This window comes from Macaca fascicularis, chromosome 19 (assembly GCF_037993035.2).
Source record: "Macaca fascicularis isolate 582-1 chromosome 19, T2T-MFA8v1.1".
NCBI classification, from domain to species: Eukaryota; Metazoa; Chordata; class Mammalia; order Primates; family Cercopithecidae; genus Macaca; species Macaca fascicularis.
In genome coordinates, this window is record NC_088393.1 from 39,470,688 (window position 1) to 39,542,776 (window position 72,089).

At 45.7% G+C, this 72,089-nt stretch overlaps 1 long non-coding RNA gene across 1 annotated transcript; it reads right to left on the bottom strand.

The window, feature by feature from the left end:
• Positions 1-23,725: 23,725 nt before the first annotated feature.
• LOC123570307 (uncharacterized) lies at positions 23,726-56,178 on the bottom strand. The gene is made up of 3 exons (XR_006694390.2): positions 55,853-56,178; positions 44,029-44,113; positions 23,726-30,397 (listed from the first exon to the last, which is right to left on the bottom strand). It is a non-coding gene; the product is annotated as an uncharacterized lncRNA (long non-coding RNA).
• Positions 56,179-72,089: the final 15,911 nt, after the last annotated feature.

The window sequence follows — 72,089 nt, forward strand, 5'->3', positions numbered from 1 at the left end:
TCTCGGAGATGTATTCTTATCCAAGAGCCCAAAGACAAGAAGCAGACACACCCACAGGTTCCCAGGCACCCGGCATCCTTGACTTTGCATTTTGACTCATAGACCTACGAACGTCCAAGACAAAGCAGAAGAGTGGATCCCACCGGGCATAGGTTCTGCTCAGGGTGAACACAGCAGCCAGCTCAGCTGCCCTCCCTCAGCGGGGGTCTCAGGAAGCACTCCTGCCCTACCAGCCTCCTCCCAGAGAAGCCACGGCTGTCTCTGCCCTTGCAGCCACCTCCAGCCAGGAATTAAAGTTCTGGGCAGAGAGTGAGCTGGGCCCTAGGGAAGTGATGACTGTGTGGAGGTTGAGGCTTGGTTCCTTTCCAAAGGGTCCAGGGATGCCCTATGACAACTTGTTCCTGCTGTAGGTTATCAATCCTAGGGCACAGGTTGCCCAGAGGATAGAAACAGGGTCCAGGGAATGTTGTTGTCAAAGAAAAGATCATAACATTACAAACTCATGTTTCAGCAAGGGCAGCTTGCAGAATACTTAGGCCAGTTAACCACCGTCTTCTCTCTAACCCCTTCTCTCTCTGTCCAGAGGGAGGCAATGCCCCCATGTTAATGTTTAATATTAATGTTTAACATTAACATCTTACTGTTAATAGCAGTAAGAAATTTCTGGGCCAGGCACAGTAGTTCATGGCTAGTAATCCCAGCACATTGGGAAGCCAAGGTGGGAGGATTGCTTGAGGCCAGGAGTTCGAGACTAGCCTGGGCAACACAGCCAGATCCTATCTCTACAAAAATTAAATTAAATTTAAAATTAGCCAGGCATGGTGGCACGCACCTGTACCCCCAGCTACTTGGGAGGCTGAGGTGGGAGAATCACCTGAGCCCAGGAGTTTGAGGCTGCAGTGAGCCATGATCATACTATTGCACCCCAACCTAAGCAACAGAGCAAGACCCTGTCTCAAAAACAATTTTTAAAGAAAAATTTCTGGCCCAATAACTTGATCATCTGGGTACTTCAAGTATACTCACAGGGTTCAAGGACAGAGGCAGGAATAGATGTCATGGATGCTTCCTCCCATTGTCTATCCCTCGGAACTTCTAAGCCAGGAAACAAAAGGTGAAATGCCCACGGGAATCAGGCAGGCAACATAAACACATGATGTCAGTTACATGCAACAGTGCGAATCAAAGATCTGCAGTGACAGCCAATCAGCGCAGGCCTGGAAAGGGTGTGCGCAGAGACAGGTATGACCGCATATTAAGAGCATAGCCACGTCTAAAAGGAGTAGCCTGACTTCACACCTCTCAATTGCGGTCAAGAAGAAATGCCCAGGTTTTTCTAAGAGATGCCCAGAATTTGGATGTTTATGTGCAAACTTCTGACTTTGAAATGTTGGCATTTAATTCAGGTTTTGTTAAAACTCTATAAAGAGGTCCCAAAACCCACCTGGGCCTGAAGACAGCCTATGTGTTGTCTGTTTGTAACCTTTCCTCAAAATGTTTTGTTAGCGCCCAGAGAAAGCGGATCCGGCTGCAGGGGCCCCGGGCAGGCTCGCCGCTGTCACATCCTGGGCGATTTCCTGCAGAGGCCGGGGCTCCCCCTCTGCCAGGGACATGGCTTATACACATTCAACACAATACGGTGGAGATGGGTGTGGGGTCCCCACTCAGTGGCCCTGCTGTCATCCCAATTGAAATAGGTGTTCAAATTAAACTCCACACCAAAGTTCTGTTTCCCTGTCAAGTCAGCATCCAGTTCCAAATATCTATGATTAACACGACTCTTAATGTATATTTCTAAATGTGAAACCATTTTGTGTGCAAATATTGCAGGAACAAGAATTCCTTGGTCCAGTGAGCTTGAGGCTTCCTCTCCTGGTTAGAGGCCCTGAGATGAAATTGCCTTGAATGCAATGCTCTTCTCCTATTCTTTTTATCTTGAGTTCCAAATGAAATACACTGGGAAAATAAGATTTACTGCCAGCTTCTGGGCCAGGGGCCTGAATTCTTGCAAACAGGCATTTGGCTGAGGGGGCATGGAGCAACCCAGTCTGCCTGTAAATGGTTTGTTTTGGAAGAAATGGCTTTAATTTACTGCAAAACCACTTAAAAAAAAAAAAAACCTGGGCACTTTGGGTGGCCCTGCAGGTATGGGGTGCTGACCCCCCAAGGTGCCCAGGAAGGGATGGGGCAACAAGGTGACATCATGTACAACCTCCCAGCTCTGCAGCAACTCAGGACCGTGCGTTAATGACGGAGAAGTGCAGAGAGCCTCCTCTCACGTGCCCTGGAGCCCTGACTGCTGCAGAGCCTCCAGAGGTCCTGGCATTCTGACTAATCAGGCATTCTTCCGAGTTCTGCTGCCAGCTTGCCCGGTCGGAGCCGAGGCCACAGAGGACCCAGCATTGTCACCAGGGGCACCCTGCCCCAACTCTGAGTCTCTTCTCTCTGACCCTGGAGCTGAGCCAGGGGGGGTCTTGAGCCCATGACCTGTGCGGTACTCAGGCCCCACATTCAGAAGGGCCCTGCCCTGGATTTAGATGCTCTGCAGTCCCGTTTTGAAATTCCTAATTCATTATTTTAATGAGGGACTTTGTGTTTCCATTTTTATTTTACTCCGGGACCTGCCATGCCTTGGAGAAATCACACCCCAGTTGCCACACTGCTGTGGGGCTCAGCTCTGGAGGGAGCTCCTCACCCCAGGAGACACCGGGGGAAGGTGAGTTGACTTGAACTTGGAGCCACCTTCCCGGCCCAGGAAGCTGTACGGTTTGAATGTCCCCCCAAAAGCTCAAGTTGAATCTTAATCCCAAATGCAACAGTATTGAGAGGTGAGGCTTTTAAGAGGTGACTGGATTCTGAGGGCTCTGCCTTTATGAATGGATAAAAGGGCTACTGGGTTAATGGGAAGGGAACTGGTGGCTTTATAAGAAGGGAGACCTGAGCACATTGACACTCGGCCCCTCGCCATGGGACACTCTGTGCCACCTGAAGACTCTGCTGAGAGTCCCCACCAGCAAGAAGGCTCTCACCTGACGTGGCCCTTCAACCTTGGACTTCTCATCCTCTAGAGCAGTAAAAGAGAACTCCCTTTTCTTTATAAATTACCCAGTTATTCTGTTCTAAGCAACCAAAGACAGATCAATACAGAAACCTCATCTCAAGCTGTTCATGCTTAGCTGCAGAGAACTCAGTGAGGGTCTAGCTGGGGCCAGAAGGGCAGGGAGACCCCGGAGCCTGCAAGGAGGGAGAAAGGCACTCTCCAGCACAGGCAGACACAGAACTGAAAGAGCGGAGTAGCCACGGGCTGGGTGCCGTGGGCTTCCTGGAGGAGGAGGCTCCCAGATCTAGGACTGAACTGAACAAGTAAGCAGGGTTTGGAGAAGCCAGGGAGGCTGGGGTGGGCAGGGAAGCAAAGGGAGGATCAGCAGGGTGGGGAGGCGCTAGATTGTGCCAGAGAGGGGCCCCAGGGCCCCTTCCCCTGGCCACTCCAGCTGCTGCAGGAGCGACTTCACTCACCCTCCCGGAATTATGCACCTGCCACCTCCCAGACACCCCCAGCCCGGCATCTCCCTGCACAATGCCTGCTCTGATTCTCCTTGCAGCCCGGGTGAGAGGCAGTCAGCGAACAATGCTATCTGCACGTGGTGGCGCCCAAAATACGACTGTCATTTATTTCGTTATATGAAATTAGAGCACGCCTTGTAGCCATAATGAATCATTTCCTTTCTGCCTGGGCCACGGTGTCAGGCAGGAGCTCGGCATCCCCCATTCAGGGCCTTTCACTTCATCGCAGGCTAATAATAACCCACGCGGGTGAATACACATCTTCCCGAGACAATGGAGGGCCTGGACGGGCATTGGGGGCACGAGTGCAGTGCCCACAGGGGGATGGGAGAAGGGCCAGGGTGGGGCCTGGGCTGGGCACTGTGGCTGAAGGAAGACAGTGAAATAGTCCCCTCCCCCAACCCCCAGCTAGTCTACCAGGATTTTTCCCAATCATGCCTAGGTCCAGCTCAGAAGCCCTAACCAGAGCCCACCACAGGTAGCCTCACTCTTCACTCAGCCCCCAGTTTTTAAAGCACTGGCTCCTTCCAGAGCCTCATCCCAGCCCCATCCTTGCCTGAAGCTCCCAGGAGCCACCCCCTGCCCCACTGTCTCATCAGACATCCCTGCCTCTGCAGGTTCTGCAGTAGCAGGTACTCAGCAAATGGATGAGTGTGTCCTGATGGAGCCAAGTCCCCAAGTAGCTCCCTGTGCAGCTATGACCTGGGAGCTTCATCCAACTCTGGGCAGCAGACGCAGACCCAGACCCTCCCCTATAGGGCCCGCCCCACCCCCCAGGTTAAACGCAAGGCCAGACCATGGGAAAACCATCCTCCCAGACCCTGTGAGTATTGTTTGTCTCTTATCCTGAGTATAACTCATAAGGCATTTTATTTTATTTTATTGAGACAAGATCTCAATTCATCGCCCAGGGTGGAGAGCAGTGACACACTCATAGCTCACCGCAGCCTCCAATTCCTGGGCTCAAGCAATCCTCCTGCCTCAGCCGCCCTAGTAGCCGTGACTACAGGCGCTCACTACCACCACACCTGGCTAGTTTTTTTATTGTTATTTATAGAGACGGGGTCTCACTATGTTGCCCAGGCTGGTCTCAAACTTCTGGCCTCAAGCAATCCTCCCTCCTCAGCCTGCTAAAATGCTGGGGTTACAGGCGTACATGCCCTGCCTCATAAGGCCTTTCCATCACCATCTCCACAGGAGTAAGTACACTATCTATCAGTTTTTTGGAATGAAAGAATAAATGAATGAGAGTCAAAGGCCATATGCTAAATGGTATGGAGCAAACTCCAGGATGAGAGTGACCAGAGAAGGGAGGCTGGTCCTGGGGGGAGGTGAGCAGAGGGGATGACAGGCACACCTGGCCCAGGAGCCTTTGCCTTTCCCCTTCCGGTCTCAGGTGGCTATGAGCAGCATTGCCTCTTCCCCCATGGATGCTTGGTGCATACAACCCCACTAAACGGCACTTGTGCACCTCGCAGCCTCTAATTCCTGGGCTCAGGCAATCCTCCTGCCTCAGCCTCCGGAGTAGCTGTGACTCCTCTCTGCATCCCAGCCCACTCCGTGCTGCGTCTCTGAAGAATTCTGCCCATTCCTGCCTCGGGGCGCACTTAAGAGGCCGTTCCCTCTGCCTGGAACTGCCTTCTCCTTCCCTTCTCCTCCTGATCCCCACCACACAGCCCATGTCCCTCTGTGGGCTTTCCATCCTGCTTAGTCCCCAATTACATGACCTCACAGCTCCCGGCACTTACACTGCACCTGACTACACACACCAGGCAGTGACTGGTTCCTGCTGGGAGATCCCATCTTGTCAATTTCCCCTCAATGATCAGCCCTGAAGAAGGTGGCCCTGTGTCTGTTTTGCTCACCACTGGCCTTCTTACACCAACCACAATACCAGACGCATAGGACGTCTTCATTAAATGTTTTCTGATTAAGAAAATGAATTAATCCCATAACAAGGAACTCACCAAGTCCCAAGGCAGCCCACTCCACTTTGTTAATACCTTGTGTTGTTTGTCTTTGTAAACCATGGACCAAAAAAATGAAAAAAATAAAATTCATTCCTATTATTTAAACATTAAAATTAAAATGCAGATAACTATATTAATATTTTTGTGCAGTTCCTTCCAGTTTTCTGTCTGAATTTTTTGCATAATTGAGATCCTATGTAAGAAAGGATTTTCTATCCTCTTTATCCCACAATATAATAAGTGCCTGTGAATGAAATAATGTCTTTTGCGGCAACTTGGATGGAGCTGGAGGCCATTATTCAAGTGAAGTCACTCAGGAATGGAAAACCAAATATCACATCTTCTCAGTCATAAGTGGAAGTTAAACTACAAGGACACAAAGGCATAAGAATGATATAATAGGCCGGTTACGGTGGCTCACACCTCTAGTCCCAGCACTTTGGGAGACCAAGGCGGGCAGATCATGAGGTCAGGAGATCAAGACCATCCTGGCTAACACGGTGAAACTCTGTCTCTACTAAAAATACAACAAATTAGCCAGGTGTGGTGGCATGTACCTGTAATCCCAGCTAATTGGGAGGCTGAGGCAGGAGAAGCACTTGAACCCAGGAGGCAGAGGTTGCAGTGAGCCAAGATCGCGCCATTGCAATCCAGCCTGACAGAGTGAGACTCCATATCAAACAAACAAACAAAAAGATGTAATGGACTTTGGAGACTTGGAGGGGGAAGGTTGGGGAAAGGGGTGTGGGATAAAAGACTACATCCTGGGTACAGTGTACACTGCTGGGGTGATGGGGGTACTAAAATCTCAGAATTCACCACTAAATAACTTATCTAGGTAACCAAAAAACACTTGTACCCCAAAAACTATTGGAAAAAAAAACTTTTAAAAAAGTGTTTGTGAAAGTTGACGAAACTTAATAAATATGATTTTAGCTACTATATCATATACTTTATTCTTTTCTTAATGATTCCCCTATAAAACATTTAAGTGTTTTTTTCAGTATTTTAGGCAATATTGCAATGAACATCTGTGTAGAAAATGTTCCCATTTTTTAAATTGTCTTCTTAGATTCCATCTTTGAAGTGGATACACTGGGTCAAAGCTGATGAACATTTTTAAATTTCTTGATACTATTTCTAAAGCACTTTTTCAGAAATTCTGAACCAATTCACAATCCTATCAACAAAGTACAGGTGCCCAGTTCATCACAAGCCTGTCAGCACTGACTTTTTTTTTTTTTTTTTTTTCTTTTTCAGACAGAGTCTCATCGCCCAGGCTGCAGTACAGTGGCGCTATCTCGGCTCACTGCAACCTCAACCTCCCGAGCTTAAGTGATCCTCCCACCTCAACCTCCCCAGTAGCTGGGACTACGGGCATGTACCACTACGACCAACTAATTTTTGTATACTTTGTAGAAATGAGGTCTCACTATGTTGCCCAGGTTGGTCTTGAACTCCTGGACTCAAGCAATCCACCTGCCTTGGCCTCCCAAAGTGCTGGGATTACAGGCATGAGCCACCGTGCCCAACCAACTATTTGATTTTTAATCTTTCCTGATTTGTCAGGGAAACAAAGAAGTATTACTTAGTTTCACACTCCTTTCTTGCGTGTTTGTGAATTACCTAAATACACGTTTTCCCAGCTTCATTAGATCGCCTATTCCATCACAGAGAGCTCTTTCTGAAGAGCTTTAAGCTGATCCATGAAGGAAGGGAAGCATATTCATAGAAAAGCAAAAGAAGACACATAATCTCCAATCTCTGGGTGGCATTTTTGGCAGCAAACTTTGTCATTAAAAGATGCTTCCTGGCCAGGAGTGGTGGCTCACACCTGTAATCTCAGCACTTTGGGAGGCCGAGACAGGGGATCACCTGAGGTCAGGAGTTCAAGACCAGCCTGGCCAACATGGTGAAACCCCGTCTCTACTAAAAATACAAAAAATTAGTTGGGCGTGGTGGCAGGCACCTGTAGCCCCAGCTACTCGGGAGGTTGAGGCAGGAGAATGGCGTGAACCCGGGAGGCAGAGCTTGCAGTGAGCTGAGATCGCACCGCTGCACTCCAGCCTGGGCGACAGAGTGAGGCAAAAAAAAAAAAAAAAGAAAGAAAGGAAGGAAAAGAAAAAAAAAAAAAACACCTTCTTGAGAATCTCTTGAACCCAGGCAGCAGAGGTAGCAGTGAGCCTAGATCATGCCACTGCACTCTAGCCTGGGTGACAGCGCAAGACACTGTCTGGAAAAAAAAAAAAAAAAAAAAAGACACTTCCTTTGAAAATACACCTCTCAGCACATTTTTTTCTCTCTTTGTCATAGACGAGTCTGATCTCACAGCCATCCGACAACAAAAGAGCCAGGAAACAGTAACCCCAATGGATCCTAAGTCCACAGGTTCTGGGCAGGCAGAGCCACTCAGTAGACCAAGCCTCAGTATGAAATGACAGCCTGGAAGCCCCTGACTTCTTTTCCTGCAAGGCAGTCTTCCACCTTCACATCTGCCTGGGACACTGCAGGGGCACCTCTCACCCATCGATGGGGAACTCGGTGCTGAAGCAGACGTCTGTCCCAAAGATCCAGATCCCACCCCTGCTCGTTTTGACTGAATCACTTCCTGTCATCCCAAGCAGACGGAGATCCAACAATTCTCACCTCCATACTTTGAATAGCAATTTGCATTTTGTTCTTATCGCAGTGAGTACATTGTCACCGGCAGAAACGCTTGCTCATACACCAAAAGGAAGAAAATGTAAGTAATCCCTAATTCCAGGCTTTGTTCTACATATATGTAACAGAGATCATATTTTTTAATTATTGTTCAATATATTTGCATGCTCTGTAAGCCACGGTTTAGGAGGCATGAAGACTGATGATTTAGGAGAACAGATCCCACCAAAACTGGGGTTCCCAAAGCGCATGCCAGAGCCCTGGGGCACCACAGTGAGTTCCTCATCACCACAGACTGTTTTAACTTTTTTTTTAATGGAGTTTCATTCTTGTTGCCCAGGCTGGAGTGCAGTGGCACAATCTCGGCTCACTGCAACCTCCACCTCCTGGGTTCAAGAGATTCTCCTGCCTCAGCCTCCCGAGTAGCTGGGATTACAGGCACCCGCAACGCCTGGCTAATTTTTTGTATTTTCGGTAGAGACGGGGTTTCGCCATGTTGGCCAGGCTGTCGAACTCCTGACCTCAGGTGATCCACCTGCCTCGGCCTCCCAAACTGCTGGGATTACAGGCGTGAGCCACCGCACGCAGCCTGTTTTAACTTTTTAAAAGAAACTAGCAACACCTGTCAGACACCACACAAACTATTACTATTATGTCGTTTAGACCTAACTAATGAGATGTTAGGCTTTGGGGGAATTTGTTTTGTGTATAAAGTGTTTCCATTTTTAAATTATCTTCTTAGATTACATTTTTGAAGTGGATACAGTGAGTCAAAGTTGATGAACATTTTTTAGTTTCTTGATAATAGTTCTAAAGCACTTTTTCAGAAACTAAGTGCTACGCAGGGGAGAAAAAAAAAAGCTACTAAGAATGCTGTGAGAAAAATAAAAACGACTTGAGACATTAAGGGGCACCATGAACTGAGAAAGCTGGAGAACTTCTACACCAAAACAGGGGTCAGCAGTGACTACCAAATTAGATTTGGAAGATCAGTAGACTTAACTCCAGGCTTCGTTGGAGAAAAAACGTTCTTGATTTCCCTCAGGGTAGCTGGAGCATAGAGTTCCGTCCAGGCAGGAAGCAGAAGACGGAAGAGCCGCCTTTTTTTTTTTTTTTTTTTTTTTTTTTGGCCCAAGGGACTTGTGGGTAGAAGGAAGATGGAGGAAGGAGACGCACAGGAGGCATGTGAGTCCCCATGCTCCTCTCCAGATTTGACCCAGAGTAGGAGACACATGCGCCAAGTTTAGAGGGATGCTGAGGACTCAGGGAGTCTCATGCCTCATGTTTAGGAACTGGGAAGAAATGCCTTTCCACGCTGCACCACTAATCTAAGAGGAAGTGGCCATTTCTGTGCAAATTCAGCAGCTCCTCATGGGTCTGCAAGTGGGATGGGAATTTACTTTCTCTAGCTTCCCTCAGTTTCCATATGGCTTGAAAAGGGCAAAGAAGTTCTCAACGCCCCAGAGAGAGGAAAGGAAGGTGACCAAGCTGAATTCCAGAGACATCTCATAAAGTTCTCTGCGGCAAGGACCAAAAGCCCAGGATCCAGTGGCACCACACTGAGAAACACAGCATTGTCTGTGAGCACCAGCAGAGACAAAAAGAGGCCAGATCAGCCAAGGAGCATCCACGGGTCTTGCCCCACCAGGAAGCTCAGACTACGCATGCCTAGGCTCGGTTATGCTGCAGTAACAAGCAACCCTGGGTTCCAAGTCTGTGTGCTGTTCTCAGTCTGCATCCACTGAAGGGGTGGCTGGAGGTTCTGCCCTATGTTGCCCTCACTGAGGGACACAGAAGCAGCCCCCATCTAAATCATAACTAGTCACCTTGGCAGGGGGAAGGGAATCAGGAGGGTCATGGACCAGCACTCAAAGGCTTCCACAGAAATGTGGGTCATCATCTCAGCTCAGGCTTCACTGGCCAAAGTGTGTCACATGGCCACGCCTAACTCCACACTAATCCAAAAGTGCAGTCCTAGCATGTGGCTACATGGAAGAAGCCAGAAATATTGGTGAGTAACAAGTTTCAGTAAATGTCAGCAGGTGCTAGATGGGACAGTCATGTTGGACCAGCCACTCTGCCTCAGAGAAAGCGAAGATTCAAATATTTCATATTTTCCCCTTTGTCACTGAGTCCTGTGAGCCTCCCACCCCCACACAGACAGTCCCCACCCCCACACAGACAGTCATCATGTTGAAGAAAGTCCAATGAAAAGGACCCAAGAGCCTGTCTTATATTCCACTTTCCAGATTAGACTAAAATTTAGGAGTTTTATTCCCCATGAGTCTTGAAGAAGACAGAGCAGTTTGAGAAATGAAGAAGTCATGTGTTTCTTACACATTTAAGTGTAGTGTTAGCAAATTTGCAAACTCACTACACAGACTTCTTTTACAAAATAGGATCATACTGTTTATTTGCACTACTTCACCTGCTTTGTTCCTTTACTAATAGATAGAGAATTTTTTTTCACTAATATTCTTGAATATTTCCACAGCTTCCCATTGAATATATACGCCAGGGGTCGTTAAGCATGACCTTCTTGTAGGGACTCTGGAGTCATACTCATAGCAAAAACTCAAATTCCATTGACTCTTATACTCATGTGCTGTTGCATATGACTCTTACACCCATATGCTGTTGCCATTATTTTTAACTTATTATTTAATATTTGGGTGGTTTCTAATTTTTTATGTTAAAAAATTATGTCACAATATCTGGTAAAATGATGTATTCATTTACCTTTTGACACAGCAATTTCACTTCTAGGAATCTAACAAAAGATACAGGAGAAAAATACAAAATGATGAAACACAGTGTTATTCACTGTAGCACATTCGTGCTAGCAAAAGACTGGAAACAACTCAAGTGTCTCTCAATAATGAACTAGTTGAATAAACTATGGTATATCCAAAAAAGTAGACTGCTCTGCCACTTTAGAAAGGAATAAAAATATCTCTATATACTGATATGGAGTTACCTCCCAGATATATTATCAAATAAAAAGCATGGTGGAGAAAAGTGATTTTTGTATGGTATCATTTATCTAAGAAAGGAAGGGATACACACACACACACACACACACACACACACACACACAGAGAGAGACAGAGAGAGAGAGAGTTATAATTTTAAAATTAAAAAACAAACCAAAACTTTAAAAAATAATTGTCTGTAGATTCAGAAGGAACAGAATGGAGAACAAAGGGATAGAAGTTGAATGTCTCTGAACAGTATTTATGTTATTGATTTGACTTTGAATCCATGAAATATTTTACATAATTTTAAACAAAATTAGGTTTTTAATCCTCTCCAGAAAGATGAAACAGGCAATACTTTTTCCTATTCCTCCCACTAAGTACAATCAAAAATCCTGAACATTGTATATAAAACAAACATAATATTTCTCTGAATGTAAAACAGACATAAGAATTTTCTGAAAAATGGAAAAACTATGGCAGAGTGGTTGGGGACCTCAGGACCCAAGGAATAATATAGGAATGAGCTCCTTTGGTTTTCTTTTTGCTTCATGTATGCTGAACATACAACTGAAGAAATTAGAAATCTGGAAAAAACAATGGACAGAGATGTCAAAAACAAAAAACAAAATAAAACAAAATGCTCTCTCTAGCCAAAGGAGCAGAAAAGCAGCAGCCTAGCAAGTCAGAAAACTCTTAGACAGTAACCACACTACTTCAGCCAAATACCACAGAAAAAAAGCCTTATGGTCCCACTCCATTAAAGGCCAGGTGAAGAGTCTAAACTCTCACCCTCGCAAGGAAACCCAACATCCATGCTAAGTTGATGTCAGAAAAGGCCAAGTGTAGAGTCTTCATCCCCACTGGCCTCCATCCCCCAACAGTATCAGTGGAGGAGCAGTGGGATCATATTATCTCAGATGTCAACTGAGGCAAAGCGGGGAACCTCAAGGAAGACTGTATTTATATCAGGTAAAATAGAAGTCAGGGAAAATAAAATTCCCAGATACAGAGAGAGACATCATAATAATGATAAAAGGGTTAATCCATCAAGAAGACATACCAATCCTAAATGTTTGTGCACCGAACAAAAAAGCTGCAAAATGCATGAAGCCAAAACTGATGGGAAGCACCTCCCTTACCCTACCAGAGCAGTATCAGAAAAAAGCCATCTAGACCACAAGCTCTAAGTAAGATTCAAAGTCTCATAATATAACACAAATTCCCGTTTCAATTTAAAAAATCACTCATGCTATAAAAAGGAAGGTCGCAAACTGCATAAAAATGACAATCAGATGCTAACGTCAATATGACAGAATTACATTAGAATTATCTAACAAATATTTTAAAGTAGTCATAAAAGTGCTTGAGTGAGAAGTTACAAACACACTTGAAACAAATGGAGTAGAAAAGAGTCTCGACAAAGAAATAAATGACATAGAGAAGAACCAAATGGAAATTTTAGAACTCAAAAATACAATAACCAAATTTTTACAACTCAGTGAATGAGCCAAAACGCATAATGAAGGGGATAGAAGAAAATATCAGTGAACTGGAAGAGAAAATAATGGAAATTATCCATTTGAACAACAGAGAGAAAAAACAGACAAAAAGTAACAACACCTTGGGGACCTGTGGGACTACAACAAAAAACATAACATTTATTTTATCAGAGCCTTGAAATGAGAGAAGAAAGAGGATGGGACTGAAAAATACTCAACAAAAGAGTGACTGAAAATGTCTCTGAGTTATCAAGATATAAATCTACAGATTCAAAGAGCTGAGTTCACCCAAACAAGATAAATGCAAAAAATTCCATACCAAGACACATCATAATTAAATTTTTGGAAACTAAAGACAAATACAAAACCAGGCAAAAAGAAAAAAGAGAGAGAACATGCTAATCTACGGGGAAAACAATTAGAATAACAGTAGATTTCTCATCAGAAATCATGGAGACCAGAAGAAGTGGCAATGTGTTTTTCAAGGACTAAAAGAACTGCTTACCCAGAATCCTATATTCAGCAAAAATATACTTCAGTAATTAAGGGAAAAGCAAGACATTGACCAATGAAGGAAAACTAAGAGAAGTTGTCTCTAGCAGACCTACTCTAAAACAATGTCTAAAGGAAGTTGTCTAAACAGAAAGGATGTGAGAAAAAGTCTTGGAAGAGAGAGAGAGGAGAGGCAGGAATGAGAGGAGAGGAGAGAAAAGAGGAGGGGAGGGGCAGCAGGAAGGCAAGAAACAAAAATATGGGTAAATAAAAAAGGCTCCCCTTCTTTTGAGTGTCCAAATTATGTTTGATGGTTGAAGTAAAAATTATAATACTTTTTGATGTGGTTCTAAATGTATGTAGAAAAAATATTAAAGACAATGACATTAAAAGTGAAGGAGATAAAAGTACTTATAGGGAGGTAATGTTTCTACATTTCATTCAAATTGATGAGATGACAACAGCAGGATTCTCATAAGTTATGTATAAATACCACAATACCTAGAGCAACCACTAAAAAAAATTATGCAAAGAGTTAACTCTTAAAAATACTACAGATAAAACTGAATTCTAAAGAAAAGTTCAAGTAACCCACAGGAAGATAGGAAAATAAAAACAGAGAAGCAAACCACAGAACAAAAACAAACAAAAAGCAATGGCCGAATTAATTAATCTCTTACATGTCAATAATTCTATTAAATGTAAATGTCCTAATTATACCAATTAAAAATATGGCAGAGATGGATTTAAAAACATGACCCAACTACATGCTTTCTCAAAGAAACTCACTTAGAATATAACAATATAAGCAAGTTCAAAGCAAAAGGATGGCAAAGATATATCACACGAACATTAATCGAAGGAAAGCAGTACTTATACGAATATCAGATAAAATAGACTTTGGAACAAAGAAAATTACCTGAGTCAGAGAAAGAATATATGTAATGATAAAATGGTTAATACACCAGAAAGAAATAGCAACCCTAAATGTCTATACATCAAAGGAACTGAAAACATAGCAAGCAAAAACTGACAGAGCTGAAAGGAGAAACACAAAAATCCACAGTTATACACAGTTGGGTATTTTAAGTTCCCTCTCTCTGCAATTAGATAGAAAAATCAACAAGTCTGCAGAATTCAACAGCACTATTCACCAGCAATAATTAGTCAACATTTATAAAGTAGTTCACCCAACAACAGAAGACTACACATTCTTTTCACCTGTCTATGGAAATATACACAAAAATAGACTATATCCTGGTTTGTAAAACAAACCTTAACAAATTTGGAAGAATTTAAATAATACAGAGTGTGCTCTCCAACCACAATGGAATCAAATGGAAATAATAACAGAAAGATAACCAAAAATCTCCAAACACTTGGAAAGTAAACAACATCCTTCTAAATAATCTATGGGCTAAGCAGGAAGTCTTAAAAGAAATAAAAGCAAAAATACATTGAACTGAATAAAAATAAAAATACAACATAACAGAAGTGACAGAACACAGCTAAAGCAGTGCTGAGAGGGAAATTCATTGTATTAAGTGCATACATTAGAAAATAGGAAATTCCTCAGTACAATAATCTAAGCTCTCACCTCAAGAACCTAGAAAAGAGCAAAATAAACCCAAAGCTAGCAAAATGAAGGGAATAATAAAGGGTAGAAATAAATGAAATTCAGAACAGAAAAACCATAGAGAAAATCAACAAAACAAAATTTTTCTTTGGAAGGACTAATAAAATTGACAAACTTCTAGCAAAACCAGCAATATTAGAAAGAGAAAAATACAAATTACCAATATCAAAACTAAAAGAGATAATATCACCACAAAGCCCGCTGACATCAAAAGAATAATAGGGAAATACAATACTGTGAACAACTTCATACATGTAAATTTGACAACTGAAACAAAATGGACCAATTCCTTAAAAACACAAGTTACCAAATCTCACCCAATATGAAAAAGATAATGTAAATAGCCCTATAATGATTAAGAACTTTGAATTTGTAATGTTAAAGCTCCCAAAAAGGAAATTTCCAGGCCCAGATGGTATCACTGCTGAATTCTATTAAATATTTAAAGAAGAATTAGCACCATTCTACACAATCTTTTCCAGAAAATACAAAAACAGAACACTTAATTTATATTATGAAGTTATTATCACCTCGATAACAAAAGTAAATGACGTGTGCAAATAGAAAAATAAACAAAGCTACACACATATAGAGGCAAAAATCCTTCACAAACATTAGCAAATGGAATTCTACAATATATAAAAAGAGTTACACAAAACCACATGTGATTTATTTCATGAGTGCAAGACTTGTTCAATATTAGAAAATCAACCAATGTAATCCACCATTTTATTAGGCTCAAAAATAAAATCATATGATGATATTATTTCTCTATACAAGCAGTATACATGTACAGACAATTACACAATGCTGATGAAATAAATCAAAATAAACGGGGAGATGTACCATGTTCATGAAATAGAAGATTTAATATAATAAAGAAGTCTATTCTCAAACTGACATACAGGTTTAATGCAATTCTATCAAAAGCCCAGAATGTGTTTTGTCTGTATATATAGACAATATTCCAAAATTTATTTTGAAAGCAAAGGAACTAGCATAGCTAAAATGGTTTTTGAAAGGGGGAATAAAATGGAAGAAATCAGTCTACTCACTATCAAGACTTCTTATGTTACCATGGTTATCAGGGCTGGGTGGTGCTGGCAAACGAAAAGACATATAGATGAAGGGAACACAATAGAGAACCCAGAAATAGACCCACACAAAATACCCAACTAATTTTTTACGAAGGCACAAAAGCAACTTAATGAAGGAAAGATATAGCCTTTTTAACCAATGGTGCCGAAGCAATTGTATATCCATAGGTTAAAAAAAATGAAACTTGATCTATGTTACACATTTTATAAAATAATTAATTCAAATTGATCACTGGCTTAAACGTAAAACTCTAAAACTTCCAGTAGAAAACATTGGAGAAAATCTTCAGCATCTAAGACGAGGCGAGGAGTTCTTAGACTTGACACCAAAAGCATGATCCATAAATGGAAAATTTGATTAAAATGCACTTCACCAAAATTTAAAGGTTTTGCTTTTCAAAAGACCATGGAAAGAGAGTAAAAAGCAAGCTACAGACTGATAGAAAATATTTGCAATCACATCTCTGACAAAGGACTAGTGTCTAGACTAGAGAAAAAAAAAAAAAAAAACTCCACAGAACAATTAAAAAAAAAATTTAAACAACAATTCAATTAGAAAATAGGCAAAAAACATGAATAGACATTTCGCCACAGAGGAAATATAGATGGTAAATAAACACAAGAAAAGATATGATCGTTAGACATTAGGGAAATGCAGATTAAAGCCACAGTGGATATTGTGACACACATGCCAAAAGGTCTTTCGAGTGACAACACCAAATGCTGATGAGGATGCAGAGAAACGAGGTCACTTTTGCATTGTTGGTAGGAAAGTAAAACGGTAAGCCATTCTGAAAAACAGTTTGGCAATTTCTTAAATAACTAAATATGCAAATACCATCCAACCCAACAATTGCAACACCTGGGCACATATCTCAGAGAAATGAAAACTCAGGTTCATACAAAAACCTATACACAAATGCTTAGCTTTATTCACAATAGCCAAAAGCTGGAAACAACCTAGATGTCCTTCAGGGAGTGAATCATTAGGCAAATGGTGGTCTGTCCTTGCTATAGAATACTACACAGCAATGAAAAGCAACGGCTTGAATCATGTTCCTGAGAATGATGCTTAGGGGAAAAAGCCAATCCCAAAAAGTTACAGACTATGTGATTCCATTTATTTAACACTCCTGAAATGATAAAATTATAGAAGTAGAGAACAGACTGGTGGTTGCCGGGGTTAAGGAGTGAGGTGGGAGGGAATGGTGTTAGCTATAAAAGAGCAACATAAGACATCCTCCTGGTGAAGGAAGTTTTCTGTATTCTGCCTGTAACCATGTCAGTATTCTGATTCTGACAGAGTACTGTAGTTTTGCAACGTGTTACCATTGGGGGAAACTGGGTAAAGGGTACATGGGATCTCTCTGTACTATTTCTTACAACTGCACGTGGATTTCCAATTATCACAAAATACAAAGGTTGGTTTTTTTAAATAAAGATCAAGGCAACCAAATAGTTAATGATGGAAACTCCTCCTTACAGAAATATTCCAACTAATGAGTTAAGAAGGGGTGATAGAATGTAACCATGTTGCAGCCTTAATAAAATAATAGATCTAGATCAGATTTTATTCCTTGAGACCAATGGGCCTTTTGGTCATCTGAAGAGTATGGACCCCCTCTGAAAATAATGAAATGAAGTAAAATGAAATACATAAGTTACAAACTCTTGAGGTATGATTATCAAAATATTTCACAAAAAGCAGATTTGTGACATAACAATAGATGTGCATCCTTATGTACTTATCAATAACAAAGTCTAGAGGAAGGTTTAATAATTTTAAAGTGGAGAGGAGCACAAATTATATTTCAAGATGCCTAAAATAGCTCTAATGCTACATGGAAATATCTGTGACTTCTACTGGTGACATAGTCGCAGGATATACAAGATACAGAGGAACATGTTAAATGACACGAAAACAATACAATCAGCAAAATCAAGTCTGTGGGAAACCCAACCGTGCAATTCATCCAGCCCCTTCAACAAATTCCAAGGGAAAAAGAGAATGGGGGAGGGAAACAGAGATTAAAAGAGATGAGACGTGTCAACCAGTTGCCAAGGGTGGACTTTATCTGATTCAAACAAAAGAAAAAAGAAAGATTATGAGACAAGTAGGAGAAATTAAATATCGACTGAATATTTGACAATATTAAGGAATTTTTGTTAATTTTAAAGTGAGATAAAGGTATTGCGACTTGCTTTCTTAAGGAGCCCTTATCTTTTAGCGATGCCTTCTGAATTATTGATGGATGAAATAATGCAGTATCTGAGGGGACCCAGGAGTTGACAACCATTGAAGCTGAGTAACAGGGTACAGGAGTCCATTTTTCTGTTCATGCTCCTTTTGTGCAATTTTTCACTTTTCTATGATAAAAAGCCAAAAACAAATCTTCAATGAGCATCATTGTATGTGAATCTTTGTTTTCATCCAGGATTAATTACCTACAGACAATTTCTAATAGTGGAATTGTGGGTTTTAAGGATGTGAACATTTTAAAGCTTTTGAAATGCATTGCTTGAGTGAGCTAGCGAAAGAGGAAAACATAGAGTAGCCCAAGGCCTCTCCTAGCAGGAAACAAGGGAACTTTAAAAAAAAAAAAAAAAAAAGATGGCTGGGCGCGGTGGCTCACGCCTGTAATCCCAGCACTTTGGGAGGCCGAGACGGGCGGATCACGAGGTCAGGAGATCAAGACCATTCTGGCTAACATGGTGAAACCCCGTCTCTACTGAAAAATAGAAAAAACTAGCCGGGCGAGGTGGCGGGCGCCTGTAGTCCCAGCTACTCAGGAGGCTGAGGCAGGAGAATGGCGTAAACCCGGGAGGCGGAGTTTGCAGTGAGCTGAGATCCGGCCACTGCACTCCAGCCTGGGCGACAGAGCGAGATTCCGTCTCAAAAAACAAACAAAAAAAAGATATGGTCTGGCTCTGTTCCCCAAGCTGGTGTGCAGTGGCACAGTCACAGTTCATTGCAGCCTGGAACTCCTGGGCTCAAGCAATCCCTCCACCTCAGCCTCCTGAGTAGCTGGGACTCCAGGCACTTGCCACCCAGGCCTGGCTAATTTTTTTTAATTTTTGTAGAGACAGGATCTCGTTATGTTACCCAGGCTGGTGTCAAACTCCTGGCCTCAAGCGGTACTTCCACCTCAGCCTCCCAAAGTGCTAGGGTTACTGGCATGAGCCAGGAACGTTTTTTTAGAGGTAAGGCTTGTCTTCCTCCACCCTACCTCTCCTCCTCTTTGCCCAGACGTACCCTTCCTCTATGAAAGAAACCAAATTTTAGCCAGCACTCAAACCCTGGTTCTCACTATTCAAATTTCTCTGGCACCCATCGGCTGAATGTAAAATCATGTATTCACCTAATTTTGGTGTTTGGATATCTGCATTTTGCCTGTTTCTTTCTTTTATACAAGATGCTGTAACAACACACCTGTAGTAAATTGCTGTGGTCATTTACTGTTATGTCCTTGGGATAAATTCCTAGAAAAATCTACCTAGGTCAAAAGAAAGTGTATTTTGCCTTCCTAGAAACTGTTTCTGGTTAATCCCATCAGTGCCCAGTGGCTGGTTCCTGGGTTTTTACTAGGTACCATCAAATTTACAAACAAACATCAGCCAATTTGATGGGTTAAAATAAGGTCACCTTGGGGTAGGTACAGTGGCTCACGGCTGAAATCCCAACACCTTGGGAGGCCAAGGTGGGAGGATCGCTTGAGGCCAAGAGTTCAAAACTGACCTGGGCAACATAGAGAGACCCCTCTCTACAAAAGAAACTTTTAAAACTTAGCCAGCTATGGAGGCACATGCCTGTAGTCCCAGCTACTTCAGGAGGCTGAGATGGGAGGATTGCTTAAGCCCAGGAGGTTGAGGCTGCAATGAGCTTTGATGATCACTATTACACTTCAGCCTGGGTGACAGAGCAAGACTCTGTCTCTTAAAAAATTTTTTAAATAAGGGCATCTTGCTGCTAACATAAGCATCTTTTTATTACTAGGGGGTTGAATGCTCTAATCTGGTCAACTGTCAGGAGCAAGCTTAATTCCTTGGACTCCCTTGGAAAATGAGATCTGGCATTAAACTCTCTTAGAAGAATGGGTGTTCAGCTTCCAACACGCCCCACAGCCAAAGCCCAGGCTCTCCCTGAGCCATGATTCCCAGTGTGACCAGAAGATGCTGGCATCAGAACCACCTGCAGACATGGCCTCTTGGCAAATTCCAGTTCACAGGCCCACCCCAGACCTACAGAATCAGAGTCTCTGGGAGCGGAGACTGGGCATCCGTATGGAATTCCACAAAGACCCCTGACCTAGAGAGAGCCGCGCCAGTTCCTTATCCTTCAAAACTGGGCTGGATTATTCACAATAGCCACGATATGGAATCAACCTAAGTGTTTATCAACAGATGAATGGAAAAAAGAAATGTGGCATATATATACAATGAATACTATTCAGCCTTAAAAAAAAAAAAAAGATAGAAATCCAGCACTTTGGGAGGCCAAGGCAGGCAGATCACCTGAGGTCAGGAGTTCAAGATCAGCCTGGCCAACATGGCAAAACCACATCTTTACTAAAAATATAAAACTTAGCCAGGAGTGGTGGTGGGCGCCTGTAATCCCAGCTACTTGGGAGGCTGAGGCAGGAGAATCTCTTGAATCTGGGAGGCAGAGGCTGCAGTGAGCCGACATCAAGTCACTGTACTCCAGCCTGGGCGACAGAGTGAGATTCCATCTCAAAAACAAAAAAAGATAGAAATGTCATTTGCAACAACACGCGTGAACTTTTGAAAGACACTATGTTAAGGGAAATAAACCAGGTACAGAAAGACAAATATGCCATGATGTCACTTATACGTAGAATCTAAACAAGTAGAACTCACAGAAGCAGAGAGTAGAATGGTGGTTACCAGAGGCTGGGAAGATGGAAAATTAGAAAGATGTTGGTCAAAGGATATAAAATCTTAGACAGGAAGAATTGATTAAAGAGATCTATTGTGCATCATGGTGGTGACTATAGTTCATAATAATATATTGAATACTTGAAAACCACGAAGAGAGCAGATTTTAAGTGTTCTCACCACAAAAAAAAAATGCATAAGATAATGAATATGCTAATGAGCTTGATGTAGCCATTCCACAACGTATGCATAAATCAAAACATCACGTTGTACACCATACAGATATACAATTTGTATTTATCAATTTCAAAAAAAAAACTGGGCTGGTCAGCAGTTGAAGTTCTTTCTTAGGTGTCACCAGAAACACCTGCTGAATGAACCAACGATGAGTGAATGAAGGAAGGAAGAAAGGAACAAATTGCTTAATTAACTGATCAATGAATTCATGAATGAACAGATGAGCTAATGTGTCAATGAATGAAGAAGATGAGTGAGTGGGTGGGTTAATAAGTGAGTGCCTATGAGCAGAAAAGGAGTGTTGGTATCTGGCTTTTTACTAGATACCATCAGATTTACAAAGAAACATCAGCCAATTTGGTGGGTTAAAATAAGGTCACCTTGGTCCCGGCATGGTGACTCATGCCTGTAATCCCAGTACTTTGGGAGGCCTAGGCGGGAGGATCACTTGAGTCCGAGAATTTGAGACTGATCTGGGCAACATAGAGAGACCCTCTCTCTACCAAAAAAAAAAAAAAAAAAGAAAAAAAAAAGAAAGAAAAGAAAAAACTTGAAAACTTAGCCAGGCGCGGAATTGGGGGACACAGCAGAGATGGAAGCCTGCCAGCCTGCCTTGCTGTCCTTCTGCCACCCAGGTTGCACGCAGCCTTAGGAGGAAGACACAATCAACTTCCCATACCCACCTCCCAGGACAGCGCATCCCAGGACGGGAGTACCAAACTGCCCCCACAATGATCCCCCAGACACAAAATAACAGATTTTATGCTTTCTACACCTTTTTTCAAATAATTTTTATATGTGCCCTCCACCTACAATTAAAATAATTATTTGTGGGAAGAGGAAGGCTTTCGGCATCTGAAAGAAAATCACACAAGCTGCTGGGTAAATGAACACTTGCCTTCTGAGTAAGCAGAATGTGTTTTGGAAATCTCCAGCAGTGACCAGGGATGTGCACAGCTTGAGAAGTGGAAGCTCTTTTTTCCCTCCTCGCCTCTCTCTCCTTCCTCCCCTTCCCACCTTTTCTTTCTTGTCCTCTCTTCTGCTCTCAAATCCTCTTCCTAAGAAGGGCTAGAGTCCCAAGGAGCAGTAGAGAAAAAGAAAGCAGCTCACCACACCCCTACGTTCTGCATTGGCTGGTGTCTCTGCCTCGGTCCTACCAGCCACGTAATTTGCAGGAACCATCCCTGCACCTCCTGCACCACTGCCCCTCTCTACCAATCCTTGTCCATAGGTCAGAGAAACAAGAGTGGTCCACAGGTGCTGCACAAAGCCCTCTGTTCTGAGGTCTGTGCTATCTGGCTAAGAAGCTGTGCTCAAACTCCGTCCCCGGTTTCTTGGGGGATCCACAGGCAACTGGGGTTAGACAAGACCTCCAACTCAGAACTCAAGCCTCAGCTGCTGGAGACAATGTACTTTCACAAGTCAGGGCATGGGCCACCAACCAGGAGCACAGATGGGACACATTGCTATACTGGAGTGATGTTTCATCTTTGCAACAGGACACACACAGCCCTAGGCTAGGGGAGACTTTTCTCCGGAGGAAACCCAGGAATTACTAATTATCATCACTCGTTTCTACAATATTCTTTTTTTTTGAGATGGAGTCTCGATCTCTCGCCCAGGCTGGAGTGCAGTGGCACGATCTCCACTTACTGCAAGCTCCGCCTCCCGGGTTCATGCCATTCTCCTGCCTCAGCCTCCCGAGTAGCTGGGATAACAGGCGCCTGCCACCACGCCCAGCTAATTTTTTGTATTTTTAGTAGAGACGGAGTTTCACTGTATTAGCCAGGATGGTCTCCATCTCCTGATCTCGTGATCCGCCCGCCTTGGCCTCCCAAAGTGCTGGGATTACAGGCGTGAGCCACCGCGCCCGGCCTCTACAATATTCTTGTAAATAGATGATCCAAAATGTGGGCAGTTTTTCCAAGGGGTTTCTTTGGTCCTTTGCTCTAACAGCCTTCTAGAATACTCCTCCCAGCCTGGCCACACACCTGGGGTCTCTGAACCCTGGGAAGGCAGGGAATGTTCAGGACTAGAAACTCTGTTGATTTTATTTCTATTTCAATAGTCTGAGCATTGCCACCTTTGTATATCATATTTTCTAATTTTGTAATTCTGTGGCTAACAAACTGTGGTTACACTTGTGGCTGTCCCCATTGCAGAAGGCAAGCCAGGGTGGCAAAGATAAGGACATTCTCCCCTCAGCCCCCAGCCTTCAGATCGCCTCTCAGCCAAATTGCCCCTGATTCCCGGGTTCTCTCTGTCTTGCGGCCAGTCCTGTTTCCTCACCTTCACGGGACACGATCAGGCCGGGTTTCTCTTTTCTCCAATGTTACTTCAAGTTCTCGTCATAAAATGGAATGATTCCAGTGTTTATGCTGTTAGCTACATTTATCTTTAAGAGCAAGATGTTGAGTTTAGTTTTAATGATGAAAAAAGCCTTTCAAAGGATAACTCATTGAAACTCATTATGCACTATAAAGGCCACTATTTAAAGATTCGGTAATTCCAGTGATGATCTTTTTAAAGCAGATTTATAGCAGAAAATAGTTACATTCTTTGACTTCAGTTATAATTTTCTATTTTGTAATTTAATACTCCTTTAGTTTATATTTGAACATTAAAAATATAGCATGTAAAAGTCCATCATTAAATACTTTTAATAAGTGCAATAAATAAGTTTTACAGTGTGCATAAATCTAAAAACAAAACCCAACATAAATTGTTAATCTTACACTTTTTCTCATTAATTGCAATACATAAACATATGTTTTATACAAAGATATTTGCTACAAAATAAGTATAATAAATACAGTTTACCACATGTATTAATCTTAATAGTTACAAGCTGTTAATCTTATATATTAGGTAATAATTTGCAATAAATAATTGTTTATTATCTTGATGTTTGCTTGTCTTGGGTTCTAGCAATATGCAATAAAGAAATGCAATTTTGAATAATTTGATTGTAAGACTGCTGGGAAAATACTGTATGTTATAATTAGCTGGGAGAGGATTCTAGTCACAAAAGCAAGCATGGAGACGGGGTTCAATAACCCAAACATACGTTATTGAGTCCATAAATAATTTTAAAAGTTAAGTTCAGTTTCAAACAAAACAGAATTTTTTAAACTTAAATGCAATTAGTGAAACATTTCACATTCTTTAGTGCTTTCATCATTACACATTCAAAAGGAGATGAAGAAAGCTGGAAGCCCCGTCAAAACCGCCAGCCTCCAAGCTGAGACGGGAACATGGCTGCCTTTGGGAGAAAGAGTGGCCTGACAGCTCGTCCCCATCAGCCAAGGGCTCCCCTTGGCCTGGAATACACCCTCCAGAACAGCCAGCAGGCGCACCCACAAGCAGTCTCCGTACCTCACCGTCAAGCTGGCATTTGCTGAACTGCACATGCATTTTTCTAAGAGAGGTTGTCACCTATACTGAGCTTAATAGAAATGGTTAATCTTATATGTAAAGGTAATAATTTGTCATAAATAATTGTTCATTATCTGGGCCTTTGCTTGTCTTGGAGTTGAGCTGTATGCAATAAAGCAGTGCAATTTTGAGTAATTCGATTGTAAAACTGCTGGGGAAACATGGTGGATTGTAATGAGCCTAGGAAGGGTCCCGTGGGCCACAGACCCCAAAGAACCCACCTGCCAGCTCTGGCACATGCAAAGCCCAGGTCCTCACCAGCAATTGCCCAGGTTCTTTAAATATTCTCTCCAAGACAGAGAGTGAACCAGTGTCCCCTTCTCATGTTTCTGAAAGAGTAAATGTCACTCAGAGAAAACCAGTCCTAGAGGAAGTGAACCTTGGTCCCTGGGAAAGGCTGAGGTGACCCCAGGGCAACTTAGTCCCACCAAGCCGGCTGATTGGCACCAAAGGCTCACCTGTCTGCCTGAAACAGGTGGGGCCAGGGGATCACTTCCTCCAAAGTGACCCTGACACTGCTCCCAGCAGCAGCTGCATCCTGGCACATCCCTGTAGGCAGAGAGCTGGGGCAATCCTGGCTAAGAGAATGCTGTGGAGTCAGGGAGCATGGACCCTGTGCACTTCGGCTTCCTAGAATCCCACAGGCACAAAGACCCACTTCAAGGAAACCTCCCCCAAGCCAGGAAAGGAAGGGAGGGAGGGTGGGAAGGAAGAAGGGAGGTAAAGAAAAAGAGAAGGAAGGAAAAAAGAAGACAACGAGGAGGAGAAAGAGAGAAGAAAAATGAATTTTTAAAAAAAGAGAAAGAAAGAGAAAAGAGGGGGGAAAAGGGAGGGAAAGAGAGAGGAAGAATGAATGAAAAAAAGAGAAAGAAAGTGAGAAAGAGAGAAAAGAGGGCAAGGAAGGGAGGGAAGAGAGAAATAAAGCAAGGAAGGAGGGAGGGAGGAAGGAAGGTTGGAGGAAAACAGAAAAAGGAGCAAGGAAGGAGAGAAGAAAGAAAGAAGGTAAGAAAAAAAGAGAAAAAAGGAAAGGAGGAAGGGAGAAAAGGAGGGGGGAAGGAAGGGTAAAAGGAAGGATAGAGGGTAGGAGGGAGGGAAGTGGGAAGGAAGGAGGAAAAAAGGGAGAGGAAGAAAGGGAGGATGGAAGGAAGGAAGGAAAAGAGAAGAAAGAAGGGAGAATACTAGATCCATTATAACCGTGAACAGCTCTTCCTAATATAAAAAAGATCAGCACCCCACAAACACACACACATACACACCCTGACATGCATCCAGTGACATGAGTCTCCATATCAAAGCCCACTTGCAGTGTGTTCCTGGCAGTAGCTGCGGTTTGTGGTTTTAACATCTCGCTCCTTCTACGCTCCTGGTATTCAGCGCACCTGCTAGAGTGGGCCTGGCTTCCCCTCTTTAGGCACAGCTCACACCTGGAGGGTAAGCCCCCGGCCTGCTCTCTGCCTAGGCTGGGCATGGCACAGTCCACAGCCTGGGAGGGAGCCGTTCATCAGGGTGACAGAACGGTTCAGTTCAAGGAGAAAGTTCCTGCCTAGGGCTGGACTTCAGGCAGGGTAGGTTCCCAGGAGCAAGTGCCGTGAGCCTGAGGCCGCAGGCGTCTGAAGACACCACAGGTTTCCCCCTGGTCTCCTCCATCCCAGCAAGCACCTGCGATCCACTCGCGCTGAGCCAGGGGCCCTGCTTTCAGCCGGGTTGGAAAGGGATAGAAGCTCCCCCATTTCCTGCTCTCTTCCAAAGACAGGCAGCTCCAGCAAAACCCTCAGCCCTCAGGTGTCCCTTTCGTGGGGTCCCTGCCCCTGTCCTGGAAACGAGACCCCAGGTCCCAGGATGCAGCTGGCATCGCAGGGGAAGGGACTTGCCCCCTCCCTCCACCCGATACCATGACCTGGAAGAGGCCTTCCCGAGGGTCAGAAGGTCCGCAGGGCGCTGCCCCATCCCAGCCCATCAAGGGGACGGCGTTTCAGGGACATCCCTGGATTGTCAAGAAACGCTGGCTCATCCGGACCCCTGGGGAGCCCAGCATGAAGCCAGGAGCCCCCTGACACCCCGAAAACAGGGGACGTGGGGCCCTTCTCGAACTCAAGGGAAAGGAAAGGGAGCCTGCCAAGGTCTGCTTCTGCGAGGCAGCTGCCACCAAAACCCGCGCCGAAGGCCCCGCAGGGCCGCCCTGGCAGCTGGAAAAGCGCCTTCCTGCTCGCCCGAGGATGCAGAAGGCAACCGAGTCCCCGGGCGGCGGCGGGGCAACTGCGGAAATCACGCAGCCAGATGAAGCTCATAAATTTCCCCTATGAACAATTGTTTTCATTTCCCTCCCATGCCACTAGATATTATAAGTGGAAAGCAAAACACAAGTAAATATGTTCATTCCGCTCTTGCGATCGGTGATAAACCGGAGGCGGCCGAGGCCGACAGAGGTCAGCGGGCCGTGCGCCGCGGGTCTGCGAGCGGACACTGCCACCCTCCGGCCGCGCGCGGGACTGCACCGGCCCGGCCGCCCGGCTCTCCCGCCCGCTCGCTGCCCGCCGACATTCGCTTTGCGCCCTTCGCTCAATGTGCGTGCAAATTACAGGGACATTCGAAAGGACAGAGAGCTCCCATATTTAAAATAATCATTTTTGTTCATCATAACCTCTCTTCCAGAGATAACCGCTCTTATTAACGTTTTCGTACAATTATCTCCTGTCTTTATGTGCATTCTATGATGTTTTCTTTGTACCTATGAAACACAAAGCTCTTCCTACAATATTAAACCTTGATTTCGTAGGTGACACTTAAACGAAAGTTATTGTCACACAAGATAGCCTCACAGATATATTTTTAGGGGCTGTGTAGTATTTCAACTTGGGACTGTACCAAAAGCTACTGAACCATCTCCCAATTGTTCATTTAAAGAGTTTCTAACGTTTTCATCATTGTGCATAATGCTATCACTGAAACCTCTATTCAAAAACTTTTGTTCACATTGTTAAGATACCCCAATAAAGGCAGAATTACTAAATGAAAAGAAATTAATTTTTTTCTTTAATGGAGTCTGGCTCCATCCCCCAGGCTGGAGTGCAGTGGAGTGATCTGGGCTCACTGCAACATTCGCCTCCCTGGTTCAAGCAATTCCCCTGCCTCAGCCTCCTCAGTAGCTGGGACTACAGGCACGCACCACCACACTGGATTAAGTTTTGTATTTTTAGTAGAGACGGGGTTTCACCATGTTGGCCAGGTTGGTCTTGAACTGCTGACCTCAGGTGATCTGCCCATCTCAGTCTTCCAAAGTGCTGGGATTATAGGCGTGAGCCACTGCGCCCAGCCGAGAATTAACATTTTTAAGGCTCTTAGCAGCATTATTATTTTCTAGATGTATAATACGTGGAGAATATCATTTAAAATTACGAGTGAATATAAAATAGTGCTCAAATGACTGGTCAGAAAAACTGTATCACCTACATATCAGTCCCCACTCATCTCATCTTGCACTTGAATACAAGGCCAATAAAAATTCCATCAAAGCTTTTTTGATATTTGTCACACTGATTCCAAATTCCATGTGAAAGAGTAAGTAAAAATCTCCAAAATATATTTTTGTGAAAAAAGAGAGGAGACTTGCTCAACAAGGTATTAACATATATTGCAGAAAGCTACAATAATTAAAACAGTGAAGCACAAAATAGAGAATTCAGAAGTAGGATCCAAATAGGCAAACACTTATATTTTAACATAAAGGCATTTTGTGTCAGTGGGAAAACGATGACTGATTGATGAAGATACAGGTACAATCTGCCACTCATTGAGAAAACAAGAAAAGTTAGTGGCCTACCTCATACCACATATTCAAATGAATGCTATAAGGATTAAAGATTTAAATTTTTAAGTGAAACTATAAAAGTGATATTTACATATATGGTAATAGAGAAGTTCTTTCTAAGTCCAATTGCAAAGGCAGAAGCTAAAAACTTTTAAATGCCCAGATTTGAGGTGTACAAATTTAAAATATCCATGTGTGAAAAATATAATTTTGAAATTGAAAAGTAAACCAACACTAGGAAATTTCAACATGCATAACAGAAAGAAGGTTAATGCCCCAGGTGTGTAGAGCTTCCTCACAAATGAAGAAGAGACAAATACTTCAATAGAAAAAAATGAATTGGGGACATGAACAGCAATTCACCAAAAAAAAAAAAAATACAAGTGATAGACATACAAAAGATGTTTAGTCTTATTAGTAATCAAAAGACATGCAAATTAAAACAAAAATGAGAAAATTTTGTCCCTATTTTGGTAAACACAAAAACAATGATTTTATTGTTAAGGGATGGACAAATGAATCCTTTCAACACCACGAGTGACGCAGTAAATCAGGTAAACTTTATAAAGGGTAATTTGACAATATGATCAAAATTCTTAATAACACACTACCCAAAGATTCTACTTCCAAAAGAATCTATCACAGATACCTGCAAAGATTTACCTGTAAAGTTGTTCATTGCTATCAGAAACAAACCAAATGTCCAACAATAAGCGACTAGATTTTACATAGATATGTAATATCATGAGAGATAATACAATCAAGTCCTCAATAGTAATGCTGTAGAAATTAACATTTAAGGATTTCTTAACAGTTAATATTCAAGAAGTTCTCATAAAATACTATTTTGTAGCAAAAAGCAAGTTACAATGTAGCCATGCTTTCTACTCACTTAGAAAAAAAAACCTTATAAGGTATTCCTTTAAATAATAATAATGGCAGGTGGGCTACAAGTAATTTTTAATATTCTTTTTGCTGCTTTAATATTCCTTTTTCTTTATATATTTAACAATTTGTTATCAATTGTTAAGGAGAAAAATAGTTTTTAGTGGTTTTCTGGAAATATTGTATTTTACGTTTCCCACCAGCCTTACTTGAGAGTGTCTCTTCAGGCCAGGCAAAGGGGGCTCATGCCTGTAATCCCAGCACTGTGGGAGGCCAAGGCGGGAGGATCACATGAGGCCAGGAGTTCAAGGCTGGCCTCCATTCTATTAAAAAAAAAAATCTAAAGGAAAAATAAGACAATGCTCATTCATTTGCTCATTTTTTTAATCAAATACTCTCAAAACACACATTCAGATAGAAGCACATTCAAGCCTGGCCACAGCTGTAAACAAGATAAAGCCCTGCGCTTGTAGAGCAGTCCATAAGCTCCACGGTTAGGAAAACAAACAAGGAACAAACCAAGAAAGCAGCCCCCGCGGGGATGTTCCTGGCCTTCTGCGGAGGGAAGCAGGGCGAGAGGCACTGACGACGGGCTGGGGAAGGAGCTATGCTAGGGAGGGGTTCTGGGAGGGCCACTCAGAGGAGGTGGCGGTGAGGAGACCTGAGTGAAGTGAGCAGCGAGTCACCTGCGGATCTGGGACAAGCAGTTCCCCGCAGAGGGAACAGCCGGGGCGAAGGCTCGAGGAGGGGAGGGGCTTGGTGTGCCTGAGGAACAGTTGCACGGAGCCCCCTGTGGCTGGAAGGGAGAAGGCGAAGGAGGAGGCGGCAGGAGGTGAGATCGGAGGCGTTGGGGAGGGGACGGGTGGCAAGAGCCCGGAGAACCTTCTGGGGCACAAGACGGAGTTTGGATTTTCTTTTGGGTGTGATGGGAGCCGTTGGGGACTTTGTGCGTGAGAGCGATGAGATCTGATTTCATTTTCCCAGGATACCAAATGCTCCTCCGGTTGAGAATGGAACCCAGCATGCCCGAACTGCCGCAGGGAGGCCGATTCAGGAGGTCACTGCACCGGCTGGGCTTGGCCTGGAGTGGCCTGGTGCGGGGAACCTGGCGGCACCGGCCGTTCACACTTGCTAATTGAGTAAGCAACCATCCTGGGGGTGGAATCTTGATGTGTTTCTTTTCTGAGCCCCTTGTCAGCTGGAATGCTCTGGTAGCTCATCCCTCAGGAGATCTGGATGTCCCTGAAAATAGAGAATCAGGCTGAGGGAGTTGCCCTCAGGATACACCACCCCCCATCCTCCCCAGCCCAGAAATCATCTTGGCATTGGCCTTGAGTCCAACCAAAACGCTGGACAATCAGGGGCTAAACTAGGAAAGAAGAACGTTCTGTTGAAGCATGATCGTCATCTGCAGTTGCAGGAGCTTTCGTGTCCACCTTCACAGGTGTCAGCATAGAAATCATGCTTTTCCCAAAAACACACATCCAAAGTTTTCCTGCATCCAATGCACCACGTCCTGGAAGGAAATACAAAATCTATGTGGTCGTACACATTTTTTCAGGGTTTGGAGATGAATAGATTCCCAGGACTGATTTCCTCCCGGGTTCTAATATCATCCCACTATATTTACATGGGAGGAAAATGATGTTTTTCCTCCTCAATCATTTTAAAGTCATTATCATCTTTTGTATGATAAAAATGAATCAAACTGTTTTCTTAAGATAATTCTTGTAAACTTGAGGTACCTATTTACAGGCCCGCGCATCTTATGTCCCAGAAATTACACTCACCTTTGCCTCTTCTGTTTCCATAGTCCCATTTCTTCTACTACTAACTATTTTTTTTAATGATACAGGGTCTTTCTCTGTTGCCCAGGCTGGAGTGCAGTGGTGTGATCACAGCTCACTGCAGCCTCGACTTCCTGGGCTCAAGCCATCCTCCTGTCTTAGCCTCCCAAGTACCTGGGATCACAGGTGCATGCCACCACACCTAGCTACACTTTTTTATGTCTTATGTTTTGTAGAGAAGGGGGTCTCACTATGTTGCCCAGGCTGGTCTCAAACTGTCAAGTGATCCTTCCATCTTGGCCTCCCAAAGTGCTGGGATTACAGGCATGAGCCACCCTACCCAGCCCATAATCCCATTTTACCATGCACCTGGTCCCCAGTTTCTCAAGAGATCTGTGTCTGCCCTTGTCCCAGTCCCTCCCTTGGGGAGGTTGCTTCTTTGTAGCCAGAAAAAGCCCTTGGGGTGATGGAGGATGGGGGAACTGTGGGCTGGGGCCTGAGGACATAGTTTGAGGCAGGTCCTGTGCCATCTGGGGGCTGAGACACTGGGATCAAATATGTCAGAGGTAAATTCACGACTTCCATTATCCTTGCCCAAATCTGGGGGGACTGCTGTTTGTGCACCAGGGGGACGACAGGCTCAGGACGGGGCTCTTCTGTGTAAGGCAATTTGGAGATTCAGCCAGTGTCCTAATGCCTGGGGTGCCACCTGGTTGAATGAATACAAAGGCAGCAGGGGAGGAGGTACTTGTGTGGATACAGGTATCAGGGACTCCAGGTGGGGGTCACTAACCTGAAAACCCATCTGTCCCAAGTAAGGCACGTGATAAGAGAAGGGCATGTCCAAAAGAATACCTTGGGCACGGTGCTAGTGCAAAAACTAACACAAGACTCCCCCCGTCTCCAGTATTGGCATGGAAAAGTCTCCATGCCGGCAAGTGACACTCAGCACTGACCAAGGACATCTTAGTACCAGCAGTCTCTGACACACACGCCAGACCCCCAAGGTATCACAACTGACCACAGCCCATCCCAGAGACAGCAGCACCACAGCAAAGCAGCCACAGCATAAAGTCAGAAGGTCCTTCCACCCCAACCGCTGCAACAAAGGCACTTGCTGACAGGAAGCAGTGAGAACATACGTGGTACACGTATGGACACGCACATCGGTGAGCATCTCTCCTCTGGACTTGAATGCCTCTGCTCTGCGCTGACACTCAGCGTGATACCTGGCACATGGTAGGCACTTAATGAGTGTTTTCTAAATATAGGAAGGAACGGGGGGAAATGGAAGGACTGTGTGAACATCATCCAGCGGCTTGTTTCTCTACCAGTTTCGTATCCAGAAGGCAGCATGACATTTCAGGGTGGAACTCGGGCCATGTTGTCAATTTCATACCGAGCATCAACTGTGGGGGGAAAGAAGGACACGCATGCCCAGGGGGCTGGGTGGTTTTACCTCCATACAAAAATCACCTTCCAAGAGACACTCCCCAAGTTCTGCCGAGGAAGGACACAGCAGAGGGGGTCCGCCTGCCTTCAAAGGTGGCCAGCAGAGCAGATGCCAGTAGGCTTGAAGCAGAGCCCTTGCCACCCACTTGGCAAGCAGGTAAAGTTGGACAAACCCTGGTCTCTGTTGCCCCATCTGTAAGATGGCACTAATTACCTAAGCTTGTCCCCAGACTCTAATGACATAATGAGCATGAAAGCCCCTCATTAGCCAGAGAACAAAAGGCATCGTTATCCCATGTTTAAAGGACACCGTTTGTCACTGGACAGAGCAGAGGAAGAGGAACAGGAAGGCGGCAGAAGCCTGATGCTCTTGGCCCATCGCCTATCAGCATCACATCTGAGCCTGGGATCTCCAGCCCTGGGCTCCTGCCTCTCCTCACGGGGACCCAGAGCTGCCTGGAGGGCAAGACCCCAGTGAGTGCTCAGAGCAAAGGAGCCACTGCAGACACTCAGAGTGGCAGCCCCATGTGTGCTCCAAGTGACCGCCTTTTACCCGGTGCAAGGAGCAAGGACACGATGGGTGGAAAGCGGGCAGTGAGGCCTCCCCATTTCAAAAGGCTCCTCCCAGTGGCCCGACCAGACCCCCAGAGAGGGCCTCTCCATGCCCTTCATCAGAGAGCAGACGTCTCCACCACCACCAGGCATAGAAATCACCTCCAACGAAAGCTGCTCAGCTCCCTCCGTCTCGGAACAGAGTGGCAAAGGCATGAGAGCTGCTACGCATTCGGAAGTAGACAAGCACATATAATAAACACAGACAGGATCTGCCCATTTTTGGACCCCTGCATTAGATTCCTAAGCAGATGCTCTGCCAAGCTCACGCCGCAAGATTAGCGTGGGAGGGACTGGAGGAAGGGCTCAGACACCCGGACCCGCTCTCTCCCACCAGGCTGCGCGTCTAGGAATTGTCTGTGTCACGTTCCTCCTGTCACTAAGAGAGGGCCCACAGGGACGAGATCCCACCCCAACAGCAAGCCCTGCCTATGTTAAAGGCAGAGCCTGCATGAGTCAGAGCCGACTCCTGCACCCCGTGGCCTGTTCGGGGGCTGCCCCGTCCCCACCAAGGGTGCCCTCTCAGTCACCTTCACTGCACTCAAGCTTACCCTAGCACATTTTAAACCAGGAACGCTCTCCCTTGAGCTATCTTCTAAGGGACTCGAGGATGAAACAGTGAGACTGGAGACTGGCAGGAGTTCACGGTCAGTCTGGGGAAAGCAGATCCAAGCAGCCATGAGAAAACCCCGGAAGCAGTCAGCCAGGAATCGAAGTCCAGTTATCATGTGGCCCCAACCGAGCCCCGGAGAGCTGAGCAGAGGCCTGTGTGGCTGGGCAGGCAGGGGACATGTCCTAGAAGGAGCAAGCCTTGAACTTGTGGTCTGTAGAACTTGCCCTTCTGACCCAAGGGTGACCATAGACGAACGTTAAATCAGCACCCCCGGCCCTGGACCACGCCTGATGGCCTGGAGGAGTTTGCTTAACCTCTCCAAGCTGCCCCTTGGAGAATATAAGATCACAAACCTGGACCTCGTCCCACCCAGGAGACGCCATGAGGAACACAGTCCCCGCAGCTCACAGGAAGTTGCAGACCAGAGGTGAAAGAGTATTTTGCTGGGAGATACGTTAACCACCCTGAAAGTTAGGGGATTCGCCCAGCCTCCAGTTCTACACAGCTCTCACCTCACATTGAGCACCAAAAAACTCAACAATCAAGGTAAGTGCAATCTCTTTAAAAATCAAAATTAATGCATTTTTCAAAATCCGTAATGAGCAAGATTATCAAAATTTTAAATCAAGACAAGCTCTGACCTTGCTACCTCACTCAGCACGACCTGGCCATTTCACACTGTCACAGGACAGAGTACTCCATCCTCATTTCACTCACCACCATTGTCATTAAATATTCACCGGAGTGATGGTTGGATTCGGTTTTGCCCCTACAAGGGCGAAGGTGGCGTGCTTCACTCGTCTTTGAGTACCTGGCACCTAGCTCAGAGTTTGGCACATGGAAAAGCGGTGCCCGGGGAACACCCAAATGAACATTGTAGATGGAAGTTGACCCTGAAAGCTGTGCTGAGAGCTCTTCTCTGCTCAGATGCCGCGGCGGGCTTCTGCTTGTAGCCCTGGGGGACTCTCCACTCGACCCGATCGCTGCCACTGTACAAGCTCCTACATTCCCGAACATAGAAGCCAGACCTGCATGTGTATCTGTTTGTTTGTTTGTTTGTTTGTTTGTTTGTTTTTTCGTTTGTTTTTGAGACAGGGTTTCATTCCCATCGTCCAGGCTGGAGTGCAGTGGCACCATCTCGGCTCACTGCAACCTCTGCCTCCTGGGTTCAAGCGATTCTCCCGCCTCAGCCTCTCCTGCCCAGGCCAGCTGGGATTACAGGCGCCCACCACCACGTCCTGGCTAATTTTTATATTTTTAGTAGAGACGGGATTTTGCCATGTTGGTCAGGCTGGTCTCAAACTCCTGGCCTCAAGTGATCCATCTGCCTTGGCCTCCCAAAGCGCTAGAATTACAGGCGTGAGCCACTGCGCCTTGGCCCAGACCTGGGTTCTAATGACCGCTTTGCTTTCATTTGTGAAAAGATACTTTCATTGCAGAGCCGATGGGATGCAGTGGAGACACAAACAATCCAGCAGGTCCCGGGACAATGTGTGACTGATTTTCTGCACCTCCAGGACGTGTCTCCACCTCACACGAGGGCCACTGCCAAATGGCCGTGGGAGGGTGTGTCCTGCCATTTTGGGCACTTGGGCAGCTGGGCTTCCGCTCCCAGGAGCCAGGTTGGATCCATTCCAAGACAGTCACTCTCTGTCCACTTCTCCACAGAGAATATTTCTATATTGAGGAAGTTTAATTTGAGGCCAGTAGGAATCATAGTGTATGGGTTTGCCTGAAACAGGCTCACATGCAGGCAATGGCTAAGTAAAAATCTCCAAATAGCCATGCCCTATTTTTGCATTTTTATGAGTTCTTTCAAAGGAAAAGAGAAGGGGCGGGGGAGGGGGAAGAGATTAAGAATTAAAAGGCTGAGCACAGTGGCTCACACCTATCATCTCAGAGCATTGGGAGACCAAGGCGGGAGGATGGCTTGAGGCCAGGAGTTTGAGATCAGCCTGGGCAACATAGTAAGACCCCATCTTTAGAAAATAGAAAGAAAAATAAAATATTTAAAAAAAGAACTACAAGATGTTTCCCTGTCCTTACCTGACCTCCCAGTTGCAGGGGACTTAGGAAGGGAGGGGAAAGTGCAGGGGGCCTCCTACAGGGGCAGCCAGGTCATGGGTCCTGCCAACAGCCTCTGCCCAGCTCCTCTTCGGTAAGCGGGCATTGGCTCCGTCCTCTGTATGCACCTGTTCTGTCTCCTCTGACTTGGAGAGACAGCTTTGCCTTTCTGCCTCAGAAGATGGAAAAAGGGGAGAAGTACCCCAATATGTCACCATTCACTCCCCCAGCTCCTGGGAAGATGCCCAGCTGAGAGGTGCCCAATGCCAGCAGGCCCAGCACTGCCAGCTCCCAGGGACCCAGGCCAAGCCAGAGACTGGCCTGGGTTCATTGTAGAGTGGAGGTGGGTGAGGAGAGAGAAGCAACATGCAGTTTTAATTCTTTGTTAAAAACGTGGCTGGGCACGGTGGCTCACGCCTGTGAACACCCTGGGAGGCCAAGGCAGGCAGATCACTTGAGGTCTGGAGTTCAAGACCAGCCTGACCAACATGGCAAAACCCTGTCTCTACTAAAAGTACAAAAATTATCCAGGTGTGGTGGCAGGCGTCTGTAGTCCCAGCTACTCGGGAGGCTGAGGCAGGAGAATCGCTTGAACCCAGGAGGCAGAGGTTGCAGTGAGCCAAGATCATGCCACTGCACTCCAGCCTGGGCAACAGAGTGAGACTATATCTCAAAAAAAAAAAAAAAAATCACAAACCCTACCAAAGGGTGAATCTCTCTTTCAGAAAGGACATTAGGTGCCATTTTCCTGCTGGAAGCCCCACAAGTCCCCATGACTCCTCAATATACAATTCAAAAAAGGCCTCCAAATTGCCACCTGCTGTCATGCTAAGCATTGGAACGTTCTGCTTGACCTTTTATTAACATTTTTCTAAACCAATATGTTTGGTGTGGTGGTTTTGTTTTTTTTTTCTTTCTTTCTTTCTTTCTTTCTTTCTTTCTTTTTTTTTTTTGGCTACAAGCACCCTGAGGAATTATGAAAAATACTTTTTTCTGTAGTTTATCCCATATGCTCTTAATAGGCTCACAAATATAATACCATTATAAAAAAGAAAAACTGCCAACTCTGCTAAAAAAAATTGTCATAACACTAAATTATTATATAAATATAAAAGGAGTGTGTCTGTAAAATATTCACTCAATGAACATCCCAAGGTGATGGTTTTGCTATGTTGCTTTTATTCCTGAGAGACCTATAACGCACTCGGATATGCCACATGTCACCACATGAATCAGGCAGTTAATACATGTGCTTTTTAGAAGCAGGGATGCCTTCCCGATAGAATGTGCTATAAAAAAAATGTGGAGATCCGGCTGCTTTGTCTGATAGGCATAATTTAATGTCTTGCTTATAATACTGCATCTTAAGGAAAAATACACACTGTCCTATGTAGTTATTTACAATATATTGCTAAGTCTATGCAAATATGTTTCCCCGAGCCCGGGATTATATAACAAAGGTCAACAATGTTTGAAATATTTTGAAGCATATTCCCAATATGCGTGGTGTATGGTGCTAATATCCAATATATGCACATATATCTTAATATATTTCCAGATCTTTCTGTTCATTGTTCTCTCTGTAGCTTCCCACAGAATACTATTAGAGAAATGTTTTCTTCTGAGTAAAGCCAAACATTGCCTATCCATCTTGGAAAAATTTATTAAGGTGGCTAATTATGCGGTCCTTAATATTGCATTAGTACGGAGGTTGCTCAATGCCACTGCGGAAGAGAAAAAGATAGAAGCCAGTTCAATAATACTGAAACCAGAGATGCAATGCGTGCAAAAATCAGCACACACCTATGTCATCCTATCTTTCTGCTCCAGATTTCCAAATCAGGCAATTCCACTTAGGGATCACACGTGTGCCTGTGCACCCACACGCACACACACACGCACACACATGCTTGTGATCTGGTGTGCACAAAACCAAGATTACAAGCCACACATTCTGCTTCTCCCTTCCAAATATTGCAGATTTTGCCCTTATTTTCCTGAGGGGAATTTTATGATCACCTGTGCCTTTCATTCAAATCACTTCCCTCAAGAGAAAAAAAAAATGGTTTGGCTAATTGCACAAGAGTAGGGGAAAGGGTTGTGGAAACCAGACCTCCGCTATCCAAGCCACCTCCAGAAGATAGCATAAAAGAGAGATTTGTTTGCATGAAAGGTATATGAAATCTGAGCCCTCAATTCTGTCTCCCATTTCAAATTATATCGTTCCTCTATCCTTCTCCAGTCACTGGGTTGAACCAAATTGAGAAGACTACAGTCAAACAGACACCAAAACAAGGGACTGAGGTCATTAGAAAGAGGCCGATCCCCAGAAAAGATACTCTTCCCTGGTAGGTGGACCGGGCTGGACTTTGCAGGTGGCTTTTCGTATCTGTGCTGCTGTGACTCTGTGTAGCTGTCCCAAACTCTGGGCCACAACATCACCCAGAGGTTGATTCTGGCAGCTTCAGACTGCCTTGGTATGCAGGGCCCTCGAAAACCCCAAGGCTAAATCCTTCCAGCCAATCCATGTTTTAAGACGCTACAAAAATCACCCATTTTCAAGGACTAATGGAGTATGTCTAGATGCGGCTATGGAATTGATGTATTTTTTTATAATCTTTTTCCATGTTATCAGTCCAACCAGCCACACAGCCCACCTGACGAGGATTTTTAAAAAGAGCCAAAGCTGTGAAATCTGATGCTTTGCACCTCTTTTGCCAGCAGAAATGAGTTATCTAGAAGCTTCTTGAACAGAATTCTTTCAGGAGGTGAGGCACAGTGGCTTACGTCTGTAATCCTAGCACTTTGGGAGGCCAAGGCAGGAGGATTGCTTGAGGCCAGGAGTTCAAGACCAGCCTGGGCAACCCATCTCTACAAAAAAAAAAAAAAAAAAAAAGTTTTAATTAAAAAAATAAATAAGTTATCTCAGGAAGGCAGTCAGACATACAATGCAAGCCTCCTCATGAGAAAGTCAGCTCTGCTGTTTCTCCAGAAGGGAGTGTCATTGCCAGAAATTCACGCCTATAATCCCAGCACTTAGAGAGGCTGAGGCTAGTGGATCACTGGAACTCAGGAGTTCAAGACCAGCCTGGGCAACATAGTGATTGAAATCCTATCTCTTTAAAAAAAAAAAAAAAAATTAATGACCTTCTTGCTTGACTCTGGCCATGGGGTTTTCTGAATCCCCGTAATGATCCCACAAAGTGTGGGGGAGATGGGAAGATAGAACAACACACATGTACACTGAAGACAGTTCCTATTTCCTCCTAAGCCATCAGCTGCTTTATGGAAACTTCCAGAAGGTTTTGAGGAAGGGTTTTCACAAGGGCCGAGAGAGCTGCAAGCATCTTTGTTCTCCCACTGGAAATTCAACTGTATATAAGACAGAGCAAATGTTAAATCATTTAAAGAGAGCTATTTTTCATAGTTTCCAGTACATAAGTGTGTTTCAGTACATGTTATTGTAAAATAGTGTTCCTACTTACGTTCTTATGCATCTGTTGTTGTGTTTACTCATTCTTTCGTTCTGACTTTTAGAAATAGCAATAAATCTATTTTTTAATCCCCTCTGCTGATGACTGATTATTCATTGCTAGAAGGGATGGAAGGAGGTCCATGTGAAGAGTGATCCGCCCTCCAGAACAAGCTCCACTTTCACAAGATAAACAGGGTCCGGGGAGATTCCTCTTTTGTCCTGGGTAGTTTATGCAAACTAAATAAGGACTTGGTGGCAGCTCAAATAAATATAAATTACCCTCCAGTGGAAATTCCAACCACTTGTTACAGTCAATTTCAGCAAGGAGGAGCCAAGGGTGACATCTACACAAACAATACAATTCATTTCTATACTGCATCCCTAATACAAAGATCGCAAAGGGCTTCGCAGGAGTCGGTTGTCACTGATCTAAACCAAACAGGGTGGAAGCCAAGAAGGCAGAAGGAGGAGGAAGAGGAACTGCTGCTTCTGGACCCTGGGAAGAATCCCAGCTGTAATTGAAATCTCACCAAAGCAAGTGCCTAGAGAGGTGTGTAAGTCAGGATGAGGCAGGCTTGTACCGCTGCAACAAACAGTCCCAAAATCTCAGTAGTTTGATACAAGTGTTAATTTATTTCTTTTTTTTTTTAAGTTTTTAGAGACAGGGTTCTGTCGCCCAGGCTAGAGAGTAGTGGCTTAATCATGGCTCACTGCAGCCTCAACCTCCTGGGTTCAAGCAGTCCTCCTGCCTCAGCCTCCTGAGTAACTGGAATTAACAAGCACATGCCACCACACCCCGCCAATTTTTTTTTCTTTTTTTGTAGAGACGGGGTCTCCCTCTGTTGCCCAGGCTGACCTCACACTCCTGAGTTCAAGCAATCCTCCTGCCTTGACCACTCAAAGTGCTGAGATTACAGGAGTGAGTCACTGTGCCCGGCCACAGTGTTAATTTCTTGTGCTGAGAGTCTGGGAGACTCACAAGAGCAGCTGTCCCACATTCCATGTGTCTCAGTGATCAGGCTGTATTGTTCTGCAGCTCCTGTATCTCAACACAAGGCCTCTGTGGCTGCCCAGGCAGATGAAGTGAAAGAAAGCCATAGTTAGTCACACACATGCTCTACTATGCTTTCACCGGGAAGCAGCCTTTTGACCAGAATAAGGTACATCTTCCTGTTTGCAAGGGAGCTGGGAAATGTGGGAGAAGAGAAGGTCATGTCTGGTGAACATCACTAGTTCTACCCCAGGTGACAGACAATTTCACAGAGCCACTCATCGCCTGGGGATTGCAGAATACATCACAAAGGACCCTCTAAGCACTTTCCCTAAACTGTTGTGCAATATGTTTGCCCCCTCTGTCTACAACTAAACTGTGCTTTACCTGCATTCCTTGGGCTAAGTGATGGAGCACACTTAATTTCCTCATCTGTAAAATAGGGATACCAGTGCCAGTCTAACAGGCTACTATGAAGACCTAAGACGATGCATTTATATAAACTGCACATCACTAATGCACACATGTGTGTTCGTGGAAATAACAGCCATAGCTACTGGGCTAGCATTTCAGCATGTAGGGCAAGGAAACCCTGGTTCAATGCCTAGAACTTAGCATCCAGAGTAGTCACTGAATGGTGACCCCCATCCAGTTCCATCTGACTTCTAACTGGCTGCTCTGGTGATTGTTTGTTTTTAGTGCCTTTCAAATTTACCTCTGCTTTAACATATCTGCTGATGATATGAACGTCTGTACTTATGTCTACTAGTTCTTACCTTAGAGTACTGGCTGGGAATTTTTTTGTTTTCTGACGTGGTGTCTCACTCTGTTGCCCAGGCAAGAATGCAGTGGTGCTATCTTGGCTCACTGCAGCCTCTGCCTCCATGGGTTAAAGCAATTCTCCTGCCTCAGTCTCCTGAGTAGCTGGGATTACAGGTGTGCACCACCACGCCTGTCTAGTTTATGTATTTTTAGTAGAGATGAGGTTTCACCATGTTGGCCAGGCTGGTCTCAAACTCCTGACCTCAAGTGATCTGCCTGCCTTGGCCTCCCAAAGTGCTGGGATTGCAAGTGTGAGCCACTGTGCCTGGCCTACTGGCTGAGATTTTTTTAATGAGCTTTTTAATGGCATCTATCCCAGATACCTTACAATGGGATTCCCTTGCAGGTGCTTCCATTCGCACTTAGCCCGTGGTCAAACCTGTCTATTTTGCCACATTCAAAAGTGAATTCCAATGAATACTGGAGAAGGCCACAGGGTCTGGTTATTTTTCCAATCACATAATGCTGATTTTCTTGTTTTGTTTTGTTTTCGTTTTTTTGTTTTGTTGTTTTTGTTTTGTTTTGTTTTTTGTTAACCACATGTATTGCAAACCCTTCTTCCTAAAAGCTTCTTGGCATGTGGTCATCTCTGGGTCACATCAGAAAGGACCAGTTGAAAACAAAACCACCTTGGGTTCTTTTGGAGATGGCATGGCATAGCAGGGTGAAAGAAACTTGGCTTTGAACTTCAGTTTCAATCTCAATTCTGCCATTTGTATACGTGCCCTTAAACAGATGGTACCTGATGTAGTTTAGATATTTGTCCACATTGAAATGTCATGTTGAAATGTAATTCCCAATGTTGGAGGTGGGGCCAAGTGGAAGGTATTTCGGTCATTGGGGTGGATCCCTCATGGCTTGGTACTATCCTGGCAATAACGAGTGAGGTCTTGCAAGCTCTGATTGTTTAAGAGTGTGTGGCTCCTGCCCCTTCTCTCTTGCTCCTGCTTCCGCCATGAGAGGTGCCTGCCCCCTCCTCGCCTTCTGCCATGATTAGAAGCTTCCTGGGGCCTCACCAGAAACAGATACAGGTGCTATGCTTCCTGTACAACCTGCAGTACTTGAGCCAATGAAACCTCTTTTCTTTATAAATTACCTAGTCTCAGGTATTTATTTAAAGCAGTGCAAGAACAGCCTAATACAATGTCCTGTTGTGGGGCCTTTCCTGGCGGGAGAGGAGGGCGGTACAGGGAGGACTCCATAAGACAACAGGCCAAGGACTATGGCTTGGTAGGTACTGAGCATTTGATGAAGTCTAGTTCTCTTACTCAAGCTTCAGGTGACACACTCATCACAGGGCACCTGAAGTATCACAGGACTGTGCCAGCGGAGGAGTCATGGACAAGTTGGTACAGGATGTGTGCAAAAATAGTATCCTCTTTATAACTTTCTCTTGACAAAAATGGAGCCATCTCCAGAAAGGAACCATGAGACCTTCTCATGGCTTGAACTCTGACCTCCAGAAACGTCCTCCAACAGAGCTGTCCAATAGTGGGTTTTCCTGCCCAACAGCCCAACACTTTGCCACCTGCTCCAATGCTATAGTAGGCGACCCCGGCAGCAGGATTGGAATGATTATTGAAGTCGTTGCTTCATTCTCAGACTACACCAACCAATGCCCAGTTCAGCTTTCCCCACCAGTCTCTTGGCTATTTCAACCGAATTACAAAAACGCGAAGATAAAATAATTAGAAATGCTCATTTGTCACTGAGAATCTGGCAAGCAAAACCTATATTTTGCAAGCAGTTTTAATATTGTGCTTTTTCGTGCTTTCCTAAACTAATTTAGCCTACTAATTTTCTATAATTACCTGCATGCTCTTAGCTTCCGCTGGTCAGATGAGTTCTGAGACACTTATATAACTGGCATTAAAAAGATGCATTTAGCGGCTCAGATGGTTAAAGTAACAAAGCCTATAGAATCCAGAGGTTATTGTATTCTCCCAAAAGTACTTAAATAATAGCCTAAAATCTGAAGAATTACTTTAATACTTCAATAAAAATAACCCAATTCAAAACATTTTCAAGGAAACAGAGTTCTTTGCTCTAGGCTACCGAGTAATGGCTGAGAAAAAGTATATAGCCTGTCACTTCTGATTAGAGAACTGTGCCTCTGTGCTTTGAATGAGGGGCATGTCTGGTAATAGGAAGTGCAGATATTAAAGTTAATAAAATAATGTGGAATACGATATATATGAAACTTGACCAAGTAGAGCGCAGAATATAACATACATTACCCTGTTCAGTCAACTCCTGTGGCCCGGCATCTAATGACAAGCTTAATTTCTGTTTCCAATGAGAGTACAGCTAAAAATACAATTTCCAGATTAGACAAATATTTTATCCGACTCCCTGACAAATGTAACCAAGAATGGCTGACGTGTCTACACAGATGCCCAGCGACCATGAGAGGGAATGACTAGGATATTGCAAACTGCTCAGCGTCAAAAGTCCGTGAAACCCCATCATCTTTGAGGTCATTATAAATAATTAGTTGCAGACACGGAGATGTTGAGGCTTCGCAACTAGGAAAGGACAAGGGTGGGTCCATTTCTCTCCTGCCCTGGGAGGCTCTCAGCTCCCTCTCGGCACAATTAGGCCTCCCCAAACCATCCAACATCAAGGCCCCTGAACACCCATTATTGCATCTTTAATCTAAAACCCCAACGCCAACCATAATGGTTTTTGTTTTTCGATACATTAACCTTCAACTTGTATTTTCACTATTAAATAACCAGCCTGAGAACCACCTAGAATTCTTTTTTCCCGGTCACCTACAAGAAACCATGCAGTCCCCATGATGTGACCCTCTTAAGGGATTTAAAAGCAATTCAATGAGCTAATCTCAGTAAACCTAGAATTAAAGTTCTTGTTTCCATATTTCACTTTCAAAATATTTAGAACTTTGACAGATATGACATTATGTTTTCATTAAAACAGCTGATTTCAAAATGCTGCTCTGTGCAGAAACGCCATAAACAGTTTATGATGAACTGCCACGCTCTTAATTAAAACAATAAATCCAGCACACAATATTTGTGCAGCCTCCGGTCTGACCTTTGCCTCTTGCTATCCACCACCAAGCCGCGGCTGCGTTCCCAACGCCAGACGTGGAAGGTTTTAAAACATGATCTGAAAGGCACTAAAGATAAAATAAGAGAAAACGTACCATTAGTCTTCGCAGTTATGATTAATTCAGTTCATATTTTACAATCTGGTTATGGAGTAAAACTGCAGACTTTACATCAAGTATTTGCCATTCACTATACCTAATGTATAAAAATGCTTGATATTTTAGAAAATGGCACCGAGCTAATTCACCACAACCCCATGAAGGACAGGAATTGAAATAATAAAAACAGAGAGTGATTCGCTATCCATCCAAAGCGAAGAGCGGATCGCACTCATTGGACGGTCAGCCTTGGACGATAAATATGTCGATTGCAGCCCGGCTTCACCACGCCATGTTTATCTCTGTGCTGTGAGATTTCAGATTAAAATATTCCCTAAATCTCTCACATCTCACATCACCCAGAGCAGGCAACAAGGGCGTTAATTACCAAGCAGTAATGACAGTAAATTTGTTTCCCTGGCCTGCAGTCACCAAGCTAACCTCCAGACTTGCCATCCCCAAGGAACGAAACGATTCTGAACTCGGGCTCACTTGCTTGCACCCCATAGAGAGAGAGCACTGGGCTGGCTGGGGGACCATTTTGCAGCCTCTCCGTGGAGGGATGCGTGGACAGCCAGCATCTGAGCTCCAGGAGAAAATGCTCCTGGCTGTCTTTGGAGCAGAGGCTTCCTGCAGGAAGGGGAGGCAGTGTCCAGGCACCTTTGAGGGCATGGAGACCTACCTCGTGATGCCCTCAGCAGGCTGGCCCCCAAGACACCTCCCCATCACACCTAACATGAGCATGTGTTCCCCATGCCCTTCCTCCAGGCTTTGTCTTACCTCCTTCTGTGTCTTTCCAGCCCTCTGTCCCCATCTGCTCCACATCCATATGACAAACACATGCACACAGTACATGGACCCATACAGACCTGGGGACAGCAAAGCCTCTGAGGCTGGGAGACCCAGGATGACAGTGAGTGGGACCCAGCTCTGCAGGTCCTTGTCTGAGTTGCAGGCAGAGTGCACCACGGTTCCAGAAAGATGGAGGAGAGGAAAGCAGTGATGGCCACGGGAGGCCTTGCAGGCTCGCAGCCCCGGACCTGGGTCCCTTCTGCCCACATTAGAAACAGTAGAACGCCAGGTGGGCCACCTCTCTCTGCGAGGGCAAGACCCCCACATTGGCCTACCTGGCTCCAGCCTTTGCTCACCTCCAAAGCCTATCATGCCTTTCCTCTCCCCTCTCCAGGACCCTTACTTCCCTCCAAGGGCCCCTTCCAGCCTACACAGCACAGTGGACTTAGAACTGTCATCGGGACCTGAGCCCTGGAGGGAACCAGTGCTACGCACCCCTGCCTGCCATGGAGCCTCTGAATCAGCTTCCAGGGAAGGCGCTGCCAGAGCCTTTCTCCCATCTGGTCCTAAAGATGTGCCTCAGCCCTTGTTTGGTTGGGGAATTCTGTCCCAGCCATCCTAGTTGTGAAAGGGCCCTGCAGGAAGGTTGGGCTCTGGGGGTCCCTGAGCATCATCCAGGGCTTCTGTGCTCCCCGGGCCCTGCCCCATATGCAACATGGCTCTCTGCCGGGGTTCTCACTCAGTGTCCTCGCTCTGTGTGTGTGTGTGTGTGTGTGTGTGTGTGTGTGTGTTCGGATGGGATCTCATTATGTTGCCCGGGCTGGTCTTGGAACTCCTGCGCTCAAGCGATCCTCCCACCCCAGCCTCCCAAAGTGATTGGATTATAGGCGTGCACCATCATGCCTGGTCAAGCCTACAGCACCCAGTATTCCCAGGCGGTCTCCCATCCAAGTACTATCAGGTCCCAACCCTGCTTAGCTTCCAAGATCAGGTAAGACCGGGCACATTCAGGGTGATATTAGGGTTATGCCTCACACTTTCAATCAAGCATCAGAGTTGGGATGGGGCCCATCCACCTCCCTGGCCTCACAAATTAAGGTACCCTAATAGCAGTTAAACCCCTCTGCCCCCCACCAACTGCCCCTACACCCAGGCACTTGGACCAGAAGGAACAGCCCCAGACCCTGGGCACCTGCCATCCCACCCCCTACATTTTCCAGCTGTGCAGCCCACCCTGGCCCACAAGGTCACACTACATGTATCCCTGGGATCACAGTGGCTCCTGTGAATATCACCATGTTTTAGAAAACTGATAGACCAGAGGAATAAAGTTGCCATCCTGAAGGCAACCAGTGAATGAGTGGCACCACGGAATTGGAATTGAAACCCACACCCAGCTGAGCGAGTGTGGCTCACACTTGTAATCCCAGTATTTTGGGAGACAGAGGCAAGAGGATCCCTTGAGGTCAGGAGTTTGAGACCAGCCTGACCAACATGGTGAAACCCCATCTCTACAAAAAATACAAAAATTAGCCAGGAGTGGTGGCGCACACCTGTGGTCCCAGCTACTCAAGAGGCTGAGGCAGGGGGATCACTTGAGTCCAAGGGGTTGAGGCTGCAGTGAGCCCTGTTCGTGCCGTTGCACTCCAGCCCGGGCAGGCAGTCTCACTGCAGCCTGAGAGTGAGACCCTTTCTCAAAGAAAAGAAACCCACATCCTCTGCCTTTAGGGCTGATGGGCCCTGATGGTAATGCCCACCACCATGCTATGCAACCCAACCCTCAGTCAGACCCTTGAGTTTCTCAAACTGAGACCCATAGATACATTCTCAGGGGTTCATGACTCCTTTTGGTAAGTTTTAATTTTTCTTTTCTTTTTTTTTTTTTTTTTTTTTTTTTGAGGCAGAGTCTCTCTCTGTTACCCAGGCTGGAGTGCAGTGGTGCGATCTCGGCTCACTGCAACCTCCACCCCTGGGTTCAAGCAACTCTCCCGTCTCAGCCTCTGGAGTAGCTGTGATTACAGGCACGCACCACCACGCCCAGCTAATTTTTGTATTTTTAGTAGAGTTGGGGTTTCACCATGTTGGCCAGGCTGGTCTCCAACTCATGACTTCAGGGGATCTGCCTGCCTTGGCCTCCCAAAGTGCTGGGATTACAGGCATGAGACACTGCACCCAGCCCGAGCAGTTATCTTTGATGTTACTCTTGTCATTGTTTTGAGGTGCCAAGAACTACACCCATATAACATGAGGAATTCAACCGATAAATGTGCATGTTCTGACCACTTCACCAACTGATTATTCCTTCATCTCCCTCCCTCTCCCCAGGCCTTCCTATTCCCTGAGACACAACAATATTGAAAACTGGCCGAGGAATAACCCTAAAATGTCCTCTAAGTGTTCAAGTGAAAGGAACAGTCACTTGTCTCTCATTTTAAATTAAGAGCTAGAAATGATTAAGTTTGGTGAAGAAAGCAGGTCGAAAGCTGAGATAGGCTGAAAGCGAGGCATCTGGTGCTAGTTAGTCAAGTTGTGAATGCAAACAAAAGTTCTTGAAAGAAATTAGAAGTGCTACTCCAGTGAATGATAAGAAAGCTAAACAGACTTATTGCTGATATGGAGAAAGTTTGAGTGGTCTGGATAGAAGATCAAACCATCCACGACATTCCCTTACGCCAAAGCCTAATCCAGAGCAAGCCCCTAACTCTCTTCAATTCTATGAAGGCTCAGCAAGGTGAGGAAGCTGCAGAAGAAAAGTTGGAAGCTAACAGAGGTTTGTTCACGGGGCTTAAGGAAGGAAGCCAACTCCATAACGTAAAAGTGCAAGGTGAAGCAGCACGTGCTGATGGCGAAGCTACAGCAAGTTATCCAGGAGATCTAAGATTACTGAGAAGATAGGCACACTAAACAATAGATTTTCTTTTTGTTTGTTTGGGGTTTTTTTGAGATGGAGTTTCACTCTTGTTGCCCAGGCTGGAGTGCAATGGCGTGATCTCGTCTCACTGTAACCTCCGCCTCCCTGGTTCAAGCCATTCTCCTGCCTCAACCTCCCAAGTAGCTGGAATTACAGGCATGGGCCACCATGCCCAGCTAATTTTGTATTTTTAGTAGAGATGGGGTTTCTCCATGTTGGTCAGGCTGGTCTCGAACTCCCCACCTCAGGTGATCCACCCACCTCAGCCTCCCAAAGTGCTAGGATTACAGGTGTGAGCCACCACGCCTGGCCTGTTTGTTTCTTTCTGAGACGGAGCCTCACTCTGTCACCGAGGCTGGAGTGCAGTAGCGTGATCTCGGCTCACTGCAACCTCCGCCTCCAGGGTTCAAGCGATTCTCCTGCCTCAGCCTCCTGAGCAGCTGGGACAACAGGTGCACGCTACCACGCCCGACTAATTTTTGTATTTTTAGTAGAGACAGGGTTTCACCATGTTGGCCGGGCTGGTCTCAAACTCCTGACCTCAAGTGATCTGCCCACCTTGGCCTCCCAAAGTGCTGGGATTACAGTCATGAGCCACTGCACCTGGCCTAAACAATAGATTTTAGATTTTCAGTGTAGATGCAATAGCCTTCTGTTGGAAGAAGATGTCATCTAGAACTTCCATAGGTAGAGAGGAGAAGTCAATGCCTGGTTTCAAAGCTTTAAAGAGAAGGCTGGCTCTTCTTAGGGGCTAATGCAGCTGGTGACTTTAAATTAAAACCAATGCTAATTTGCCATTTCCAAAATCCTAGGGTCCTTAAGAATTATGCAAAATCTACTCTGCCTATGGTCTAGAAATGGAAAAACAAAGCTGGATGACAGCACATCTGTTTATAGCATGATTTACTGAACAGTTTAAACCCATTGTTGAGAAACACTGTTCACAAAAAAAAAAAAATGTTTTTTTTTCAAGATATTGCTGTTCATTGATAATGCACCTGGTCACCCAGGAGGTCTGATGAAGATGTACGAGAAGATGAATGTTGTTTTCATGCCTGCTAACACAACATCCATTCTGCAGCCCATAGATCAAGGAGTAATTTCAACTTTCAAGTCTTATTATTGAAAAAAATACACTTCATAAGGCTATAGCTATGATTGATAGTGATTTCTCTGATGGATGTGGGCAAACTCAATTGAAAACCTTCTAGAAAGGACTCACCATTCTAGATGCCATTAAGAACATTTGTAATGCATGGGAAGTACTCAAAATGTCAACATCAACAAGAGTTTGGAAGAGGTTAATTCCAGGCTTCATAAATGACTTTGAACGGTTCAAGACTTCAGTGGAGGAAGTGATTGCTGATGTGGTGGAAATAGCAAGAGAACTAGAGTTGGAAGTGAAGCCTGAAGATGGGACTGAACTGCTGCAGTCTTATGACCAAACTTGAATGGATGAGGAGTTGCTTCTTATGGATGAGAAAAGATAGTGGTTTTTGAGATGGAATCTACTCCTGGTAAAGATGCTGTGAACATTGTTGAAATGATGACAAAGGATTTAGAATATTCCACAAAGTTAATTGATAAAGTAGTGGCAGGTTCTGAGAGATTTATTCCAATTTTGAAAGAAGTTCCACTGTGGGTAAAATGCTATTAAACAGCATTGCACACTGTGGAGAAATCTTCTGCGAAAGAAAGAATCAACTGAGGTGGCAAAGTTCACTGTTGCATCAGCCACTCCAACCTTCAGCAACCACCACTGTGACCAGTCAGCAGGCCTCAGCATCAAGGCAGGACCCCCCACCAGCAAAAAGAATATGACTTGCTGAAGGCTCAAACCATCATTAACATTTTTTAGCAATAAAGTATTTTTAATTAAGACATGTACATTGTTTTGTAGACATAATTCTATTACACACTTAATAGGCTACAGTATAGCATAAACATAACTTTTATATGCACTAAGAAACCAAAAAATTCATATGATTCTCTTTATTGTGATATTTGCTTTATTGTGGCAGTCTGGAACTGAACCTGCAATACCTCCAAGGTCTGCCTGTACACTCTTCTAATCATCAGGGACTAAAGGGATGGGAGCAGAATTAATGTGCAACTTATGCACTGGGGTTGAAGGAAGACCAAATGGAATTATAGAATTCTGTTCATGGACGTGTAAGCCCTGAGTTAGTCCAACCTCAGAGTGGGAAGAAGAGAGTCTTCAATAAGAAGACTCTCCATTGAGTCACCTCTGAGTTTATGCAAGTCCATCCAAGTGGGCAACTGGAATCTTCTCTCTGTTCTTCCTTATTCATTTCTTCTACAGTTTCCTTGGCCTCTTTCCATTCCTAGGTGTCCCCTCTGGATCCATGCCCCATGCTGGAGGGACAGCATCGGATCTTTCAGCTCCTGCATCACACTGAGGATTTTAAATATCTCAGATTCTTCAAACTGTACCAATGACACTTTCTTGCTCATCTTGACAGCTCTTAGAGAATAACTTTCATGTGTTGTTATGCCAATGAATTATCTCCTTTTTATTGGTTCCTCTGGAAGGAATGATGGAGATAAAGAAAGAAGGAGGCAAGGAAAGAAGAAATCCCTACCTTGTCACCAGTGATATCATCACTCATCGCCATTGCTGGAGCATGGCTGAAACTCCATTTCTGGGAGCTGACTGAACTTCCTTACTCAAAATCAGACTTAATCTGAAATTCAGCCTGGTGATATTGTTGGGAAACACTTCTCCCAGAGTATCTGGGTGGGGTGGAGGGACTCTCACCTCCAAGTGAAACGGATTCCCACCTCCAAGAAGAAAAGTGATGGAAGAATTGGGTCAGCTCCACCTCCACTCCACCCCCAAGATATGTAACATTACCAGTCTGGAAAGCATCCGGGTCATACTTGTCAGTTCCCAATTCATGTTGTAAATAATGGTTTCATTTCAGCGAAATAACATCATCCTTCCCATTAAAGGAATGTTGCTGTTTTAAAATGGTGCTGGTTTTGTAACATTTTTGTTTTTAATTTGTAAGCGTGGCTTGGTTTTGTAGTTTTATAAAAGCTGTAAATATAAGGAGTTTTTATCTACTTTGGTAAGATCTGTAGTCAGGACTGTTACTCTCATTTCTATTGAGGAGTGATGAGGATGAAATGAATAATGTTCAGCTCCCTGCTAGGTACATAGGAAGAACTTAGTAATTGTTACTGAATGTTGATGTTGTTTCAGAATCATGTATATTACAACAAAATAATTCAAGTTATTATTGAAGGTCTACAAATAGTGTTTGCTTGTTTGTTTGTTGTTTTTTCAGACACTGTATCTCATTCTGTTGCCCAGGCTAGAGTGCAGTGGTGTGACCATAGCTCACTGCAGCCCCAACCTTCTAGGCTTAAGCAGTCCTCCCACCTCAGCCTTCCAAGTAGCTGGGACCATAGGCGTGCACCACCATGCCTGGCGAATTTTTTGCAGTGGAGGGGAGGGGTCTTGCTATGTGGCCCAGGCTAGTCTGAAACTCCTGGCCTCAAGCAATCTTCCGGCCTTGGCCTCCCAAAACACTGGGATTACAGGTAAGACTAAGATCAGTCTTTTTTTTTTTTTTTTTTTTCTCTAGATAAGCTACATGAATCAAGCTTGAGGATGAAGGGGCTGAGCCACTGGGCCTCCAGGAGGCTGGGTCTCACTGGGGGGGAATGAGTCGGCCTAAAGAAGTAGCCATTAACTCATGAATGCCCACTACACACTGGGAGGGGTGCTGTGTAAAGACAGGAGGTGGGAAGTGCAAGAGGTTGGAAAGTGCAAGAGGGTGGAAGGAGAAGAGAAAAGCAGATTAGAGCAAAGGAAGGGCATTAAGAGCACAGAGGGAGCTTTCTCACTCATCCCCATTGTTCCAGCATGGCTGAGACCCCATTTCTGGGAGCCAGCTGAACCTCCTTACTCAAAACCAGACTTACACTGAAATTCTCTCTGCCCAGTGATACGGTTGGGAGAGCACTTCTCCTGGAGCATTTTGGTGGAGTGGGAGTTTCTCACCTCCAAGCCTTTCTACCTGCCAGGAACTCTACCTCTACTCCCTATTCATACACACCTGATGAAATTCCACCCATTCCCCCAGATTCTCATCATAAGGAGAGAGCACGTAGGTCTATTTGGAGCTGGTGTGAAAATCTCTCCCCAAAGCCAAGGCATTGGTGGATTAATATTACCATTTCTTACCCTCTCCTTCTTGGTTATCAAGACAGACCGCAGAGTGGAGGCCTAGTACCCTGGGGGGTGGCATCTGCAAGGTGGGGACTCAGTGCCGTTGAGGGTGGCATTTGCAGTGTGAGGCCCGAATGCCCTGGAGGGTGGCTTCTGCAGAGTGGAGGTTCAGTACCCCAAAAGGTGGTATCTGCAGGGTGGAGGTTCAGTGCTCTGGAGGGTGGCATCTGCAGAGTGGGGGCCCAGCACCCTGGAGGATGGTATCTGCAGGTGGAGGCTTAATGCCCTTGAGGGTGGCATCTGCAGGGTGGAGGCCCAGTGCCCTGGAAGGTGGCATCTGCAGGGTGGACGATCAATACCCTGGAAGGTGGCATCTACAGGGTGGAAACCCAATGCCCTGGAGGGTGGCATCTGCAGGGTGAAGACTCAATATCCTGGAGGGTGGCATCTGCAGTGTGGGGGCCCAATGCGCTGGAGGGTGGCATTTGAAGGGTGGAGGTTCAGTGCCTGGGAGAGTGGCATCTACAGCGTGGGGGTTCATTGCCCTGGTGGGTGGCATTTGCAGTGTGGAGGCCCAATGCCCTGGAGGGGTATTCAAGAGATCCACCCACCTCAGCATTCCAAAGTGCTGGGATTACAGGGGTAAGCCATCACACCTGGCCTTGCCAGGTGTTCTGAAAAGAAGAGATCAGGACACAGACACACTGAGGGAGACCACGTGAAGACACAAGGAGAAGACAGCCTCCTACAAGCCGAGGAGGGAGGCCGCGGAAGAAACTAACTCCCCAACACCTTGACCTGGGGCGTCCAGCCTGCAGAGCTGCCAGGAAGCACACTGCTGTTGTTTAAGCCGCCCCATCTGTGGTCATTTGTTCGGCCGCCCTAGCAGACTCATACACCTTTGGAGCCCAAAAGTCGAGAACTGACGTGAACTTCCCTGTGTTCCACTGTGCTGTCCCTTCCACCAGGCAGATCCTGCCCAGTTGGTCTAAAGAAGGTGGGCAAACGCTGAGCATCACCCCCGACCCCAGCCACCGTTCTGCCCCCTCGGACTCGCACCCCAACATTAGAGGTGGACATGACATGGATCAGCACAGGGAGCCGGTTACCTGGGCCTCCCTCAGTGCCGACGTCAGTAGGAAGGACCCGGGGCAACCCCCATTGACATAGTTTGGATATCTGTCCCCTCCAAATCTCATGTTGAGATGTGACTTCCAATGTTGGAGGTGGGCAGAGGGAGGTGTTTCGGTCATGGGGGTAGATCCCTTATGATGGCTTAGTGCCTTTCCCACGGTCATGAGTGAGTTCTCACTCTGTTAGTTCACGCGAGAGCTGGTTGTTTAAAGGCGCCTCCTCCTCCTCTCTCTCTGGCTCCCTCTCCTGCCACGTGACATTGGCCTGATCTGCCTTCACCCTCCACCGTGATAGGAAGCTTCGTGAGGTCCTCACCAGATGCAGATCAGGCCCCATGCTTCTTGTAAAGCCTGCAGAATCTGAGGTATTCCTTTTTAGCAGCACAAAACAAACTAATTCGTGCATGCATCTGCACTGGGTTGGTACTTTGTGGTGTACTTTCCACTGTCTGCCCAGGCACAGAGCAATGCTGGGTGCTGGCCCCTCAGTGACTGTGAATTCCTGTAGGTGGCCAGCCTGGCTCCACAGCCTCCCCAGAGCAGCCCACCATACCTCCCCACACCACCCGTGTACCCAGGGACACCCACCTCCCGGTCACTTACGCCACTGCAGTGCTGGGCCCTGTGGTGCAGGGCGGGAGGGCCAGAGGCATGGGTGGGAGCATAAGAACTCCTGGGGCTCAGCTTGGCTTTACAAGGGGACAAATGGACCATTTCATTTCCCTAAGTAGCCTTCCAGGAACACTTCCACACGGGGCTATAAAAGAAGGTTTAGAACGAGGAACTTTTAGAGGGGCTTTTATCTCTGTGAGTGTCTATTGAGTTTTATACCCCTTCAGGGTATCTGATGACTGTGGGCGGAGTGGGAAAAGGCCTCTCATTAAATGCACGAAGGAAGGAATGACCAGAAATGCCAGAAATGCGTTGGACTCTTTGCTCTCTGGCTTTCAGGTAATTATTGGGAGTTTTAAAACTCAGCTCCCGGCCGGGCGCCGTGGCTCAAGCCTGTAATCCCAGCACTTTGGGAGGCCGAGACGGGCGGATCACGAGGTCAGGAGATCGAGACCATCCTGGCTGACACAGTGAAACCCCGTCTCTACTAAAAAATACAAAAAAAAAAAAACTAGCCGGGCGAGGTGGCGGGCGCCTGTAGTCCCAGCTACTCGGGAGGCTGAGGCAGGAGAATGGCGTGAACCCAGGAGGCGGAGCTTGCAGTGAGCCAAGATCACGCCACTGCACTCCAGCCTGGGAGGCAGAGCGAGACTCTGTCTCAAAAAAAAAAAAAAAAAAAAAAAAAAAACTCAGCTCCCATGGGAGAGCAGGCAGGAGAATCAAGAGCAGCACCCTCTGGCTGCTGATGGTGATCTGGGTCCTAGGGGAGGTCCAGGCAGCGGCCTGCAGCGTCCCACCCCTGCCAAGGCCTCCTGAGGGCCACGATGGGCAGAGACAAGGAGCTGACCCACTGGAGGGGGCATGCCATGTGCACCTGCAGGCATGCAAGCCCCACAGACACCTGCACACACACACACACACACACACACAGAGCATGCTTGCAGTCACTCCCAGGACCAGGGTCACCCACAGGGACCTGGAAACATCCATCCCCCCTTCCTTGGACCTTCTCTTCCCTGGTCAACAGGCCTGCACCCAATTCTACCCCCTAGGCCCTCCTTTCACTCCTCACCTCCCTCCCATTCTCTCTCTCTTCCCATCCTCGTAGTGACAACAGGCCATTTTCAGAAAAGGTGGCCAGGGGGCAGCGCCATTGCTTCTGGCCACCACCTGCTGAGCACATCTGGGGACAAGCTGCAGTAGCCCTCCTGGGACCCAGGTCACTGGATTCCATGAGGCCGGGCCTGACGCCAGTGGCCAAGTGAGGGATGGCAGGCCTGAGAGCGAAGGGCAGTTTAGAACCCAGCTCTCACCTCCCTCCCTTCCAACTTAACAGCCAGCCACACCCTCAGGCTCTGGAAGGGAGTACAGCTGGGTACACAATGAGCTCAGGTGCCCCCAGGTCCCTGCACATTTCCCCACTTGCCTCAGAACATCCCCTCCACTGCCATCCGTGTGTTAATGCCAAACCATGGGCTCCAAGGCCCCAGTGTAGAAGCATGGGTTAGAGTAGGCTTAGAGCAGCAGAGCCCAGCCAAGCAGTCACACTAGCTCTGTAGGCCACCCAGTCAGTACTCGCCAGAGCCAGGCACAGTAGCATGTTCTTGGGAACGCGGGCTGGAGAGCTCTGACTCCAGTTTTTGCGCTACCTGCCCACTGACTCTAAGTCTTGGTTTCCTCATCTGTACAATGGGAGAGAATCACCGAAGTAAGTCACTTCGCAGGCCTGTTGTAAGAGCAGACAACACACTGCATAGGAAGTGCTGGGCACCACGCCTGGCCCACGATTTGGCTCTCAACTCCAACCATCACCATCTTGGCTATTTTCCTGGCTACCACTTTCCTACTAACACTGCATATCCTACCCAATGTAAACAACCGCCCAGTGACCCGCAAAAGGCTCAGGCTTGTCCAAGAGCCAAGCAATCTACATTTTCCCACCAACCTGCAGGGACAAGCAACAAAAGCATTGGCCTACGCTCAGCTCCGTAGCCCCCACCCACAGGACTCCAGTAGCATCTGACCCAGGGCCTGGCTGGGCCCCATCTGTCTGGAAGTCTTACCCGGTTCTTTCTCTCACTCCAAGGCCTCCAGATAACCGTGGAGGCCAAGACAGCCAGAGCCGAGCTCGAGAAATCGTTCGGTGCTGACGAGGAAGGACGCTGGCATTCCCAAGTCTATTTCCATCTCGGGACTCAGAAATTTTCCAGAGACACTCTTCGCACGGCGGTGAAGGCAGGTGCTTGCCAGAACAGTGCCCACACCCCCTGCTCCTAAAACCCTGCACCCCGACCCCCCAGCGAACACAGGTTGTAACTTCAAAAATCAGGAAACGGAACATTGCTAATTCTCACGGCAGCATTAACTCATTCGCTTGCACATATGGGGTACTTGGATCCCAGTAGGTCTTCTATATATATAACTTATTATACAGTAGGTGCAACTTGGGAGAATTAATGTTGCTATAGGAACATTCGGATCAAGGCTGGCTTCCAGAGGGAAGAGAGAAAAAATAAGTTTTCCTCTTCAGTGTACTTCTCTGTTTTGAGTTTCAGAGAGGAAGGAGCGGTGTAATCAAGTCAGATGAGGCAAGGAGGGGCTTCCCCTAGTGGTTTGGGGAAGGTGAGAATTCCTGGAAGCTGCTCGCTGGGGAGAGAAGACAGAAAAGCTCAGAGCATGAGCCAAGTGTCTTTGTGGCTAAGCAGACCAGGAAAGGGACTTCAGGGGCCAGATCCCCCAGCCCTGGCCAGCAGCTCCAGGCACCAAAGCTGGAACATAGTCTTGGGGTGACCTTCCCTGAGAACGGATTGAAAGCCACCTAAAAAACAGAATCCTGTGCGCTCAATCCTCCAGCCCCACACCACTACGTCTCATTCCTCCCAACTTTCCATCCTTCCCAGCGATGAGGTAAAAGCAAAGCGGAAATTGCGGGTGAGTTTTGTGACCATTGGGAGGACCCATACCTGGCTGAAAGTCTTAAGCAGGCAGCGTATTGGAAGGTTGCGTCCACCATAGCCTGTATCACTGAGCTTGCTCTTCCGGAGCGGCGACTTTGTGTCCACCTGTGAATGCTCCACCTAAACCAAACTATTTGTTAAAAACCGGAGCACTTGGCTCTAAACCTCACCTATTAGAGGTTTTCCTGATTAGTAAATCTGGACGCGCATCGAATCCCCCAAGGGGCTATGAGACACGTAATTCTACTATCTCCTTTGCAGATGACAGGGGTCCTAAATCGTCCTCCCCCACTACCTTCCCTGGCACATCTGGGGGACTCGGCAGGCCAAGGGTGTTGTGAAGGTCACAGCACAGCCAGATATGACACCCCACACATACCCCAAACACACACCCCAGGATGACTGCACCGCCCCCCACCCCCACCCTAGGCAGCTGGGCTGGCTCCTCTCAGCTGCCTTAGCAGTTGGCACTGTGCTGGGCAAGAGGAGATGGCTCAGAACGGGTTGGCTGCAGGAGTGGATGTTGAGCCCAAGATGGCAGCAAAGAGGGAAAGAAAAGATCCACATTCCTAACACCATTTTCCAGCTCAATGTTCGCCAGGTGCCCACTCGTAGCAGGTGCTATCTTATGCCTGGGGGATCCAGAGATAAATAAGATACTACCTCTGCTCTCAGGATGCTCACAGGCTGGCGCGGGGGCTCACACCTGGAATCCCAGTAACTAGGAAGGCACAGGTGGGAGGATTCCTTGAGGCCAGGAGAGTTCAAGACCAGCCTGGGCAATATGGTGAGACCCCCCCCCCCCCCATCTCTACAAAAAATAAAATTGTTTAAATTAGTCAGGCATGATGGGCTACGCTTACAGTCCCAGCTACTGGGGATGCTGGGGTGGTGGAACTACTGCTTAAGCCCAGGAGGCTGAGGCTGCAGTGAGCTGTGATTGCACCACGGCACTCTAGCCTGAACAACAGAGCCAGACCCTGTCTCTGAGAAAATGAAAGAAAATAAGAAGATGCTCTCAGTCCACCTAGGGGAGGAGGAAGGAGAGGCCTGGAAATAAATAACCAATGGTCATGTCTTGCTTCCTGTCTCCCCAGGAACCAAGCCTAGGTAAGGCTGAATAGGCACCTGCAAATGCCCATGGAAGGACCACTGAGATGGCAGAATGGCAGGGACCCGCCCAAGGAGAAGTACCAGGTGTCCAAAGGAGCCTGGAGTGGTGGGAAATTCGTTCTGAACAAGGAGGCGTCGTCCCACGGCCTTTGGCCCATCCCCTCCCACCTAGCCAACCAAAGGCAATTCGCAAACTCGACCGAGAAGCAAAGCCTCCTTTGCCATTAGGTATTTCAGACACGTTCCACACATCGCGACGGGCAAGGGGCCACCGCCACCCAGAGCTGCTGTTTTGCATTTCATCTGAAGCTGTGTCTACTTTTAAAAACATATATAACAGTGAAGTGGAATCTCTAAGCGCTTTCCAGGCTGCTCCGCTCGGAGCTGCGTGCCAAACATCCTAACCATTTGGAGAGGCCGAGTCCTAGAGATGGGGAGGAAACAGAACAGCCCCTCCTCCGGGAAGGTGAGCAGAGAGGACATTAGCATTCTTCTCCTTCCTGCCTCTCAGATCGGATCATCTATGCTGTTAAAATAAAGGTGGATTTGCAGCATCCCAGAGTCAACAATTTGCCAAATTTCACGTCACAGACCAGCGAGGGAGATGAGTCTAATACACCCACAGATCCTGGTTACTCTCAGATGGGGGCAGGCAGTTGGTGAAGAGTTATCTGTTTAATCACCAAAAATCCAATGGGTCTCCCGGGCATTGCTGAGAGAGACCCTCTCCTAGAGCTCCCAGGCCCCTCAGAGCCTCCTACACATTTGTCACTCTGCTCTGTGTCGGAAATTCTTCTCTTTGTTCCCTTAGCTCACTTTAACTCAAGTGTGGCGTTTTTAATTCTGTCTGTGGCATGATTTTCAAATTAAGCAGTTGGTGTGCTGACAGCTGGTGTTACAACTGGCCTATTCCCTACCTCCCCCCACCCCACCCACAAAGAGCCAATGTGGTGGGTGCACAGCCTCGAAGGAACTCACGCACGTTCCAAACACCCTTCTCCTGTACGGGGGTGGTGGAGAGTTGTGGGGAGTGCTTCCGAAACGGGTGAGGGTGCTGAGAAGCTAAGACGGGAACAGCCTCTCACAGCCCTGGGGACATCCTGGGGTGGGACAGGACGCATCCGAAAACTACTACACTCCACTTTCCAACACACCTCTCTGGGACACAGTTCAGGTCTAAAACACCCTCTGCACCGTCAGGACACCTCCACACCCGTCATGGGTCAGGTCACAGGCCGTGGCTAAGCGCCAGCACCCCTGCAGTTCGTGTGTGTCCCGTGGGCATTACACATGAGAATTCCAAGCACAGTCTGATTTGAAAGTCCCATTTTTCTTATTCTTTTCTCTAGTTCTCTGTCTCATCACAGCCCTGAGACTGCTATTCACCTGACAACCCTAGACGGGTGAAGGCATTCAATTTCCTGAGGAGTAGGCGTTTCCAGAATTTTGCACAGTCCGGAGTACTCAGATATGGTCCCTAAACATGGAAACAAATTTGTGAAGGCAACCCCAAAAAGACCTGGCTTTATGACATATGGAAGTAATTATGCACACTTCCAAGCCACATCCATGCCAATCAGCCAGCCACAGCCTGTCACCTCTCCCACGCCCCCACCTCTCAGCCCATGCCCATTATTGCATACCCTTGTATGCAAAGTTTGCTAGCTTTAGAGAGTAACAAACAGAAGTGGTCTGATCCCTGATGCGCATGCCAGCTACACCTCGGGCCTCTGGCAGTTCTTGACATTGTCTAACTTACCATAGCAGATCGTGCCTTCGTGGCTTTTTTCTTTTCCTGGAGGCATTTTTATCACCTTCATAATTTAACCCATTTCTGAAACTAAGCAAATGTTGCATATCCTAGCTGTAAAGTGGAAGTTTTGAAAATAATTTTTTTTAAGTGAGGAGTATCCTAGATCTCAGAATCTGTAAATAAGTCAACAACTGTCCAGGCACAGTGCTTCATGCCTGTAATCCCAGCACTTTGGAAGGCCGAGGTGGGAGAAACGCTTAAGCCCAGGAGTTGGAGGCTGCAGTGAGCTACAATTGTTCCACAGCACTTCAGCCTGGGCAACGTAACAAGACCCCATCTCTACAAAAAATTTAAAAATTAGCCAGGTGTGGTGGCACACACCTGTAATCCTGGCTACTTGGGAAGCTGAGGCAGGAGGATCACCTGAGCCCAGGAGTTCAAGGCTGCAGAGCTATGATAGCACCACTGCACTCCAGTCTGGGCTACAGAGTGAGACCTTGCCTCTCAAAAAAAAATTAATAAGTCAACAATTAATCTAAGTGTCTAATGTCTTATTCATATCAATACAGAGCTGAGATTTCTACGTAACAAAGAATTTTACATTCTCCTTTGCAAAGTTGAATAAAGTGTTCACAAGACCCTTCATCCAATGAAACTTTTCTTTGGCACCTAAGGTTCCCAGGAAAATGCCCAAAGTCCCACCAAAGCCTACAGAACCTGCCTGCTTGCTCTGTGCCTCCCCACAGCCATGATAGCCCAGGCCTCCCCTTCCCTGGCCTTTCCACTCCTTAAGCATGCCCGCCCCTCCCTTCTCCACTGGTAGCCTTGTGCCCACCACTCTTTCTCTATTTGACCAACTCTGCCTCATTCTTTTCATTCTACATAAACAATGATCCTTCAGGAAAGCAGACCTTTTCAGACTCTACTACAGCCTCTAAAAAACCCCACTTTTTTCCTTGAGAGCATGTTCCATTCCTGCAAATATGTAATTACTTGGGAAATTATAATTTTACTATTGTCTAACTTCATACGGGCAAGAACTATGCATTTTTCTCACCATAGTATCACTCACCCCAAACAAATCTGTAGTCCTTAGCAGGTCCTCAGAAAATGTATTTTTTAATGGAGCATGAGTCTTCATTATTGAGTCATGCTCACAGTTAGGCTTTTAGAAGGAAAGGGGATGAAATTGACAGGTTAGACCTCATCAAAATTAAAAACTTTTGTTCTGCAAAAACTCTATGAAGAGGACTAAAAGATAAGCTCCAGATTAGGAGAAAATTGTTGCAAACCATTTATCTGACAAAGGACTAGTATCTAGAATACATAAAGAACCCTCAAAACTCAACAGTGAAAAGGAAAGAAGCTAATTTAAAAATAAGCCAAAAAACATGAACAGATACTTCACTGACAAGGCTATACAGATGGCAGATAATCACACTGCTACAGGAAAGGGGTCTGAATCCAGACCCCAAGAGATGGTTCTTGGATCTCATGCAAGAAAGAATTCAGGGTGAGTCTATAGAGTAAAGTGAAAGTAAATTTATTAAGAAAATAAAGGAAGAAGAGAATGGCTACTCCATAGACAGAGCAGCCCTGAGGGTTGCTGGTTGCCCATTTTAATGGTTATTTCTTGAAGATATGCTACACAAGGGGTGGATTATTCATGCCTCCATTTTTAGACTATATAGGGTAACTTCCTGATGTTGCCATGGAATTTGTTAACTGTCATGGTGCTAATGGGAGTGTAGAAGTGAGGACAACCAGAGGTCACTCTCATCACATCTTGGTTTTGGTCTTTTTGGCCGTCTTCTTTATTGCAACCTGTTTTATCAGCAAGGTCTTTATGACCTGCATCTTGTGCCAACCTCCTATCTCACCCTGCGACTCAGAATGCATTAACCATCTGGGAATGCAACCCAGTAGTTTTCAGTCTTATTTTTCCCAGCTCCTATTCAAGATGGAGTTGCTCTGGTTCAAACACCTCTGACAACACGAAAAGCAAAGTACATTTGGCAGCAGGTTTTGAAAAGTCTATTATCTTTATATTCAGACATTCTACTTCTGAAGATTTCTCCAAAGGAAATAGAAATGTGCAAAATGATTTCAAGATCCAGAATGTCAAGAGTATGGTAGACCGGATAAAGAAAATGTGGCACATATACACTGTGGAATACTATGCAGTCATAAAAAAGAATGAGATCATGTCCTTTGCAGGAACATGGATGGAGCTGGAGGCCATTATAGTGAGCAAACTAAGGCAGGAACAAAAAAACAAATACCACATGTCCTCGCTTACAAGCGGGAATTAAATGATGAGAACACATGTACACATAGAAGAAAACAACAGACACTGGGGCCTATCAGAAGGTGGAGGGTGTGAGGAGGGAGAGATTTAGAAAAAATAACTAGTGAGTACTAAGCTTAACACCTGGGTGACAAAATAATCTGTACAACAAGCCTCCATGACACAAGTTTACCTATATAACAAGCTGCTCATGTTCCCCTGAATTTAAAATAAAAGTTAAATTAAAAAAAAAAAAAAAAGAATGTCAATTGTAGCATTATTTACTTACAATATTTAACCCTCTAAATCTCCAACTATAAGGCATTAGTTGTGCAACTTGTGTTTCATCCAAAAGAACCTAAAGGGTAGGTGCAGTGGCTCACACCTGTAATCCCAGCACTTTGGGAGACTGAGGCAGGTGGTGGCTCACCTGAGGTCAGGAATTCAAGACCAGCCTGGCCAACATGGTGAAACCCCAACTCTACAAAAAATACAAAAATTAGCCGAGTGTGGTGGTGCATGCCTGTAAACCCAGCTACCCAGGAGGCTGAGGCAGGAGAATCACTTGAACCCACCCGGGAGGTGGAGGTTGCAGTGAGCCAAGATCGCGCCACTGCCCTCCAGCCTGGGCGACAGAATCATCTCCAAAAAACAAATGAACAAACAAAAAGTACCCTGAATTTAAACTCCTCTAAGGCAGGGATTTTTGTGTGGGCATCAGCATATCCAAAATGCCTTCATGAAATGAGCTTCATTAAATATTATCAGACTGGCCAGGCAGTGGTTCACGCCTGTAATCCTGGCACTTTGGGAGGCCAAGATAGGCAGATCACTTGAGCCCAGGAGTTTGAGACCAGGGGCAACATAGCAAGACCCGTCTCTACTGAAAACACACACACACACACACACACACAAGAAAATTAGCCAGGTGTGGGGATGTGCACCTATAGTCCCAGCTACCCAGGAGGCTGAGGTGGGAGGATCGCTTGAGCCCAGGAGGTTGAAACTGCAATGAGCCATGATTGCACCACTGCACTGCAGCCTGGGCAACAGAGTGAGACCCCATCTCAAAAAAAAAAAAAATCAATGTATCAGATCAATTCAACCTGAATGATGAAACACCCAGCACCACAGAAAATCATGACATGAGAAAATGTTCACAACACAGTAAGTGAAAGAAAAAAGAAACAGATTGTAAGACTCTACGTACATCATAACCACAGTTTTGTTTAAAGGAAAAGAAATATATGTATCTTTGCATATTAAAAGATTAAAGCAAAGTAAACCAAAACATTAACAAAGGCTATTTCTGGTGAATGAGATCCTAGGAATTTTCCTTTTCTTTCTTTCCCTTCTTTCATTTCGTGTGTGCGCGTGTGTGTTTGTGTGTGTGTGTGTTCTATATAGAGTATTTCAAATTTTCTAAAAATAATATTTATTCCTTTTTCAAACAGAAAATAAGACAGTAAAGTGAGGTCAGGCACACTGGTTCATGCCTGTAATCCCAGCACTTTCGGAGGCTGAGTTGGGCAGATCACTTGAGGTGAGAAGTCTGAGGACAACCTGGTCAATGTGGTGAAACTTCGTTTCTAATAAAAATACAAAATTAGCTGGGCGTGGTGGCACGCTCCTGTAATCCCACCTGCTCAGGAGGCTGTGTCAGGAGATTTGCTTAAACCTGGGAGGTGGAGGTTGCAGTGAGCCAAGATCATGCCACTGCACTCCAGCCTGGGTGACGGAATGAGACTCCACCTCAAAAAAAAAAAAAAAAAAAAGATAAAAAAGAAGACAGTAAAGTACTTTGGAATCCATGTGGAGTTATGGTGATTTCTGAAGCAATAATGGAATTGGCAAGGATCTGCAGGGAACACCCTGCCCATTGGTCAACAGCACACCTCCCAGCAATTCAGCGGTTTCTCAGACTACGGTCAAAATGGCACCTTCCGGATCTTATGCATAAACCGGCACCACCTGTCCTCTTGTTTACTGAGTATTTTTCCTCAAATTGAGGATTTTTATTTAAAGACATTTCTTTAAAGGGAATCTTGATCATGACCATAAAGGGAAATCAGTATCACTTGTCATAAATAAAATGAAACTGTACAATAGATTTCATTTCTTTAAGTGGCCTTATTTAGCTCTAGCTGAATACTGTTGCCTGCAGAAGGTTCTGAGTCGGAGGCCTGCTGGCTCTTTTGTAACAAAGGAAGGTTAGCAAATGTAAGAGAGGTAGGCGTTAAAGACATACTTGCAGCAAATAAGCCTTTCTTCTGATGTTGTCCGAAGGCTTGAAAGTGGATTGAAGGGGGAATGACGCGCTGAAGCGGCATCGTCGTCTGGGGTAATATCGGAGGTTCATTGTCCCATGGCCACAGAAAACTAGGACTCAGATACACCCGAGTGGGGTTAAGAGAGGAAGTTTAATAGGCAAAAGAGAGCGAAGAGCTCTCTGCACAGAGAGAGGTCTGGGAGAAAGTGGGTTGCTGCTTCAGCGGCGAAATGTAAGAGGTTTTATAGGTGAGCTAGAGGAGGCGGTGTCTGATTTACATAGGGCATGAAGGATTGGTCGGACCAGGCGTGTTATTTGCATAAGGTATGAAGAAGTTGATCGCCCCACCCTAATCTTTTATTATGCAGATAGATTCTCTACCTGGCTGGTGCCATGTTGCCTGCTTCTTTTTTTTTTTTTTTTTATGAAGTCTTGCTCTGTGCCCCCAGGCTGGAGTAGAGTGGTGAGATCTCAGTTCACCACAACCTCCATCTCCCAGGTTCAAGCAATTCTCCTGCATCAGCCTCCCAGGTAGCTGGGATTACAGGTGTACGCCATCATGCCCAGCTAATTTTTATGTATTTTTAGTAGAGACAGGGTTTCACCATGTTGACCAGGCTGGTCTCAAACTTCTGACCTCAAGTGATCTGCCTGCCTGGACCTCCCAAAATGCTGGGATTACAGGCGTGAGCCACCGCGCCCAGCCAACTCTGGTTCTTTACTGTACATGTGGTGACACAGAAAAGGGAAGATGGAGCCTCCATGTTGAACATACTCGGCTTCCAGGTAGCCCTTTTCTATTGGCGCAGTTACCAGCGTTTACCCCTGAAAGCTCCTAGCTTGCTTACTTATGTTTGCAGCTTGATTTTTCAGGGTGCTCTTTGTTGATTTGGGGGCTACTTTTTGTTGAAACGGAACCCTTGCCGAGGACTCCTTTACCTTCGCTATCTGCGTAACTAATTTCTTTCCAGTTCCTGTATCAATTTGATCCATGTCACTTATTGCAATGTCCCTGTAGTACGCGCAAGCATTTCTCAGGCTACCAGTGGTAGGCATCCCACATTCCAGGGCTCACTGGGCCTCACCACTGAGCCTAAATGAAGCCCTGGGGTGCACCAGCCTCTGCCACACTGGGGCTTCACTGTACCCTCTGCACTGTCCCATACCTATAGCCCTACTGTCAGAGGCTTGTGAACCACAGCAACTCCATCTTGAATAGGGGCTGGGTAAAATGAGGCTAAGACCTACTGGGCTGCATTCCCAGATGGTTAAGGCATTTTTTTTTTCTTTTTTTGAGACAGAGTCTCGCTCTGTCGCACAGGCTGGAGTGCAGTGGCGCGATCACTGCAAGTTCCCCCTGGTTAAGGCATTTTAAGTCACAGGATGAGATAGGAGGTCGGCACAAGATACAGGTCATAAAGACTTTGCTGATAAAACAGCTTGCAGTAAAGAAGCCAGCCAAAACCCACCAAAATCAAGATGGCAATAAGAGTGACCTCTGATCATCCTCACTGCTACACTCCCACCAGCCCCATGACAGTTTACAAACGCCATGGCAACATCAGGAAGTTACCTGATATGGTCTAAAAAGAGGAGACATGAATAATCCACCCCTTGTTTAGCAGATCATTGAGAAATAACCATAAAAATGAGCAACCAGCAACCCTCAGGGCTGCTCTGCCTATGGAGTAGCCATTCTTTTATTCCTTTACTTTCCTAATAAACTTGCTTTCACTTTGTAGACTCACCCTGAATTCTTTCTTGTGCGAAATCCAAGAACCCTTTCTTGGATTCTGGATCAGGACCCTTTTCCTGTAACATTACCACCCTCAGGCTCCAGGTGTGGGACAGTGCAGAGGGGGACAGTGAGAAGCCCAGAGACTGAAGGGGGGCGCTGCCTCCGCAGGTCACTCTTAGACCTGAAAGAGTATCTTCTCCCACCCTAGGGAAGGAACACAGGTGAGGGAAGCAGCCAGCTCTGCTCTCTCTAGCCTGGCAAAGGTGTGAGACGTGAGTTTCTGGGATGCTGGGCAGGAGGAACTGGGGTGAATGATTTGCAGTCATGTTTGCCAGTTGCAGAACCAGGAAAAATGATCCTTTCCTTCCTCGAGCACTATCAACTGAACTGCACCAGCTCCATTAGCGCTGGAAGCATCCATATGAAATTATGGGGCTTATGATGGCTTTGTCTGGGAAACTGTTCATTTCTGATCGGAAGTTCTATTACACATGAATTTAATTCTAAACAGTGTTACCAACAGCCCCAAATGATTTACATTTTAAGCAATCTTCTTTCATTATCTCATACCTTGTCGGGGAGCAAAAGATGGATTTTTATGGGCTTCTATGATGAGAAATGATTAATGCCCCTAAATGGGTGCCTGTCTCTACTCCAGCCGTTCTGACAAGGGGTCCCATTCCTCAGTTCTGCTTCAGTGGGCATATTTGAGAGCTGAGATCAAAGAAAGGGCATGGAGAAAGAACATTACAAACTTTTCTTAAGTTGGATCTAAATAGGGTAAACATTTCCAGTTAGGGCATTGAACATCATTTGGTACCTAACATCGTCTTTCATCCAGTAGGAGAAAGTAAAGAGAGAGAGAGAGAAGGAGAAAGTTTGTCCACTAATAAAGCCAAAGCCTGTAGCAAAAGCTTGAAAATGTATGAGAAGGCTCAGGCGCAGTGGCTCACACCTGTAATCCCAGCACTTTGCAAGGCCTAGGCAGGCGGATCACCTGAGGTCAGGAGTTTGAGACCAGCCTGGCCAACACGGTGAAACCCCATCTGTACTAAAAATACAAAAAAGTAGCCAGGTATGGTGGCGGGTGCCTGTAGTCCCAGCTACTTGGGAGGCTGAGGCAGGAGAGTCACTTGAACTTGGGAGACGGAGGTTGCAGTGAGCCAAGATCGTACCACTGCACTCCAGCCTGGGTGACAGAGCAAGACTCCATCTCAAAAAAAAAAAAAAAAAATGTATGAGACACAATTTGAGTGTAATCTTTCAGGGTCAGGGAGAGAGAGGGCACTGCCCTCCAGAAAGACGCAAATCTGGAATGTTGCCTCCCATACTGATGCCGTAACAAGGCACCTCAAAGGTAGGAGCAGATGAGGCACTCCAGCTTTCCCACCTGCTTTACCTCTGCCTTTGGGATCATTCTTTCCAGGGGGCATCAGGACAACCAGCTCAGAAACACCATGAGGGTAAGGTTGTTGGATGAACTGCTACAAGGACACTTTTCTGGAAATCTCCGTTCACGCACCAGAATCAGATGGGACATGCCTCGAGAGACAGATTCTCTTCTTCAGTTCCCTGCAGTGAATTCCTTCCCCTACTCCCATCAAAGGAAGGGGGGTCTGTTTGAGGATGATGGCCTGAGTGAGCCTTTGCCATTGAATGGTTGACTGAGAGGCTGAGTCACTGGGAAGAAAACGTGGAGTGAGTTGTGTCTGAGACCTCCCCACAGAGAGGGGTCACTTTAGACTCCATCCAAATCATAGCCCAAGTTCCCAGCCCAAAAGCTAAGAAAGTAAACAAGACGCAAGAAATTCAGGTGCTCTGATTTTCAAATTGTAGAAAATATGCAAACACAGCCTCAGGAAAAAAATCACCTTTGCAACATCAGAAACCCTGCCTTCCTCTAGGACTCTGTGGTTTGGGCGGCCTCAGAGGCACTGCCCAAAAAGAACCAACCGCAAGTCGAGGAACCAGAAAATAAATTGAGCTGCAGAATGTGAACGGCCTCCATTCGGCGAAGGGGGGGTCATGTCCTTGAAGCAGGGCCCACGGTTACCCTGAGCCCCCTAGAACACTCCTCCCTCCCTCTACAGTTCATGGTATCTTTAGAATCAAGGCTACAAACTGCATGAATAGCGAGTAATTCAATTAACTCTATAGTCTGTGATGAAAAAAAGGGCCATTTTGCTAGCTCTAGTGGAGCACTAGTTTAACCCTGGTGCTCAGGAAATTCCCAGGCCAGACAGCATATTAAACCAGCTCTTCAACTTAAGAACAATTACTGTCATTTATCAGCCTGAATAGCAATAATGCACAAATCGACACCTTTCAGGAGGCAAAAAGCTAGCGAGGTGTAATGATATGCAAAGCCACAGCACTCTACATTTTGAACTGTCTCCATCCCATCAATACATCTCCTACTACCTACAATTTATCAATACAAATGTGGTGCCCAATGAAGGCAAGACCAAGAAGATAAATATGAAGAGGGTGAGGGGAAAAAAGGCTCAGGAATGTTTGAATTTTAAAATGATGAAGTACAGATCACATTCTTAAAGCATTTTACATGCAATGACCCGATCACATCAAGTTCTTTCCTGAAAGAAGAAACAGAATAAAGGGATTTTTCTACCCCAAGGTTGCAGGCAGATGCAGCTCTTCTCTTCCATTGCCCAGATCATGTCTTTAGGTGGAAGTTTGTGATTCTTTAGGTCTCTGATAAAAGTAAATAAAGATATTGTTAATCATAGTGATGAATTTTCATAGAGCCTTTTTCCTAATTACTTTCACATCTATCCTTTTTTATTTTAATTTAATTTAAATTTTTTTGTATTTGATACGGAGTCACTCTGTCGCCCAGACTAGAGTGCAGTGATGCAATCTTGGCTCACTGCAACCTCTGCCTCCCGGGTTTAAGCTATTCTCCTACCTCAGCCTCCTGGGTAGCTGGGACTACAGGCACGTACCACCACACATGGCTAATTTTTCTACTTTTTAGTAGGGACAAGGTTTCGCCATGTTGGCCAGGCTGGTCTCGAACTCCTGACTACAAGTGATCCGCCTGCTTCAGCCTCCCAAAGTGCTAGGATTATAGGCAGGTTGTTTTAATTTTATAATATCTTCAAGAGGTAAGATAAATGTTATGATACCCATTTTGAAAGCAGGGGGAACTGAGGCATGCTGTGATTGAGATACTCTCTACATGAGTCAGACACTGGCAGAGCAAGGGCTAGAAACTGAGTCCGGACTAAGACACAGCACATCCAAGACAAAGCAAAGACTTCTCAAAAGTGCTCAAGAGGATGCAGGAACTTCAGTACAGGTGGCGTAGGTGGGAGTAGGAGCCGCAAGGTGGGGCAGAGCAGAGATAAACAATTCCACATTTCAGGCTGGGTGTGGTGGGTCACGCATGTCATCTCAAGTCTTCGGGAGGCCAAGGAGGGTAGATCACTTGAGGTCAGGAGTTCAAGACCAGCCTGGCCAACATGGCAAAACACTGTCTGTAGTAAAAATACAAAAATTAGCCGGGTGTAGTGGTATAGCACCTATAGTCCCAGCTACTCAGGAGGCTAAGGCAGGAGAGTTGCTTGAACCTGGGAGGTGGAGGTTGCAGTGAGCTGAGATCATGCCACTGAACTCCAGCCTGGGCCACAGAACGAGACTCCATCTCAAAAAAAAATTTTTTTAATAAAAAAAAAATTCACATTTCAAAAACAGATGAATAGAATTTCAAGTCTACAGCGCACACAGACTGAGCCCCTACTGTGCGCCAGGCGCTGAAGGAGGCAAAGACAACGCCAGCCCAGACCCAGGCCCTGCTTGTGGTCCTCCCCTCCCACATACTCAGCCCTCCCCAACACACACTGACATTTTGCTTAGCAGCATCATTTAGCTGGATAGAATACATTTACTTTCTGTGGAAGGAAGCCAAGGAGGGTGGTAACCAAGACAGGAAACATTCCTACAAAGGCAACAGGGACAGGGGGTCCCACGGGAGCTCTTCACGCAAGTCAGGCAAACAAGGACCTCCCAGCTGGTGCCTCAAGGAACCCCGGGGATTGTTTACCACTGCAGACATTTTTATCCTTCACCTTCCAACCATTTCACAGACCCATCCAGGTCCTCCCAGCCATTTCATCATAGACATTCATCATCTCAGTCCAGGAATGTTGTTTCTGTTTTTGTTTTCTTTTGTTTGAGATGGAGTCTTGTTCTGTCACACAGGCTGGAGTGCAGTGGTGCGATCTCAGCTCACTGCAGCCTCCGCCTTCTGGGTTCAAGCGATTCTCCTGCCTCAGGATTCTCTTGCCTCAGCCTCCTGAGTAGCCGAGATTACAAGCATGCTCCACCACACCTGGCTAATTTTGTATTTTTAGTAGAGATCGGGTTTCACCACGTTGGCCAGGCTGGTCTTGCACTCCTGGGCTCAGGTGATCCACCCACCTCGGCCTCCCAAAGTTCTGGGATTACAGGGGTGAGCCACTGCGCCCCGCCCTCAGCCTAGGAATTTTGAAACGGCCGCCAACTCTAGCATGCAAACTCATGCCCTCTCTCTAAGCAGTATTTTCAACCTATTTGAAAAGGAAAATAGTAATTGGTGATAAAATGCAAAGGATTTGTTTGCTTCTACATTTCTTTGGAAGATTAGCTGTTTTTTTCTTTTCAAAAAAATTCCACTTATCTTTATTTCTTAAGGTAATGCCTACCTAATTTTTCTTTTTCTCTCTCTTTTTTTTTTTTTAGAGACAAGCTTTAGCACAGTGGCATGATCATAGCTCACTGTAGCCTCAAACTCCAGGGCTCAAGCAAACCTCTTGCCTCAGCCTTCTCAGTAGCTGGAACTATGTGTACATGCCACCATGCCTAGCTAATCTTTTTTACAGACATAAGGCCTCACTATGTTGCCCAGGCTGGCCTCAAACTCCTAGGCTTAAGCAATCCTCCCACCTTGGCCTCCCAAATTGTTGGGAATACAGGCATGAGCCACTGCACCTGGCCCCTACCTAATTTTAAATCATATACGACACATACACACACACACACACACACACACAAATGAAATGATCATATCTTCTAACAGCACTGAGACAATCATTTGATGAATGACATCTCACGTCTTAATTTTTCCATGGATAAAGGAAAGCCCTAAACAAATTCTTATTTTCTGACATCAAATAAGAATGTGGGTGCATTTCCCTCCCTTTATAAGAAATTACACCTTGCTCTTACTATTAAATTAGAATACCCTCTCTTCTTTTCTAAAATTTGGCTGCTGTACAATAAATACACAAATCAAAAAGACATAGGATCCAGACGCCAATTGGCAGACGGCACTATGAAATAAGCACCGGGACACAGGCATGCGGAAGTGTTACAACCTGTTCCAATCTGCTCCCTGTTCCCCCTTAAAACAAAAGAAGAGAGTCCAAACCCTCCTACATACACACATACACATACACATGCACACACACACACAGCAAAGTTTAGGAGGTTTAAATATGGCCTAAGCTGCTAAGAAGAGTCACCCAACTGCTTTGGACCTGGGTTTCTCACTCTTGCTGCTGAGTTGCAATATTTGTCCCATCTTGCCAAGTGAAGATGGTGTGAACCTGTCATGAAACTGCTGAGAAGTTTGGAAAAGCCTGGGGTTTTGCCAGTATTATTATCATCCTCATCATCATTGCCATGAGGCCAGAGAAATTTTCCAAGTCCTTGAGCTTGGGGTCTTTCTCAACAGCCATGGGAGGGTAGCCATTAGAATTACCTCCATCATTCATGTGATGAAATCCATTCAGAGATACAGGGGAGGCAGAGAATAGGTGGGTGTAGCAATTAGGATGCTTTCGGTTGCAAGCAACAGAAAGTCCAACCTGAAAAGGGTTGAGGCAAAAGAGAAGATATGGGCTCATGTACGTGAAAGGGCCAAAGAGTAAACTGGCTTTGGGCAGGAATCAGTTAGAAACCTACCATTACCAACCTCTCCTACTCTGCTTCCCGGGGTAACCCTCTTCCCCAACATAACACTTGGGCCAGCAGAAAATGAGTTCAAACCAAAGCTCAGAACTGACCCTGATTGGCCCAGACTGCATTGACTTGGGTCGTGTGTTCATGCCTAAGCCAATCACTGCAGCCAGAGGGATGAAATGCATTGATTGGCTTAAACTAGATCATATACCCCTCTCTGCA